General features: G+C 42.8%; 2 protein-coding genes and 1 long non-coding RNA gene across 18 annotated transcripts; 1 reads left to right on the top strand and 2 right to left on the bottom strand.

Annotated features, from left to right (window-relative positions):
• Positions 1-3,003: 3,003 nt before the first annotated feature.
• LOC126995532 (uncharacterized) lies at positions 3,004-35,916 on the bottom strand. The gene is made up of 6 exons (XM_050855167.1): positions 35,645-35,916; positions 14,758-14,853; positions 9,829-9,976; positions 7,187-7,320; positions 4,071-4,223; positions 3,004-3,610 (listed from the first exon to the last, which is right to left on the bottom strand). Exons 1-6 carry the CDS (start codon positions 35,727-35,729, stop codon positions 3,459-3,461), a joined length of 768 nt encoding a protein of 255 aa, XP_050711124.1. The 5' UTR covers positions 35,730-35,916; the 3' UTR covers positions 3,004-3,458.
• On the top strand, positions 7,327-9,821 carry LOC126995536 (uncharacterized). Of its 16 annotated transcripts, none has more exons than XR_007750416.1 (5): positions 7,327-7,905; positions 8,086-8,205; positions 8,266-8,325; positions 8,683-8,742; positions 8,863-9,821. It is a non-coding gene; the product is annotated as an uncharacterized LOC126995536 (long non-coding RNA). The 16 variants fall into 16 exon arrangements; XR_007750421.1 differs by lacking the exon at positions 8,683-8,742 and adding an exon at positions 8,503-8,562 and having other exon boundaries at positions 8,296-8,325; XR_007750410.1 differs by lacking the exons at positions 8,266-8,325; positions 8,683-8,742 and adding an exon at positions 8,473-8,562 and having other exon boundaries at positions 8,086-8,235.
• Positions 35,917-53,545: 17,629 nt separating the features above from the next.
• Positions 53,546-71,335, bottom strand: LOC126995571 (uncharacterized). Its single transcript, XM_050855231.1, has 6 exons — positions 71,164-71,335; positions 69,964-70,077; positions 67,630-67,795; positions 65,227-65,418; positions 62,644-62,832; positions 53,546-57,358 (listed from the first exon to the last, which is right to left on the bottom strand). Exons 2-6 carry the CDS (start codon positions 70,065-70,067, stop codon positions 57,185-57,187), a joined length of 825 nt encoding a protein of 274 aa, XP_050711188.1. The 5' UTR covers positions 70,068-70,077; positions 71,164-71,335; the 3' UTR covers positions 53,546-57,184.
• Positions 71,336-72,089: the final 754 nt, after the last annotated feature.

The following is a 72,089-nucleotide window of genomic DNA, read 5'->3' on the forward strand; positions in this document are numbered from 1 at the left end:
GATACTTAGCAATCGCGTTTCTGACACCTACATACATGATTGAATAAGAAAAAATACTTGTCAAATCCATTACCTTGATGCTGGAGGTGGGCGAGGGTGGGGGAGCCTCCGAGGTGGGCAGCAGCAGCAACAGTGACCGCCTGTTGCTGTTGAGGGGGTTCTGCATGGATAGCGGCGGAATGCTTCGCCTACACGACATAGTAAATCACTGGTAGTGGTAGCAATAATCCTTCACTGAGACACGCGACACGTCTCGGTAACTTAATCACACAACTATAAAACCACGTCTACGCCCTCACTCTAGTCTACTACCATCGGTGCACCTCCACAAACCTCCTCACAATCCAAAAACTATATAGACGAGTACTTCACAAAAATCCTGGGCTTCCCGCGCCTCGGAGCCACAGACCCAGGACCAAGGAAGCTAGAGGAGAGGTAGTGTCAGTTTTGTCACTCCTATAAACCACTTTCTTGACTTAAACACCGAGACCAAGGAAGTTAGAGGAGTAGCGTCAGTTTTGTCACTCCCATAGACCGCTTCCTTGACTGAGACACTGAGACCAAGGAAGTTAGAGAAGTATTGTCACTTTCGTCACTCCTACAGACCGCTTCATTGACGGACAGGTGTGTGATGGCGCGAGATTTGTTTACTTCCTGTGTGCTCGGCCTATGCCCTACAACACAGGGCTTGGGCAATGCCACGCCTCGCAGCAGTGCATGGACAGTCGGCAATGCCACATCACTTGTCTCTGCTCACAGACACCACACTAAGCGAAGGGATTCAGCTGAACAATACGCAGCGGGGAGGACGAAGCGGGCAACTCTATACTTCTCAGGCGGCGGTGGCGACACTGGCCGACTCCGGATGTGGTGATAAAGGCTTCGTCTCTTTTACCTTCTCGATTAAGAAAGTGTGTCGCCTTCCACGCATCCTTTGCGGGAATTCTTCGAGATATGGAGTGTGGTCCCACGGTAAAGGCTCACTGCTGTTGCCAGATGGCGTGTCGTAATGGCGTGGGGGTGGCGGTGCGGGTCCAAATGTGGTCAATGGCTCTAAATTGACCCGCCAATTGTCAACAGCAAGGGAACACAACACTTGATACTGACTTGTTTTATTTATTTGCTCTCCCTGCTGGTTCAAACAGTTCATTCTGCGCGACTCATGTAACAATTGCTTCATAAAAAAATTTGCTCAAGGAACTCGCCGGATGGAGTAAACGAAGTAAAGCAAGTCGAGGGAACGGACACCGCCTCGGGTCCCATGGCGTCTTACGTCACCCCCGTTTATTGTTTTATGAGTTGAGTTTATACGATTAGGGAGAAATTAGTGCTCATATTTGATTGTGTGTTGTTCATAAAGGAGAAATTAGTGCTCATAATATTTTTAAAGTGTAGCTTACAAAATTAAAGAGAAAATAATGATCCTAGTATTTCTTGTGTTTGAAAACTTAAGGATAAATTAGTGATCCTATTGTTTTGTTGACCGTTTGTAAAAATTAAGAATTATATAGTGATCATGCTGTTATTTGGTTCATGGCAATTATTGTTTATGTCATGCAAACAATAGCCACACAAAATCAATTATATAATTAAAACTAACGAGAAGGCGGAAGAGACGGAACCCGGAGCCTTAATATTAACTAAAGGGCCTTGGCCAGTCCCAGGACTCCGGACTCCGGAAATACACCACTTTGGTGTAACTTTGTTATATTCGTCACAGCGTTGGAGACAATAGACATGCTTGGAGCCTGAGTGATATTTTTCACTGTGTGCGATGTCAGCTGCTCCATCTTGTGTTGTGAAAAAAACACCTGTGACCTCACTGCACGGTGCATTCCTCGGGTTACATGCCACATGCAATACATGTCAGTGGCTGCAATTAGATACTGTTGATACCTGCTCATCATTATTATTATTAATCATTATTACTACTACTTATCTGCAAAATCTTCAGTAATGTGTGGGATTTGTATTCCATCACGAAAATTCGTCGTTTACACTTGTCAAGAGATTTTGGACTGCCTAAATGTACTACACTACTAGCAGCCGTCCCCATTTCATACGGGAAAGTTTTCTTTAATCTTTTCATCAGACAGCTGGCTTCCTTAAACACTGTACAGACAGGATTCGCCTGTATACTTTCACCTACAAAAGCAACAGCCTAATTTAGTACTTTTTACCCTAGCTTACACCTATAGTGCTATGAAAAAGCCTCTTTCATAAAAAAAGCTGGCATGAATCCTTAGGAAAGTGGAGGCACTTTTATTTTCTAATCTGCTTACTCCTGAAACAAACTTAAGATGTATTTGTTTATAATACAACACTTGTTACGGTCGGTTTTATTATGTTGGTCGAGACAGTCTTTCTACGTACAGACAGTACACACACTTACAGTGTGGAATAAAGAAAATGTAGGATAAAAATATAACTAAAATAGGTGTAGACCGATGACAAAAAAAAAAAAAATCCTAGACTAGAAAATCCTAGACTGGGTTATTTTTTCTACAAATCATTCTGATTCATCAAGGCAAGGTGTGGATCTTTGTATGTTTAAAACACTAAAAGGACGTTAAATATGAACGCGTACACACACACACACACACACACACACACACACACACACACAAACACAAAAAGAACACCTAGTGGAATGAATGTTCTTGCTTAGCGTGTACATTGTTCGTTACAAAGGCTTGTGCCAGCCTACTGGTAACGAACTCCTATGTAAAACAAAGATGGAGGTTTGTTCTGTTGCCTATTAATTTCTTTTAAGAGAAATGCCCGCTGAAATGTGTCTCCTGAAGATATCCTAAATACATTTTTGACATTTTATACAATAACAAACAGACTAAAGAGTTGTTCCTCGAAGTTTTTGGGAGCCGGGTAGGCCGTGAAGCCTCGGCATCTAGAGCCTAAAAGTTGCAGGCTGCTGGAGACCGTTAATGTGATGATCATGTGGCTCGGCTAAGGAGTTACAGGATTAACAGTGAACAAACAAACAAACGCACTCCATATTTACTATTAGCTTGCTTTGTATAGATAAAACAACAGAACAACCGTAGTGTTTAAAAAGTGACTCGCATTTTGTATGGTATTCAAAAATATCAAAGCATTTTGTTTGGTATCCAAAAATATCAAAAAGACAATAGAAAACAGGCTGAGAACCTCTTTGGTGTAATGGTCACTGTTCACCGCACCACATTGCACGAATGCTGTTTATTAATAAGGGCGAGACAGGCAGCCACGCACCCGCGAGATGACAGACGGTCATCCGGCAGTGACGAGTGACAAGTGCCTCCTCTCGGTGCTGGGAGACGTACACCATTGACATCTATCCTGGAGAGAAAATTCTACAACCATAGTTTGGTGTCATTCATTCGTAGGCGACTGAGGTCCGGTGAGCCATCCTGAGGGAGGCAAGAGCCGACGGGCGGCTCAAGGACGTGGGGCGAAGGTGATTAGGCGACGAGGAAGGCGCTGACAGGCAGCTGCGAGAGAGCGTCGTTCATCACCTTTTGCACCATGTCGTTCAGCCTGACCACCACTTGCGGCTTCACCTCCCGCAGGATTTCCCGCCCGTTGTCGTTGATGAAGCGGTTCACGGCGCGACCTGTGGCGGAGATGTTGATGTTTTCGTGAACATAAGGTTAAATGAAATAAAAAGAGGGGTAGGATACAGGTCAGTAAAAGAAAGTGAGGAAAGAGAAGTGTGAGAGACATGCTATATTTTCCCTTATGATAAAATAGGCAGACCAAACAGAAGGGGGGGTCGGACAATGCACTTAGAACACGAAAGGGTAAGTGCATGATGCATCCTCACTAATAAAATTAGTTATCTGAATACATATGAAATGGTGATGAGGCATTCTGAAGTTTTGATTCAGAAATACGAAAAATGTAGGCTTCACTCATTAGAGGCTTTTCGGTGGATTCTAATCTACACTATTCCTAGCTAAGAATTAAGTAGTGAATGAACGAAAGGTAAGAATGAAAATCATACAAATACACTGTTAGCATACAGGAGAGAAAAGTGATCCGAAAGAAAGAAAAAAAAATCTGGCACCACGCACCGAGGAGTGGGTCGCCGTTGAAGAGGTCGCTGAGGTGCATCCTGAGGTGCTCAATAGTGAAGTCTATGTCGGTGTTGGTGACGCGCAGCCTGTCAGACCCGTCAGCCTGCGTCTCCACACTCAGCTGGCTGGTGCCCGTCGCGTCCACGCCCTCTGTTGGCAGAGTGGTGGAGGTTAGGGGTGAGGGGTGATGTTACGGGGGTGATCATGGTGGTCTAGGAAATGAGGGTAAATGGTGCTTAGGTGTACAAATAAATATTCTGAAAACCAATAAACTAACAAACACCTGAAGACTGCTGTAGAGTTGTTGAATGGTATGACCATCAACTAAAGTCTTTGTTCACTAAATTGATCCAGAAGACCCGCCCCTTCCCTCACCCTCGCTCCCAGGTAACAACATAACTCCTAACCCTGATGTCCCCCTTTGAAAAAACAAAAAAAAACATTAACTAACCTCCTTTCATTCAATTCATCAGCTGCCACAGTTATGGCTTCCGAGTCAGTTTAGTGTAAGGTGACTATAGTAACAAACTTCCCCATACCACTTTTATACAATTGTTTCCTTGAGATTGAAGGGTTCTGGTAAGCGTCTTTAGATTATTTCCTCGTCTCAACTTCTCACAATTAACTGTAGCCTCCATAGTAAAACAGTGCAGGTGGAATACCCTAGTAACTTATTATGTACATTGTACCGAGCTAAAAATCTGAGATCTATATTACAGGAATTAAATAGCGTACAGAGACGCCACTCATTAAGTACGATATAGTATGCTTCGAAACTCGCCGCCACACTACTGAATTTTTCCTCGTAACACCTCCACCAGTACTGCTTCAACTACTACTACTTCTACTACTTCTACCGGCACCAGTACTCCTGTTCCTACCACTACTATCCACCGTCCTCAACTTCAACTACTATGTATTTCAAGGCCCGCGACATATCGTTTTATTGCAATAGCGTCTAAACTAGGTTTCTGACTGACACGGCATTAAAACACATTGTGTTTCAGACACCGACGTAATTATGAAAAATATAACCAAGTATCTACTCTGCTTCATTAAGGTAGTTGTCTTAGACACATGCCAGCAAAATCTGACAGAAAGGAGTGTCATAAAAAAGGCAAATGGCAACTAGGGCACTGGGAGCGGGCTGCTGAGGTGTGTCTACCATGACGTATGGCCGTGACGTGTACTCTTGCCACGCCCACCAGTCCTTGACTACTATTATAAATAATGTAAAACGTGTACTGAAATATATTGCTCTGTGATGGAGTTTAAGGATATTGAACCGTGCTTGTGTAGGAATGAATTGATATTCGACCTCAGTTGAGGCTATTACCCTAATACAATTAATTAACAGGGCACCGTACCCTGCCACCTGAGCATCAACTGGCCTTTGGGGTTGGATGGTAGTCGGAGTTGTGAGCGATCGTTGCCTGGTGCACGTGTTACATTCCTATTTACTGTATGGGTACTGACTTTGCCAGGCATGGTCATATCGCTGTTATTGTAACAATGCTCAGCCACTATGGGCTGCAATTAATGTACAATGCAATAACTGTTCATAATGAATTATGAGCATCCCATCACCTCCATCCACTCCTCAGTCAGGCGACTTCATAGCGCATGTATATGCTCCTCCAAGAATCCGCATAATCCAAGAAAATGTCTATTATAAATGCAGCAGGTTTCATTATCCCAATAGTATCATAACTACCCTAAAACAACAATATTATATATACATATATATATATATATATATATATATATATATATATATATATATATATATATATATATATATATATATATATAACATTATAAGATACTATGCTTAGATAAATCAATGGCCAGGTAGCAGGGTACGGTGCCCTGTTAATTAATTGTATTAGGGTAATTGCCTCAACTGAGGTCGAATATGAATTCATTCTTACACAAGCACGGTTCAATATCCTTAAACTCCATCACAGAGCAATATATTTCAGTACACGTTTTACATTATTTATAATAGTAGTCAAGGACTGGTGGGCGTGGCAAGAGTACACGTGACGGCCATACGTCATGGTAGACACACCTCAGCAGCCCGCTCCCAGTGCCCCAGTTGCCATTTGCCTTTTTGATGACTCGCCTTTCTATCAGATTTTGCTGGCATGTCTCTAAGACAACTACCCTAATGAAGCAGAGTAGATATTTGGTTATATTTTTCCTAATTACGTCGGTCTCTGAAACACAATATGTTTTAATGCCGTGTCAGTCAGAAACCTAGTTTAGACGCTATTGCAATAAAACGATATGTCGCGGGCCTTGAAATACATAGGTTGTGCTGACCATTTAGCAGAAAAAGTGAATAAAACCAATAATTTAGTGGGATTAATCATAAGAACCTTTGTTGCATTGGATGCTGAAATATTTAAATCCTTGTTTAAAGCATTAGTAAGACCACATTATTGAATACGCCAATCAAGTATGGAGTCCTTACTAGGTAAAAGACATTGAAATGGTGGAAAACGTTCAGCGAAGGGCTACTAGGATGGTACCTGAACTTAAAGGACTTACCTACGAAGAGACTGAGGAAGCTGAGACTACCGACACTGGCATATAGAAGAGCACGTGGAGATCTAATTGAGGCCTACAAGATACTCACTGGGGGAATTCACTGAAACCTTTTAAGTCAAGATCACGGTTGGATGTGAGAAAGTATGCTTTCCCAAGTAGAGTGGTAAACAACTGGAATCAACTGCCTGAGTGGGTGGTGGCAGCAACCTCAGTGACTCCGTTTGAGGCCAGACTAGATAAATTCTGGGCTAATCTAGATTTGAAATATAATTACAAGGCACAAATAATCCACCACACACTGCCACAAGTTGTTAATGTAGATCTGGAGTCACAGGCGTAAGGAGGTCTTCTGTAAGTATCTGTAAAAGTATTATTATCCTTTGTACTTCACCTCAACTACCATTACTTCTACCAACATCAGTACTCCCATTACTACCACTACTACCCCTCGTCCTACACCTATCGACCCACCATCCCATTATTATACCTCCACCATTACTACACTAGCACTACCTCCAATACAACAACAGCAGCAGCAGCAGCAGCGCCACGACACTCACTGAAGTTGGCCCAGAAGTCTCCGGAACCACGCACGGGGAAGAGGAAGAGCCGCCCGTCGAGCTTGTACAAGCCAGTTATCATCATCTCGGGGACGTGGAGACCCACTGTAAGCACCTGCTGCACGGGATCGGCGCTGGAGCGGAAGGAAAGAAGTTAAGTGGTGGGATGGGTACAGACAGAGTTAGATAAATTCATGTATTGTGAGATTAGGTGGGGTTGGATTTACAGGGGCTGCCTTGTTATAAACCTACGAACCTCTTGCAGACTTCTTATGATCTTACTATAGGAAGCGAAAAAAAGTCGAGGTGGGTTATGATTAAAAGGGAAGGAGTGGTAAGGAGGGGTGAAAAGGGTGGTAATGAAGAAAGGAGAGAGAAAAAAAAGGTGGCGATAAAGGGAGGAGAGAGAAAAGGAAGCGATGAAAAAAAAAAATGAGACGAGAAAGACGACAGAGATGGAGTAAGGGGTGAGAAATAAGGTGGCGGTGAAGGAAGGGGTGAGAAATAAGGTGGCGATGAAGGAAGGGGTGAGAAATAAGGTGGCGGTGAAGGAAGGGGTGAGAAATAAGGTGGCGATGAAGGAAGGGGTGAGAAATAAGGTGGCGATGAAGGAAGGGGTGAGAAATAAGGTGGCGGTGAAGGAAGGGGTGAGAAATAAGGTGGCGGTGAAGGAAGGGGTGAGAAATAAGGTGGCGATGAAGGAAGGGGTGAGAAATAAGGTGGCGATGAAGGAAGGGTCGAGAAATAAGGTGGCGATGAAGGAAGGGGTGAGAAATAAGGTGGCGGTGAAGGAAGGGGTGAGAGATAAGGTGGTGATGAAGGAAGGGGTGAGAAATAAGGTGGCGTTGAAGGAAGGGGTGAGAAATAAGGTGGCGATGAAGGAAGGGGCGAGAAATAAGGTGGCGATGAAGGAAGGGGTGAGAAATAAGGTGGCGATGAAGGAAGGGGTGAGAAATAAGGTGGCGGTGAAGGAAGGGGCGAGAAATAAGGTGGCGATGAAGGAAGGGGTGAGAAATAAGGTGGCGATGAAGGAAGGGGTGAGAAATAAGGTGGCGATGAAGGAATAGTTGAGAAATAAGGTGGCGATGAAGGAAGGGGCGAGAAATAAGGTGGCGATGAAGGAAGGGGCGAGAAATAAGGTGGCGATGAAGGATGGGGTGAGGAATAAGGTATGATGAAGGAAGGTGAGAAATAAGGTGGCGATGAAGGAAGGGGTGAGAAATAAGGTGGCGGTGAAGGAAGGGGCGAGAAATAAGGTGGCAATGAAGGAAGGGGCGAGAAATAAGGTGGCGATGAAGGAAGGGGTGAGAAATAAGGTGGCGATGAAGGAAGGGGCGAGAAATAAGGTGGCGATGAAGGAAGGGGTGAGAAATAAGGTGGCGATGAAGGAAGGGGTGAGGAATAAGGTGGCAATGAAGGAAGGGGCGAGAAATAAGGTGGCAATGAAGGAAGGGGCGAGAAATAAGGTGGCAATGAAGGAAGGGGCGAGAAATAAGGTGGCGATGAAGGAAGGGGCGAGAAATAAGGTGGCGGTGAAGGAAGGGGTGAGAGATAAGGTGGTGATGAAGGAAGGGGTGAGAAATAAGGTGGCGGTGAAGGAAGGGGTGAGAAATAAGGTGGTGATGAAGGAAGGGGTGAGAAATAAGGTGGTGATGAAGGAAGGGGTGAGAAATAAGGTGGCGATGAAGGAAGGGGTGAGAAATAAGGTGGCGATGAAGGAAGGGGTGAGAAATAAGGTGGCGATGAAGGAAGGGGTGAGAAATAAGGTGGCGATGAAGGAAGGGGTGAGAAATAAGGTGGCGATGAAGGAAGGGAATTAAAGGTGATAAGTAAGGAAAGACAGTGAGGAGGCGATGAAGGTAGGAAAGAGAGAAAGGGGACGATGAAAAGAGGGGCGAGAAAAATTATGAAAAATGGCCGAGAAAGAAGGTGGCGATGAGGTAGTTAGACACACACACATGTTTATGGTCATATGAGACGGACTATTTTATTTATCTATTATTTGTTCATTTGATATTTTCTAGCTGGGACATTTGATGATATTAGAGATTGTTGTAGGACTGGCCAATAATAGCTTTGCGTGCCATGGAGGTTGGTTGGTCAATGATACTGACCAATATTTTTTCTTCCGTTAGTGGGTACACAGGTTCCAAGCATATCCATTGCTTAGTTAAATAGTTCATAGATTTCTGGGACAGTTTGGAAAGTTTCGTTTAGTCGGCGCAACATCTGTGGTCATATGCCGGAGAGAGACAGAAGGGGAAGGAATTATAGGAGAAGGGAACAGATCCCAGGAGACGGGACACAACCCCCGATAAATGCCTGGCACCCATTCACTGCTGGGTGCACAGGGGCGTAAGGTATCGGAAAAGCCGCCCAAATTTTTCCACTCCGCCCGGGAATCGAACCCGGGCTCTCTCGGTTGTGAGCCGAGTGTGTTAACCACTGCACCACGAATGCCCCATAGATTTCTGGTGTGATTGACTGGCTCATGTTTCTTGGATAAGCAGTTTATTTTCCGGATGGTTGGTTTAGTGGTTGAATAAGCTGCAATGAATGATGGACTAAGTAGCTAACGCTTTGACAGACAGACTTACTGTACTCTCACACTTTCGTTCCTTTACTCTCTCATTCTGACTCACTTGATGGAGGTGGTGCTGTAGTTGGAGAGGCCGGTGACCTTGACTTGGGTGAAGGTGGACTTGATGGTGACAGCGCCCTGGCCTTGGCGGAACTCAATGGAGGGGATTTGCATGGGCTCGAGCGGCGGCAGGGACAGCTCGGGGATGCCTGGGGGCAGGGACGGGGTATTAGGCACTATTTGATAGCCATTTTCGGCACCAACAACCTTTTTATTTCATGATTAAGGGAGGCAGGCTTGGACAAAAGTTAAAAAAATGCAGAGGGATCATTATTCGTAAAGAAAAGGTGGGGAAGATGCCAAATAAGTTATCAATTTTAGTTATAATGAGAAGACTTGATACTTCCCTCCTGAAAAAGATGAAGTCAGGGGAAGGAGGAAATACAGAGGATGGAAGGCGGCTAATAGGACGCCACGTCAACCCATATCAACTAAATGACCCATTAAACGCTTATCTGATTTTAGTGAAAAGTTTGCGAACATAACCTATTAACCAGAGTCAAAGACGAGCCGGGACTAAAAATATACAGGTTATTTTAGTAGAAATATTGGACAAAATAATAATACCCAAAAAATCATTCATTGGTGGAGGCTTATTTGAGCAGAAGCAATGGAAAGGTCCTTTGTGTACATTGCATGCAGACCAAGGGGTACATGACACTGATGCAAGAGGAGCAGCTTGTGTTTGTTGATTTAATCTGAACGATGACCAAGCACTTCTAACAGGCTGGCATGTTTTTGTCGACGACTGACAATAAGCAATGACCAACTAAAACCAGCGTTGTGTAGACTAATGGTGAGGAGAGGCGACAAATATTGTTGTTTTGGAGGAAAAGAGACGAGAGGATGTGAAACTTGCTGCATGATAACAGTGACAATGTAACTTTTCGGAAAAGGTTTAAAATGTCACAGAATGTCGGTACTTGCATGACGTTGGCAAGTTTCTCGAAAAAAAAATGTAAAACCAACCATGTGAACCTTATTTTTACTATTTATGACTTTTCTTAATACTGAACTGAAGGTTGGATTGACTTTTAAGAAACTGATCCTAAATAGAAATATAAAATAACCGATTGACTCAATGAACAAATACAGCTAGAATTGAAATAAAACAGTAACGACTCGAACCAGACGTGAACCAGGTATTTAATTCAGTACCCGGCTCACTCGAAGTTTAAGCTCAAAGTTTCTTATAAAGAGACAACAAAAAAGAAGGGTAGGAAGAAAATAACAAGTCATGACAAAACTGAAGGCGGGCAAGGATGAAGACTGTCATCATCAAGCGCGGGAAAGAACGGCAGAGACCTGGATCTGGATTAATGATGCGCAGGGCACCTGTATAGGTGCATAACATGCATATTTGTGTTGGCTGTTGGGGGCACGGAGGAGCCGGGTGTGCAGGGGAGGGAAGTGAAGTAAGTGTAATTGTTAGTGTTGGTGTGTTGGTGACAAGTGAGTATGTATTTGTTTTTTGAATGAGTATTGTACCGCAGTCTAAAATCTGTTGAGGGAGGTTGTTCCAGTCACGTATGGTGCGTGGAAAGTATGAGTGCTTGTATGCGTCAGTGTTAGTATGATATGTTTGGTATTTATGGATGTGTGTGTTACGAGTACGTTGACTGTTTGCGTTATGTATGTATGTTTGTGGGTCAATGTCAATGCGAGTGTTTGTGATCTAGTACATAAGTGTAAGTCTGTGTGCTTGTCTGCGTATGTGAAGAGGTTCCATGTTTATCTGTTGTTTGATCCGTGTTGTGATTCCAGGCGTTCGAGTGTAATTGTTTGTAATGAACCTAGCCGCCTTGGTGTTGATTTGTTCTAACCTATCAATGTTTCTATGTGTGTGTGTGAGGATCCCACACCGTGGAGCAGTATTCCAGTGTTGGTCTCACAAGTGTGTCATAAGCAATACGTGTTTAATGTCAGGTGTGCAGTTATGTAAATTCCTCCTGAGGAGCCCCAGTGTTCTGTTGGCTGTGGCACTGATGTGGTCTATGTGAGTGTTGAATTTCAAGTTAGTTGAGAGATGGATACCAAGATACTTGTGTGTGTGAACTGATTCTAAATCTGAATAGTGGAGAGTATGTGTGATGGATGTGGTTGTGCGCTCTGGTGAATCTTAATAGTTTGCATTTGTCTGGTCGGAGACGAGGATGGAGACAAGACTACAGACGTCAGCAACATCGTAAGGGGAAACCAGAACCAGTAAGGAACAACGGAGATATGAATGAATATTTTCCAGCAATATAGTATGTGCGCGTGTGTGTGTGTGTGTGTGTGTGTGTGTGTGTGAACGGGAAAAAACATTGGTCATGGCAGAAACGAGGGCGAGAATGGATCATGGGTAATTGTATGACCCTGATGGTAGTTTGACAAAGCTTATGTACCATGAAAGTAAAAAAAAGAAAAAAAAATACTCTTGAGAACTTGGTTAATCTCATTCTCGGACTTAACCCGGTGGCAGTCGGGATCTTGTTTCTTAATGGTCCCTCTAAGCGAGAAAAATGAGAAAAAATTACCCCTCACACAAACCATTTCATAATATATATCAAAGCATTTGTGGCCCGTCGCTGCTACAGGGTTAGGAAGTTGCTGAAGTGAGGGCGGAAGTGTCTGAGAATACTGTCCTTGATACTGTACACCGCTAGACAGGAAAGAGACACGAACCATGACAGGAGGAAAGGGATGATAATCAAGACAAGAAACAGTAATATCCCGAGAGAGAAAAGGAACCAAAGTGATGGTCAGGACGAGAGAAAGGATGAGAATAAAAGTATAGCTCAAACATCACAAGAGGAAAAGAAAGTCATAAGAAAGAGGCTGGGGACGAGAACCAAGACAATGAACAGCAACATCACGAAAGGAAAAGAAAGTCATGACAAGAAAGAGGCTGGGGACGAGAACCAAGACAATGAACAGCAACATCACGAAAGGAAAAGAAAGTCATGACAAGAAAGAGGCTGGGGACGAGAACCAAGACAATGAACAGCAACATCAGAAGAGGAAAAGAAAGTCATGACAAGAAAGAGGCTGGGGACGAGAACCAAGACAATGAACAGCAACATCACGAGAGGAAAAGAAAGTCATGACAAGAAAGAGGCTGGGGACGAGAACCAAGACAATGAACAGCAACATCACAAGAGGAAAAGAAAGTCATGACAAGAAAGAGGCTGGGGACGAGAACCAAGACAATGAACAGCAACATCACGAAAGGAAAAGAAAGTCATGACAAGAAAGAGGCTGGGGACGAGAACCAAGACAATGAACAGCAACATCACGAAAGGAAAAGAAAGTCATGACAAGAAAGAGGCTGGGGACGAGAACCAAGACAATGAACAGCAACATCAGAAGAGGAAAAGAAAGTCATGACAAGAAAGAGGCTGGGGACGAGAACCAAGACAATGAACAACAACATCACGCGAGGAAAAGAAAGTCATGACAAGAAAGAGGCTGGGGACGAGAACCAAGACAATGAACAGCAACATCACGCGAGGAAAAGAAAGTCATGACAAGAAAGAGGCTGGGGACGAGAACCAAGACAATGAACAGCAACATCACGAAAGGAAAAGAAAGTCATGACAAGAAAGAGGCTGGGGACGAGAACCAAGACAATGAACAGCAACATCAGAAGAGGAAAAGAAAGTCATGACAAGAAAGAGGCTGGGGACGAGAACCAAGACAATGAACAGCAACATCACAAGAGGAAAAGAAAGTCATGACAAGAAAGAGGCTGGGGACGAGAACCAAGACAATGAACAGCAACATCACGCGAGGAAAAGAAAGTCATGACAAGAAAGAGGCTGGGGACGAGAACCAAGACAATGAACAGCAACATCACGCGAGGAAAAGAAAGTCATGACAAGAATGAGGCTGGGGACGAGAACCAAGACAATGAACAGCAACATCACAAAGGAAAAGAAAGTTATGACGGAGGAGGGCGGAGATGAGAGCCAAGATATCAGCAACATTGTGAGAGAAATGAAGTAATAAAAAGGAGCCATGAAACGAAAATGTCTAAAAAGATTACTGAAGGATTATAATAAACAGCATCGTGAGGGCGGAAAAAAACACAAGAACAATGACGTCGAAAAGGAGGAAGAGACTTTTTAGCAGCATCATGAAGGGGGAAAGCAGCGAAAAGACGAAGATGGGGACGAAAAAGAAGATAATTACCAATAACTAAAGCGGAAAAGGACAAGGGCAATGAAAAATGAGGACGAGGGCGAAAATGAAGATAACTACCAGCATCTAATGAGGAAAAGGAGCATTAATAAAGACGATGACGGGGACGAAAAAGAAGATAATTACCAATAACTAAAGAGGAAAAGGACAAGGGCAATGAAAAATGAGGACGAGGGCGAAAATGAAGATAACCACTAGCATCTAATGAGGAAAAGAAGCAGTACTAAAGACGATGACGGGGACGAAAATGAAGATAATTACCAATATCTAAAAAGGAAAAGGACAAGGGCAATGAAAAATAAGGACGGGGGCGAAAATGAAGATAACCACTAGCATCTAATGAGGAAAAGGAGCATTAATAAAGACGATGACGGGGACGAAAAAGATGATAATTACCAGTATCTAAAAAGGAAAAGGACAAGGGCAATGAAAAATGAGGACGGGGGCGAAAATAAAGATAACCACTAGGATCTAATGAGGAAAAGGAGCATTAATAAAGACGATGACGGGGACGAAAATGAAGACCGTTACGAGCACCATCAACGGAAAGGGACAAGAGCAGTGAGACAGACGAGGAAGGGGACAACAATAAAGAGGTTACTAATATTGTTAGAGGAAGACAGCAGCGAGAAAGACGAGAACGAGCAGGAAGATGATTACCGTATCGTCGTTAGAGGAAATAGGTAAGAGCAATAAGAAAGATGAGGACGTGGCCAAGAAGGAAGACGCTTGTCGCAACACAACTCACCGGTGGGCAGGAAAGGTCGCAGGTCATGAAGGGTCTGGTTGAGGCAAGAGTTGAGCTTCTCCTTGTTGTCCACGCGGCATTTCCGGAGTTGCTGGGCTGTTGGGAAGACACACCTGTTAGTCCTGCATCCAGGTGGTAGGGCGTGGCGAGGCAGATACATGAACACTTATATAACTACATGATTAAAGATAACAATAATACGTGGGTATGATTTACATTTATGATCTGAAGGTTTTGTTTGGTAAAAAAGACACTGGCCGAGTCGGTAACAGGCATAGGACAAAAGGACAAACAACTCTAACACCTGCAGGATTGCAGCATAAAACGTGCCCATCTGTGTGTTACGCTTATTAGCTTATTATTATAACATTATTAGCAATGCTAATAAGGTTCTGAAGGTAAGAAAGCCCGGTAAGACACGTAGTAATGGGCGAGTTGGATACAGCGAGATTCAACACACACAGGCAAGAATTAGTTTACCAACAGAGTGATAGATGAGTGGAAAAAGTTTGGCAGCCATATTTTAAGTGACAATTCGGTGATGCCTTCAAGAAAAGTTTAGACAAATTCATGGACAGGGAAATAAAGTGGGGTAAGGTTTACAGGAGCTGACTTGTATAGGCCTATACCGGCCTCTTGTAGACTCCTTATGTTGATACATTTATAATTATTTTCTTCTTGAGTTGTGTTAAGTGGTTTACGTTTTTAATAAAAGTGTATGACCAGTGTTATGTAATGTGGTGTCATAAGGGTGTCGGAAATGTGAATGGATGTGTATGGTAGGTGTGGTGTGTACATGTTGGCACTACGTTGTACATCTTATTAGTATAGTGCAGTGGGAATGAGCACGTTAGTGTTGTAGTACATGTGGTGTGAATACGTTTTATAGTGCGTCGTGGTGACCTTCAAGATAAGCAAAGGTTTATGCAAATGAAATATAGATTTAGGAAGCAAGAATGAGAAAAACATGACGGACAATATATATTTTTCTTTGTTTTTGCTTAATTAAAGATAAGACGTTCAAGGTAGTCATGCTCATTGTTCATGTTTTATTTTTCTTACATCTTCTCATCCTTGAACCTATCCTCTTTTTCCTCTCAGGCGGATGCTGGGAAGTTTTAAATACTGAGAAAGGTTACGCCGTGCACCCCGGAAAAAGGGATAAGGAGAAGTAAGAAAACAGAACTGAAAAATTTCCAGACTTATTTGATGAGAGAGAGAGAGAGAGAGAGAGAGAGAGAGAGAGAGAGAGAGAGAGAGAGAGAGAGAGAGAGAGAGAGAGAGAGATACACAGACAGAGACACAGAAACAGACACAGAGACACAGAGACAGACACAGACACAGACACAGCGATAGTAGTCAGTAGTTTGGTTGTCATTGATTCCATAACCATTTTTTTTCACGCAGTAGAGATAAGCAAAAGGAGAAAAATCCTACCAACTCTCATATCAACTTCGAAATTGAGACGAAATTCTTAAACAAGGGGATGAAGCTTACAAATGATCGACTAACAAAATAATCCTAAATCACAGTGGCATGGGAGAATCCTTGGAAACAGAAAATAATGCCTGGAGACGTGGCCTTTAGAATAATACTTCCTGCCTGGAAGTGACTATCAAAGTGAAGTGTAGCTCCAGATAATGTGATCAAGATTGCCGTTTTGGGGTCTCATGGTCGCCGGGTGTTGGGTAATAAGAGGATAGGTATGACTGGCAGGACTAACTTTTTTTATTTTACTTCCTTTTGAAAGCGTGCTGTAAGGAGGTCCGCATTATAACTATATACGGAAAAGAACTGGCTAATATGTCTATCATTTTTCCATTTCTTATATCCGTATGACAACTAAGAGGAGAGGGACAGTGGTTACCTTTCATAAAAAATAAAAAAAATGTATAGATGTTCTTGCAAATGTGATGTGTTTATTTATGTACTACTAAAACTATAAAAAAAATTAATGTATAGATGTTCTTGCAAATGTGATGTGTTTAATTTTTACTACTAAAACTAAAAAAAAAAAAAAAAAAGAATATATAGATGTTCTTGCAAATGTGATGTGTTTATTTTCTACTACTAAAACTAAAAAAAAAAAAAAGAATATATAGATGTTCTTGCAAATGTGATGTATTTATTTATGTACTAAAGATTCACTACCATTGCATCTCTTCCTCTTGGCAACACTGATAAGACTTGCGCCTTCCTGTGCAAAAAAAAAAAAAAAAAAAAAAAAAAAAAAAAATTTTCATAAGGTTTTGTTGGTAAGAGAACCGGGTAGGACACGAAGTAATGGGTTTGAACTGGATAAATTCAGATTCAACAGGGACATAGGCAAAAATTGGTTTACTAACAGGGTTGTGGATGAGTGGAATAGGCTTAGCAGTCATGTGGTGAGTGCCAATACAATTGTCACATTCAAAATTAGATTAGATAAATTCATGGACAGCGATATTAGGTGGGGTTAGATACACGGGAGCTTAGGTTCAAAGGAGCTGCCTTGTACAGGCCTACTGCAGACTCCTACGTTCTTATGTTCTTAATTAAAGTTTTTTGGTTAGTCTCCTCCTTCATCCCGTTCCTGATTCCCCCCCCTCTATCGAGACTTCCTGCCTCAGAGAGAGAGACAGAGAGACAGAGAGAGAGACAGAGAGAGAGACAGAGAGAGACAGACAGAGACAGACAGAGAGAGACAGAGAGAGAGAGAGAGAGAGAGAGAGAGAGAGAGAGAGAGAGAGAGAGAGAGAGAGAGAGAGAGAGAGAGAGAGAGAGAGAGAGAGAGAGAGAGAGAGAGAGAAGGGGCGGGAGGGGGTACTAGTATTCGCACAAACATCTCAAAACAAAAAGAGACAAGCTGAATAAAAAAAATATGCAACCACGAGACCAAAGCATTCGAACTCGCAAGGCTTTTATTTTTATCTCCCCCTCTTCCTCTTCAACCTCCTCTTAATCCCTCCTCCTCCTCCTCTTCACTGATCTTCCGCTTCCTCGAGTTCCCAGCGGCGGCGGTCTGACCTTGAATATCGTGTTGGAGCCGGTGATTGGCTGACCCTGGGGCTGACCTACACATTTTCTGCTCCTACGCTTGGTACTGCTACACCGGAGAGTACAAAGTGGCTCCTCTGCGATTTGTTGTTTGTTTGTTTATGTGTGTGTGGGGAGGGAGGTTGGAGAGTTCATATTTGGGGTGGGTGCAGCGTTACCAAATTATCGTACACAGACACTCAGCACATCGTATTTTCCGGTTTCTGACGTACAGCTTTCGCAAAAAGACACCAGTGAGTAATGATTTAAACGATAACTTTAACTGGAATTTCGTTATCTGTGTGGGTAGGCAAGTTTCGGGGCCTGGAACTGATAATCGCGATGTTTTAAGTACGATAATTTGGCAACGCTGGGTGAGTGTTTGAGCGTGATAGGGGCTGTGTGTGTGTGTGTGTGTGTGTGTGTGTGTGTGTGTGTAACACTCCTAAATCACCCGTTTGTTGCACGTCATGACATACAGCCTCGGGGAAGGGCACGTATAGGAGAGGAGTCCCCTGAAGGAATGTTTTTTGCCCCTTTCATAAACACACACACGATTTCCCTCAGTCATGACCGATTCCTTTTTTATTAATCTTCCTTTGGTTATAACTGGATAATGTGCTACCTATCTTCCTTCGGTAATAGTAGTGGGTGAACGTTTTTTTTTTTTTTTACAACAAAGGAGACAGCTCAAGGGCACAAAAAAAAGGAAACTATAATAAAATAAAAGCCCGCTACTCGCTGCTCCTATAAAAAGAATCAAAACATACTATTTTTTTTTTTGTATCAACAGACGACCGCAAGGTAAAAGGACAGGTTAAGGGTATTCCCCGTGTCAGTATGTGAGGGAAATACAAACCAGTTTTAGCTTGTAATTTTGTGTTGGGGCAAGCTTTGTCAACGATGGGTTATCAAAGAAAATGGATTTGATCTTGGAATAATTGACGAGGGATATTTTTTTATGAGAGATAGAGATATAGAGAGATAGATAGAGAGATAGATAGAGATAGAGAGATAGAGAGAGAGAGAGAGAGAGAGAGAGAGAGAGAGAGAGAGAGAGAGAGACATCCGGGAAACGTTCAAGGTAAAAAGCAACCCCAAGAAGAAGAAGAATGCGTTTCCTGAGGGGCAGAATTTATGGGGAAGTTCTCTCTGTTTTTCCCGCCGCCAATTAACAACTGATGACATGATCTGAGTCTCATTAGCTCACGACCAAAAGGTATAATTGAGCATTAACAGACAGATTTATTTGCTTTTAGTTGCACTTGCCCACGACAAGCAAACAAATATCCTGAACGTGGGAATGTCGCCTATAACGTCGTATTAGCCTATAACTACATATAGTCTCCATCAACAATAGTGTCTGATGTGTCTTTTTGAACCGTTTTTCAAGGCATGGCCAGTTGCTTATGCTGTTTTTATTTAGTATCAATTTGTACGACTTCGACTGTAATATGTCGACCTAACTCAGAAATCCGCCAATTCTAGTTAACTCCGTCCCCAAAATAGAATAGAATAGCAGTGGCGGGCACGGTTCCGCTAATCTGCTAACCGCTAATTAGCGAAGCCGACTTTTTCGTTAGCTGATTACCGTTTTCGCTAACTTTGTAAAAAGTTAGCGAACCAATTAACTTCTGCTAAATGTAGTTCCTCCTACGCTAACTTTAAGTTCACAAAAAAAATAACGCAGGTTTGTTCTTGTCCGTTAAGGCCAGACACAGCACCAGTTGAGCCACACGGCGCATTAATTACAGGGCTTCCATTTTTGGGTAAATTACTCCATAAAGTAGGGGAATTGGACAATTATTAGGTAAACTAGCTTTTTGTCTAAGCTAAAACATATTAAAATTTCAGTTTACTAGGTCTGCTTTTAAGGGTATTAGAGCCAAACTACTAACCCTAAGCTAAATCCATATAAAAAATTAGCGGTTAGCGGTTAGCGTTAGCTTCCACCAATTTCTTTAACAGTTTATCAGTTTAGTATAAGCGAAGGTAAGTTTTTAGTTAGTGGATTACAAGTTGGCGAAGCTAACGTTTCGGTTAGCGGTGCCCATCACTGTAGAAAAGTCCGAATAACCACATAACTCAAGAAATACTAATGCGCCAGTTAAAAAATCTGTCATGTGTGAAGGCAACGAATCACATGTCATAACCGCGTCGCGAATCTCCTGCTACATGAAATAGTAAAGTTGGTGTGTCAGTGTGTGTGTTGGGGAGGAGAGCATGCGCGTGGGGGTACACAAATACTAGGTGCCTAATAAACAACTACTACTACGCATTTCAGCAGCTGTGTTACCTCGATTTTCTGGATTTTCTCGGTAACGAAGTGTTGGATCACCATTATACTTTGCCACAGTTTATTTCACACTTTGCGCTAATTTCTGACTGCATAGTGCATTACCAGACTATGTGTATGAGTAAGCTACATACTCATGACAGTTAAAAGAAAATCCCGATATCCAGAGACAGTACTCGGACACAATCATCACTAAGTCAATCCCTAGGGCCGTATTTTGAGTCACCATCGCTTCTCACAACTATTTCTAAAGGTCAAAGAGGGGATCAATCTGTTTTTCATGTGTTTTTTAAGGTTCATAGCACAGAAGAAGGGTCAGACTACCACCAGGGTCATAAAACTACCCCTGGAAAGGCCTACTGCTCCTACGAAAGCCATGTCAAATATGTGAACTTGGGCGACGAAATGTTTTAAAATACGACCCCTAGACCCAACCCACCTCTCTCCCCCCACCTGCATCATCCCTCCTTTTCTCTAGCACTATTTACTTCTCCCTCCCTCAACCTAAACCCCCGCCCCAACCCCTCTCCCTCTACCTCTATATGTAGTCAGAAATTAGCGCAAGGTGTGAAATAAACTGTGTCAAAGTATAATAGTGATCCAACACTTCGTTACAGAGAAAATCCTGAAAATCGAGGTAACACAGCTGCTGAAATGCGTCAGAACAATTAACGAACCTACACCATACAACTGTACACTCCGACGGTCTCTCCTTCCCCACCTGTACCTTCTCCACTAACCCCTTCCTCTTCTTACTATTTGCTTGATTAAAAATAATAAATAAATAATTAAAAATAAGCTGTGCGTGGCCTCGGTGCTCTCAGGGTAGTAATTATGTTCAAAGTTCCCCTACCAAATTTTCCTGGTTTGACTCTGCACCAGAAAATTTTGTAAGTGTTCTTTTGTATATGTTTGTGCTAATAAGACTCCTGCCCCGACATTTCACGACCATGAAATTTACGGGCACGTGGAGGGAAGACACCAAAATTACGGGGCAGAGGAGCCCCATCCCCCCTCGCACAGCAGTAAACGAGTGCACGAACTGCCGACAGAAGAAAGGTAACTAAACCTAAATGAAAAAAGAAAGTATATCAACTAATAACGTAGACATTTTCTTCAGTAGCCTTTGAATCTTGACGAATCAGACCTCATTTATTGCTCCCTGCGAGGAGTAAACGAAAGTAAAAGTAAAAGAGGATATTCAGTCACTGCCGAGTGGCCTAAGTCTACCCACATGCTGTCCAGAAGAGCACCCATCATTCTCTCTTTAAAAGAAAGGGTCATTGATGAGCTCCGGGGGGCAGCATGAGACAACAAGATGGCGTCACTATAAACACTTGCTTGCGTCACAACGGGCTCGGGCTGACCATCAGGCCCCTCCGAGAAAGTCTACCGGTGCCATAAGCGGACACGTAAATAAAGTAGTAATATAAATAGTAATAGTATTAGGAGTAGTAACAAATAGTATCAACAGAAGGTCATCACGTTAAAATTAGGCTTAGGACAGTGTTGAAGGACGTGCATTATGAAAAATAATAATGAGAAGAGGAAATGGTTGGAGAGAAAAGATGCAGGACATTCAGGGAAAGAGGGAAGGAGGGAAATTACCAACATAAAACGCCGATGAAAGAGAAAGTTGACCATAGCAAACTTTCATTCTTAGAATATCTCTCTCTCTCTCTCTCTCTCTCTCTCTCTCTCTCTCTCTCTCTCTCTCTCTCTCTCTCTCTCTAGTTTCGGTCTATGGCGCCGGTAGGCTTTCTTGATGGGAGTCTGACGGTCGGCCTCAGCCAGTGTGTGTGTGTGTGTGTGTGTGTGTGTGTATAAAGCCATCATCATCCCTCCTCCCTTCACACGCGCCTAAATATTTGCGTCCAGTGAAAGTTCTTTGCACTCTTCCTTTGAGTAAGTAGAAGCCTTGTATTACTTTCTAATAACTCTCTTCTAATATTCTCTTCTTGGATTTTTTTCCTTCACACCCGCCTGTTCTTTCGTCACAATAACACGAACCGGACGCAGGTATCCGCCTCAACAAGGCTGGCTCTCGGGAAATTAACACACACGCACACACACACTCCACCGTCCCCCCATAAACACAGTGACATGTATTCTAAGCTTTCATAATCATCTTCATATGTATGTTTATCATTGTGTCATAGTTCACATCTGTGTTTATTTATGTACTTTTAATATCAACATGTCTCTTCACATTAGATGTAGACCGTGAGCTCGCGAGTCTGAACGCTGTCTTCCGGTGTTTGTGTTCCTGTCATTAATGTCTGTGGTTTGAGCTTCTCCGATATGAAAAGAGTTTCGTCGCTCCTAAAACCCTTACAATGAGAAGAATCTGCAAACCTCTACACTGACACAGTTTAAATGCTACATCGGTCACACTGTCACACGCTACATCGTGCTACATCACTGCGTCGCGGAGTCACTGTCTATTATCTCCCCATGGTCACGCTTGATGCTTCAGTGATACACACTCGTATACGCTGACGGTGCTATACGCTGACCTCACATTCCTGCACGGCTCTATTACCTCAACTGCGTACCTGCGTGTGGGAGGGCGTGTTTGGCCTTGGGCGTCGGGTACAGTCACTCATTAGCAAAGCAAACATCATGGGTCGGGGGATCCATCAAAAAGTAAATGTGGTGTGGTTGAGGAAAACACTAATACAACCAAAATAAAATACAATGTTGGTGAAGTGGTGTAATAGTGAGTGTGAGTGAAAATTGCGTCGTGGTTATATTTTTGGAGGCGGTGGCTGAGTCGGCAGAGTGACGGCGCCGCGTTCAGGAGGACGCGAGTTCAATCCCCGCCCAGTGCCACCAAGCTGGGATTTTTCAGCCGCCGCCGAGTGGCTTAAGACCACCCACCCACATGCTGTCCAGAAGACCACCTATCAACCCGAACTCTAGATTCTAGGATTAAAGATGAGCTCCGGGAGGGCAGCATGAGCCAATGCAAGATGGCGCCACCACAAACACTCGCCTGCGCCAGAACGGGCTGGGCCGACCATCAGGCCCCACCGGGAAGAAGCCTACCGGCGCAATAGGCCGTGAGGTAAAAGAAAAATACTTTGATAGCTCTAGTTTATGTTACGAATTAGACTAAAGACTAAGGTCGATATTCTCAGACGCTTTCGCTTCTCACATGAACTGTTTCTGAAGGCTAAAACGGGGCTCATTCGGGTTATAATCAGTATTTTTTAAGATTCAATGGACGGAAGGGTCAAACTACCAGAAAGGCAGTGGTGGGCACGGTTCCGCTAATCCGCTAACCGCTAATTCGCGAAGCTAACTTTTACGTTAGCTGTTTAGCGTTTTCGCTATCTTTGGAAACGGTTAGCGGACCAATTAGCTTCCGGTAAATGAAGTTCCTCCTCCGCTAACTCAAGTCTACAAAAAATTCATACAGGTTTGTTCTTGTCCGTTGTGGGCAGACACAGCACCAGTTGAGCCACATGGCGCAATAATTCCATGGCTTCCACTTTCGGGTAAATTACGCCTTAAAGTAGGGTAATTGGACAATTATTAGGGAAACTTTTGGGTGTTTTAGGGTAATGCATCTTCCATTTCCAAACTCTTTGAACTCGGGATTTAATAACAAGAATTCGATATTTTCCACCTGACAAGAAGTAAACTTAAAATAATAAAAAAAAGGGTCAGTCATGGAAAAGAGTAAAAAATGCGTAAATCTGCGGGAAATCTTCGGAAAAATATACGGAGTTAGGATAAACTGGAGGCTTCCTGCTCTTCTCTTGTTGTTGCTTGTTGGGCTCTTTGTTCAGTTAAGCTGCGACGTTGTCATCGTGCAGTCGCCGCATCCATTACTGTCGACAGCCTTGTTTATCGTTATCGACGTCATGGAAGATGACCCGAATGAAGACTTTTTTGTTCCGCCTGAGGATGTTGACCTGTTAAGGAGCCAGCAGCAGCTGTGGGTGAGGCGGACGACACTCAGGCTGACAGTCAGGAGTCCCAGAAGTTCCAGAAACCGTGGCCCCACCAGAAGTACTTTGTCCTAAGATCAAGAGATATGACGAACGCCAATGTCTAGTACTTTCGGTGCGTCATGTGCCACCCCAAGAAGACCATCATTAACGGACAGACGGCGAGCCTTTACAACTTGAAGTCACAGGTCAAGGACACAGCCAGCGCATGCCACCCAGTTTGATCATCATCTGATTTCAACATGCTATACCGTTCTGGGCAGCTCTATGTCTAAGCTATAACATATTGAAAATTCAGGTCACTAGGTCTCTTTTTAAGGGTTTTAGAGCCAAAATACTAAACCGAAGGTAAATCCGTACACAAAAATGTTAACGGTTAGCGTTAGCTTCCACTAATTTCTTTATCATTTTAGCGGTTTAGCGTAGGCGAAGCGAAGTGGATTATCAGTTAGCAAAGCTAGCTTTTCGGTTAGCGGTGGCCAGCACTGCATAAGGGTCATAAAACTACCCATAGAAATGCTAAAAACTCCTACGAAAGCCTCGTTAAATATGCGAGCTTGTGCACCGAAATGTTTAGGTTGAGAATATAACCTTAAACATTTTACATGAACATCCAGGCCTTTTCATAAAACCTGTACTTCTTATTTAGTCCTAATTACGAGGAGAACCAGACGTGTTAGGAACTAGGTAGACACCCAAACACAATTTATGGTTTTGTACTCAGAACGAAAGGCCCAAAACCACAAACATTCAGGGATTTTTCAGTTTACGTTCGTGGAGTTACGCAATCCTGCCCACGTTAACCAGGCGCGTGGGGCACCCGAGACCGGCCAAGCAACCTCTCAAGGCCTCTATTCTCAAACCTGTCGGGACCGACACATCCACGTTTGATAAGCCTTTTGTAGAGTTTTGGCATTTCCACGGGTAGTGTTATGAGACTAGCAATAACTTGGCAGGGCCTCTGCACGGTGAACATGAGAAAGCACCCATGAGAGCCTGAATAATTTCCTTTGTGGCCTTTCAAAAGACTTGTTGTGAGCGCCGAATGCATCTGAGAACACGGGCCCAGGCATCCAGGCATCTTGTAACACCTAATTACCGCAACACATGCCGAGGGTCCCGCTGGGCTCAGTGTTGCCGGTCCAACAGGTTTCACTTTTAATGGTCCAACGGTTCGGAAAACATGTCGTACTGTTACTTGGTTCTTGTCTTGTGGCTAACTCATCACGTTCCTTTGACGTGCGCAGCCTATTGTTTACTCTTGTCAGCTGTTGTGTGTTGAACTCTTTATACTTTTTTTTTCTTTATACTTTTTATTATCATCTTTATAAAGCGTGGAGTGGTACGCACGAGCCTATCGTTTTCCTCCGTTTTACTTCTTGACGTTCTCACCTTTACGTTGTGCAAAATTAGTGGACCCCAACAACACTGACTACTGTTACAAGACCTACAAGTCCTCGAGGATACCAGCCACTAATTCAGAAACATTTTACTACATGCCATAGAAAGGGAAAAATCTATCAAACAAGACACTTGGAATTTTGCAACCATAAAACGCTCCGGTCATTAAGCATTACACAAGTACCGCCGACTACAGCAGTGACACAGCAAGGCCGCGAGAAGCGCTGAATGGGATCGGGCGGCCTGCGACGGGGACGAGCCTGCTGACCAAACTGGCTAAACGTAAGATTCCCTGCATTCCGCGGAGGGCTGCTGTTGGGAAGAACTACAATCTCGTCCTGACGCGGAGTGAATGAGGAATCGTCGTCAAATGTCGGTCAAATCGCTCGCCTCAAGTTCACTTTCATTTTCGCATTCGGCACGTATGTGCATATTCAGGGTTACCACTCACTACCTACATGTACACTTATATACTATCCACAAAGGGCATGCGGAGGGCTTTGCCGTTTGCTTGATTTAAAGTCAAACAAACTACGTATATAATATTAAAAAAAAGAGGGTATACTTAATTTTATAGGTGTGTTGAGAGCTTCGATAACTCACAACTTATCAGTTTAAAGGAATAATTTTGTACAAGAAAAAATGAATCGTCATTGTGGCACCAAAGATGCCAACAAGTTGTCTCAATCAACAAGTTTTGTTCCCATGGTCCGGGCAGGTGTACTGCTGCAATCGTTGTTACCAGCATAGGAATGAGGGAAGCTGAAGACCGTTTAACGAAGCTAAAATGGCATTAAAGATGAACAGATATTTATCCATATTATCCGGGAAGCAAATCCATTAATCACATTTTTGAGTTATCAGACTGATTTCCGTGTCTGCACGTTACAATCAGTAAACGAACCGGTTTCGCCTAAGGAATTGTGTCGTGTTTTTAAAATCTTTAGTAAGCTCCTGACCCCCCACCCTCCCCACCCCCGAGTAAATTCTTCGCCGCTTTGAGAAGAAATTCGCTCCCCTGTGAAGTTTTCTGTGTGAGAAGTTGGGTATCTATGGTTGAACTACTGGCCGAGAAATTTATCGTATTTGATAATTTTGCACTTTGAAATAAACCAGAAGCTGCATTTGGGAAAATTCATGAATGCTAAGTGACGGTGTGAAAACCTCTCGTCTGTGACTGTTGTCTGCATGATAGAAGCAGCCGTTTGTGCCAGAAGTGTATTTCGTCATCACATCTGACACCACCAGCACAACGATCCTTCCCACCACCGGAGTGCGACAGTTGCGACAACGCGACGGTGTAAACTTCCACGTCATGCTGCGAGGAAGAGGAGAAGGAGGGAGACAGTCATAGGCCTCGCAAACTTTTGTATTGCGCCGTTATGCTGTGACTCGCTGTTCATAAACGTGATCAATCCTAATCTTGGATAAATAGCGAATGTTTTTTTTCCTTCCCAAGGTCGCTTTCTGTCGTTCTAGGCCTAGAGATTCTGGTTGTTTGTCTTCATGACTTTTTCTGTCTTTGTACTTGTTTTCTTTTTCATGCGTCTCTGTGTGCTCGAGTCGCTGAATGTCTGCTGGACCTAATTTGCATAACCTTCTCATAAACTCTTCATAAACTCCTCATAAACCTGCTGCCACCGGCGCCTAGGGTTTCCAGCATTACATGGTAGGTTGGGGCATGCGCGGCGAGGCGGCTGTGAAAGTAACTATTCCGATGTAGGACGTCCCATTGACCGGGTCACTTGACCCACGCAACCGGTTCAAGCTGTGTGTGTGTGTGTGTGTGTGTGTGTGTGTGTGTGTGTGTGTGTGTGTGTGTGTGTGTGTGTGTGTGTGTGTGTGTGTGCGCGCGCGCGCGAACTCGGGTAAAAAGGGCATGGCCACGCATAATATCTAAGGACAGATGATTCCCCTATAAAAGTCCATAACCCAAATGGTTACTTAATCACTGACAGCAACGAAAAATTAATGTATCAAGCATCAAGCACAAGGTTTGCCGTAATGGTGCTGGAAATTTTTTTTTTCTTTTTTGCCATCAGCCGATTGTGGGACAGGGGTAGTAATGGCAAAGTAAGGGGGAAGAGGGGGAAGGAGAGGGAGTGGCCTATATTAATTTCTTTATCTACACATCTACCAAGCCGGGCAGGTAGCAGCGGGCAGGTGTTCAGGTCTCCGCGGCTGATGGTGTCCGCGATACAAGGCTTCAAAAAACACCAACAGCCCGTCAAAGAGACCAAACCTCACAAAGCCCCCCAGCCAGGCCACCCTTCCCCCCCTCTAGCCATAGTCCCTTGATCATTCTGTTTGCCTGCCTGCCTGTCTGTATGAGAGACAGAGACAGAGACAGAGAGACAGAGACAGAGACAGAGAGAGAGAGACAGAGAGACAGAGAGAGAGACAGAGACAGAGAGACAGAGAGACAGAGAGACAGAGAAACTTATCATTTTCACGAATCGGCAAACAAACACTTTTAATGCCGTCCCCTCACCCTTCCCGCAGAGGTTTAGCCGAAGTAATCCCTCTGCGGGCCTTCCCAAGATGACATTGGATCCTGCACCGACTGTAAAGATTTCAATCATCAGTCAACTGTATTTGTTTGTGGTATGGCCTTCACTTAGAAAACCTCATCCATCTTCAAATATCTGAGCTAAATAAAGAAAAGATGCTAAATTAAGACTGAGGGATTCCACAAGATGTACCCGTGGATGTATCTATGTATTTTTATCATAGGGATATAATCACGCGCCTTAGTTCAACGCATTATACAAGTCTGGGAATAATACCCAATAAAGTTTAAGTTAAAGAATAAAGTCTTTTGTAAAACTACAGTGCAGGGACTAATTTATCACTGTACAAAGCCTTTAGGTAATTTGAAACTGGTGTTGGCAGGTGTGAGGGAAAGTGGGGCGGTAAGGGAGGGGAGCGATGGGCCTTGATAACTAACAGCGTCCCCGAGGAAAGATGACAAGATTGGACGTCACGTAGCGCTCTCTCTCTCTCTCTCTCTCTCTCTCTCTCTCTCTCTCTCTCTCTCTCTCTCTCGTGTCTCTCTCTGAAGGATAACTTGCGAAATTTCTGAACACAACAAATGCTCGGCAAGTTTACGTTGATTTCAAACAATATTCTCGGGCCAAGGCATGCAGGAAAGAGAACGTGGAGTGGTGCAATTCTGCTGGTCTCTGTTTTCACTTTAAAACAAGAGTGAACAAATCTCTAAACCAACAACTAATACCATCAACTAAATAATATATCTTAGGCCTAATTCGCTTGTGAAGAAGTGTTGAGCATTCTGGTTTGAAATACAGCTAGCGAAAAGAAAACCTATCAACGGTGAGAAAAATATATATAAACTAAAGCACCTACTCATCAGAAATCTGCTACGACCATTCATCACAAATGTTCAAGCTTATAATACTCTCCGGTTACCATGAGGAGCCAAAAGGAGGAATTAACACTAACAGGGAGGAGTGGTGTCGAACTATCGCAGTAGACCCTCTCCATAAACAAGGCCGCGTTTCACAAACAAGGCCGCGTTTCAGGCCTATTGGAGTTCAGAGTGCTCGTTATTTCCGGATCGGCCGCCGTCATGGGAGGGACAAGATTGGACACCTGTACCACCTGCTCTCACCGCACCTGAAACATGCTGGACGTATACACCTGGGCCAAGAACTGACACTGACCTGTATACTATGTGTCATGATTCATGCTGATAAGTAAAAAAAAAATATGAAAATACTCACTCCCTGGATCATAATAATGAACAGCATATCAAGTCCTTTTAAATATTATTTCCTAAACACGAAATTATGTTGACCTAACACAGTTATCCGCTCCCAGCGTATGTGAAGATGTTCTTAACTACTGATTTCTCGATCACCACCTCTCCTATCACTACTACAGTCATTCCTAACAGTGATAATCAGCTTCCAGAACAAAAACAAACTAATGGAAACAAAGAAACAACCTATCAGGGTCCTTTAAAATTGATTCCTTAATTCCAGTTTCTAAGAACTTCGCATACATTTTCCATTAATCAACAACCTACCCCTAACTTTTTTCCAACACTTAACAAGATGACCTTGGCCGGCAGAAAATAATCCGCCATGCAAGGTCAGAGGCAAATCTGCTGGGGCCAGTGGTCACCAGGTGGTCACACAGGTTTGGCCGGTGTCCCACGAGCGTGTTCATGGTCACGGCGAAGAGTTACCAGGCCGGGCGACGAGGGAAACCACACGAGAAAAAAAAAGAAGTTTAAGGAAAAGACATTGTGCATGTGCGCGCGAGCACGTGCGTGCGTGCTTGCGCATGTGCGTGCACTTGTCTGTCGGTCTGTGTGTCTGTCTGTATTTGAGCGAGAAAAAATATAGTTCCACGTAGATCGTGAACTCTTCCCACTTTTATTTATTCTGGATAAATAAAAAAATAAAAAAATAGGACCATGCCGGGTTGCTGATATTTTGAAAGTGTTATAATCGGTTTCAGCATGCGATGATAAAATGTCATAAGTATGAATAATGTTTGGTGAAAGGAGGATCGACACGTAAACAAAGCGAGTGAAAATGAAGGAAACACGGCAGCAATAACATATGTGCGCATTTCCTACGTAATCCGTGTCTTCTTGCATTTCTCTGCCCCTCTCTCTCCCTCTTCTGTGTCTGTCTGTCTGTGTCTGTCTGTGTCTGTCTGTGTCTGTCTGTGTCTGTCTGTCTGTGTCTGTCTGTCTGTCTGTCTGTCTGTGTCTGTCTGTGTCTGTCTGTGTCTGTCTGTGTCTGTCTGTGTCTGTCTGTGTCTGTCTGTGTCTGTCTGTGTCTGTCTGTGTCTGTCTGTGTCTGTCTGTGTCTGTCTGTGTCTGTCTGTATATATAAAGTATCCTGTTGAGGCAGGCCATCAGCTATACAGGGAGCTGTGTATCTATTTTGAGAGATGTGGCTAAGAGACAAAGTGTGCAGGGGGGAAGCGTCTAGTGCTATTGAGGGAGGGGGGGGGGGGGGAGATGAATACTGGGTATGGAGATGCCTGGAGGAGGGGAGGGAGAGTGTAGTGCTGTGGGGAGGGGGCGGAAATAGGTTGCTGAGGAAGAGTAAGAAGCTGAGGAGAGATGCATAAGATCAGTTTGTTGAGAGGTAAGGGGTTGCAAGAAGCGGATGAAAGATAAAAAAAATTAGGAGATTTTTCTTAGAGTTGCCAGTAACACACAAAAGATCCTTCCTTGGTATCGTTGTTTTTCGTTGGTCTAAGATTGTAGTAAGTTTCCTTTACTTCCCTCACGCCCGTATCATACTCTGCTCCCAAAACCAGCAACCCCCCCCCCCCCCCACACACACACAATTTTATCCTCTTCTCTTCAGTACCGCACCCCCCTCATAAACAACACACACAAGAAAAAACGAACAAAAACTATTCACCCTTTTAACACCACCACACCATCCCAACACAGACCAAGCCAGGGTCAGCAAACAGATTTTACACGGCAAGGGACAACAAGACGACGCAACAACACATCGAGCGACCTTCAGCGGAACTAGACACGAAGCGAATAACAATGCTCAGCGACACACACACACACACACACACCATCCCTCATCCTACAAACGGCCTCTGTCAAGATAGGCTTTCTACTTCCTTTCCACGGGGACCCAACGATTGGCATGCTGCGAGGGTGTTAGGGTTGCAGGGGCTACCTCGACTTTGATCAGGGCGGGAAGGTTTAAGGTCACCACCATCTTCGACATGGGTACAGCAGGACAAAGGAAGCAAGTGGTAACAGTAGTGACGGCAACAGTAGTAGTACATACAGGTCGTAGTAATAACAGTAAATTGTATAAAAGTAGCAGCAGTAGCGTTAGTAGTAGTAGTAGTAGTAGTAGTAGTAGTAGTAGTAGTAGGCTTTGTAGTATCACGAATAACGAAAGCATTCCTTTTGAAGGCCACACAACCAGGAACGTCATGCATTGTTTAGCATATATCTTTTTCTCTCAAGAGTAGTGGAATAGAAAGTGATAGTATACAAGGGCGGAAGTAAGACCATTAGCATTATTAATCTCCGTAACGAGTAGCTAATGGCAACAGTAGTACCTGTGTAGTAGAAGTAACGGTACTACTATTACTAATACAGAAGCCCTCACACGGGAGTAAATTTATTAGGTGCATCGACTGTGTAGAAAAAAGGTGAAGTTCCATGGTCAAACACAAGGCATTATTAGTCTCCAAACCAAACTACATTCTCCTTAATGTTCTTTTTTCTCTACTCCGCATCCGATATTAAAACAATTTCCTGTGTGGTTTCATCAAATGTCTTGCCTTCTCTATCATCACCAAACTCTATACAAGGAATTTTCGAAGTAATTTGTATTGGGCTTGGGGAGTTTACACACCTGGTGTGTTGGACTGTGGAACTGACACAAAGAATCAGACATACACATCAGTTTGTTACTGTGAAGCAATGAAAACGTAGACATCAGGAACATACAACGTCTGGGCCTCTAACGAGAATACAGGTAAAGTTGGGGGCATAAGCGCGTGGCCCAGGTGCTCACCTCCGTCGCACTGGCCCTGGAGCCAGTGATGGGAAGAGCATTACCCCTGGACAAGGGGGCAGTGTGACATCCCGGGTTACCACGGTTTACCTTCCCCAGGTATCCATTTATCGACCAGCCTTCAAGGGTGGATGAACAGCTGGGTAAAGCTACGGTTACACTAGTCAACGAAACGCTTGGAGTCCAACCTTAAACAGCTGTCCATCCAATTCTATCTTTGGACGAGTGGTTAGATGAGTCTAACCTTGCCGTTGGAGATTTTTAGGTTTCTGCCTTTCCAACGGCGTCAAGAGGAAAAGAAGCAGAACAACAACACATGCGCCACGCTGTGAGCTGCTTTCCCGGAAGAAAGAAAACAATTGCCATCACGGCGAGAACAGCTGAAGTTATGGCGCGTAGGGAGAGGAAATGTTTACACCGCAATGGTAGTCAAACGAATGTCTGCTTATTGCCACTATATACATTCTATAAAATTTTATTCCTATTTCAAGAAATTTTTATACTAATAAATACTTCATCTCTAATGACTGAATAAGCTGTATACTTTCTTTTCAAATATGTCATAAATATGAATACTGTATAACTTAGATCTTCAGTTTTCTTCCCTTGGATGAGATCCAAGGGAAGGATACAACGCTACTGGCGAGGTAACTTTCCTCCAACCCTACGCTTGGATTCCAAACTAAATCCTCCAACCTTGGACGAAATTCAAGCGAATCGTTGGAATCCAACCATTTCGTTGACTAGTGTAACCGTAGCTTGAACTGCACGCCAACTATCCGGGCAAGGATTCGAACCCGGGCCCGCGAGCTAGGCGTAGCTAGGCACGCTAACCACTAGACCACGGAAGTGTGAACATAACAAAACAGCATAACAAAAAATAAGTGAAAGTTGTAAACATCAAATTAACAGCATACAAGCAATAAGAGGCAAATTATTATGCCGGAAGAGAGGAGAAACGCTACCAGCAAGACCTATGAAACAAAGACGAACTGCTGTGGTTGGGGATTGCAACAAACCCTACGAGGAACTACTGTGACTACGATGACGAAGCTCCTCGCAGCGACAACAGCCCACACGAATCTCAGCTCATTCGGACCTAGGCTCGTTCGGCTCCAGCTGATTCGGATCAGATTCGGCTTTTTTGCCGTGGCTGGTTTGGACAATCATGTCGGCTCATTCGGACTTTCGAATCATTCATTCTGAAAACCTTCTGGCAGTCGCGAAACGAACCCAAGAAGGCAGGAGGGTCCCCAAATTACTACTATTAGAAAGTAGTCACTGGAGCACAATGTTGGGTATTTACTGTGATGTGCTTTACTTTTGACTGTTGGAAGTCTATAACAAGGCACACTATTGGATTAGTTTATGAGCGGTTGTTAAATGCAAGAGTTTTGTCTTTTTGCATCTACGTCAATTTTATTACTACGCGACGAAGGGCGTGCCTCGGCCTGCAGGTCACCTTGGGCAGTGGCCTCACCCTTGTATCTAGGAAAGCTTTGGTCACGTAATCGAGTGACATTTGGTAGACTTTTTATTTTCGCCCCATAGCCCTTGACCTGACAAGGCCGAACTAAGTAAAAAGTGAAATAATAAATGACTTCACAGAAAATATATATGGATGTGTATCTATTCATTCATTCTGTATCTGTCCCTCCATTTATTTATCTACTTACCTATCTATCTACTTATCTGTATCTATCTATATATCTTTCTTCAATTACCATCATTGCCAACGAACCATGCAAGAAAATGCCGAAACCTATAAACCAATAAAATAATTTATAAACCATAAAAATATAAAAATTATCCGAAATATTTTTTTCTCTCTTCGGCCAGTGCATCAAGTGTAAAGACTAATGATGAATGAAAGCAAAACTTGAAAAAAATCGCGTTAAGAACGTCGAAACACAAAATGCAGACATTTATAAAAAAAAAGTAGTCTAGCCTCGTTTTATCACTTGATCGGCGTAGCAGCAGTGACCGGTGCTGATGGACGAGTTAACTTAGCGCCTCCACAACCATACTACACTCAAGTGACCGCCTCGCACGACAGCGTACAGAAAGTCTCCCCCTGCACGATGCCACACCCTTGCGTGTCCTTCTCTGCCTCCTGTGACTGAACGACGAACGAGGTTTGTTTACAAGGTAATAAGTATTCAATCACTGCCATAGCTATAAATATCGTGCCCTTAGCGACAGCTCTTGCAGCCTTTAACATCAGTAAAAACATTCTTTATCTCGAGTGCTTGGATATATACACAAAATAGTGTTTGTTATGAGCAAGAGCGCTACTTTTTATATATTCGTGAGTTATTTCACATTAACACTATGACAAGAAAATAATAAAGTCGGAAACTGTAAAACTTAGATGGATCGAGGGGGGCGGAGTGTCACCCTTTCGATGATCACAAATACATTTATATTTACTTGTCCGTAGGTGAATTTATGGAATATCAAACAATAGAACTTTTCATTACGGGAATTGCATCCATCTGGGTCACTGAAATGACCTACGAAGGGTCTAAAAGATAGTTTTACATCATCTAAAGTGGTAAAGGATTTATCGTATTTCTTACCAGTAGTTTCATTGTTACTTTTCTATCGTCCTAACAAACTGATCGCGTGGCACTGCAGCGAAGAGCGCAGCTCACCTTCACGATGCTACGCACCCTTCCTCGGCCTTCCCTGCCTCATGGGACTGAATGGCAAACCGAACGTCTTTGTGCACTTTGCTCATACTAGTTTCGCTGAACATCGTGAACATGGCTGTTTTATCGTATAACATTCACACTCTTGCATCACTAAGAAACTATCGTTTATTTAGCCATCGCTATATCGTATGGGTTTCACAGTCATTTACATTGCTGTTAAAATATTGTACAAACTACTATCTCTACCATCGTATCCTATGGGTTGAACAGTTACACCGCTATTTTGAACTATTGCCCTGACACCAGCACCGGCTTGCAGATATCACCAGATGGTTAAAGTTTCGTATGATGTAAACAGCCACTTCCAGTGCTGTTCAACCACCTGCACCAGCTCGCACAACAATCCTGAAAGGAAAAATGCCAGGCGGTGCCGCGCGGGGAGTCCAGTGAGGTGGGTTGTGCCGCCACGGGCCACCTTTCGCTCTTATTCAGTTTCACTTTCAACGCCGCTCATTCTGGAGGCTCGGCCGGACACGCCAGGCATAGTCACTTTCTCCCGGAATGTGTCAAAGGAAGTTAATGAACAGGAAACGAGTCAGCAGTGTTGGTAATTAGTCTCTCTCTCTCTCTCTCTCTCTCTCTCTCTCTCTCGTCATTTGAAGGCAGCGCTGGAGGTTGCTTGAAGCGAACTGGTGTTTCATTTTGATGGTCACGAGTCGGAGGAAACATTTCGGACAAGCGGATAAATGGGCGAAGCATTGATGTTCTCGACTCTTTATGTTACCGATAAAGGTTTAAAAAAGTCGAATCAATTAAGTACATGAAAACAATTTTGAGTACTTCGACTGCTGCGGTGTGTGTGTGTGTGTGTGTGTGTGTGTGTGTGTGTGTGTGTGTACGGATGAACAGACGGAAGCAATTCGTATCATTGCCCTACAACACAGTTACAACAATGCAGCGTCATTAAGTGTGTGTTGCGGCGTGTCCGGGGAACAAAGCAACGCGAAAACAACAACATGCACTTACCGAACTCTGTGGCGGACGAGAGCGTCACCATCGCCGCCAGGAGGACCACCGCGCCCACAGTCATCGTCATCGCTCCTGCTGCCATTTCTGGAGGGCGCTGCAGACTGTTTCGTCGCGTCCGTGGTCTTCACTTTCACTCTGCGGTCACGGCTCACGGAGGGAGGAGACTGTGAGTGAGCGAGGAGTGAGAGGGCTGGCGGCCACACGTCTTCACCCAGCGAGTGCGTGCGAGATACTGTAGGAAGGTAGGCTGGAATCGGCTGAAGTGGTGGTCTTACTAAGTCCTTTTTTCTACCCCGCCCACTGGTAGGGTCTGAGCCGCGCCGAGGCACCAACAGGAACTCTTCGGAACGTCGTTTGAAGGTTACCTGTCTTGCTGTCTCATTAACATTCGAGCTCCGGGGAGGTTTTCAGTGTGGTAAATAATGCAGCAAGGATAAGCCCTGTCTACCTGGCGTGGTCGATTGCATCAGCACGTGCGCCAAGCATATTTATTTGCGTATTGGCAGTCTTAGGCAAAAACCGCATTTACTCCCAGCACGTAAAGATCCAATGTCTCGGAACCCTTTATTTTGTAACTGGATGAAACGAAAAATATAAAATAAAAAAATGCGATGACAAACATTATTATACATTTTTTTCCGATGCATTTTTTCTGCAACATGTCTAGGTAACCCCTCGAATTTCATGAGCAATTTCGTGTGAATTTGTGTGTGTGTGTGTGTGTGTGTGTGTGTGTGTGTGTGTGTGTGTGTGTGTGTGTGTGTGTGTGTGTGTGTGTGTGTGTGTGTGTGTGTGTGTGTGTGTTAAACAAAACTCTCCTTTCGATATGTATGATATGCATATGATATGATATGATGCATATCGAAGGACTGAAGGAAGGGGCAGCAGCTAGACAGAAAAAGAGCGAGGGTCGAGGTAGAGGATAACAGATGAAGCAAGACAAAAAGGAAAGAAAGTGATGGAGAGGCGACAGTGGTATTTATTTGCTTAACATAATGACGCGCCACACAAACAAAGCTGGTGCAGGCCATTAAATGTAAATGTCAGAGTGGTACTTTAAAAAACAGTAACAATACCTTAGTGTCCGAGAGAGAGAGAGAGAGAGAGAGAGAGAGAGAGAGAGAGAGAGAGAGAGCGTGTTAAGTGGTACTTGACAGGGGAAGGAAAACCGAGACTTGCTCAGCGCCAACATTACGTAACTCAACACGCGTAACAGCCAGTTAACCACCGGTGCCTGAATATGCAGATTTCCGCTTCAGCGTTATCCTTCACTCACGCACGCCCACACACAAAAAACTCTGGTCCCTGTCTCCTTTTTCACCCTCCAATCCCTCTTCTCAAGGACCATCAGCACGCTGTTTCGTTCCAGTCCACCACGGCGCTTTGTTTGCTTCTGTTTCATGATCTAGCAGATTTTTTTTTGTTTCAGCACTTCCAAACATCTTCAGTTTGGAGTGAGTGAAAACTTATTCGTCGGGTTAATAAGAATGTGTTGCCTTGAAAATAAAGTGGGAGACGTTCACTATATGGCTGTGAAGCGGTTATCAACATCATCAGCCTGGAATGAAGCAAAAACTGGTCGTGTTAGCGTGGGTGTATCTTTCCACATCCATTCGAGGCTGTACTGGAAGGGTGAAATGCATGATCCTCTATAAAAAAATAAAAAAAACGTACGACCTCCAGGGGGGGAAGTGCAGTCATGAAAAAAAAAATGAAAAAAAATAACGCGATATAAGAGAAAAGCGAGTCCTTGAAAAACACACAGGCTTCTCTCATAAACTGGGCATTATGGGTTTTTGCTCGAGTCTTGAGGGCCACGCACGAACTGATCTTAACAAGAAAAAAATACCAAGAAAAAATGCATGAAAAACGAAAAACAAAAAAATCCAAAGCTAAAAAAATAGCAACTGGAGGAACATAATGTCACAGTGCAGAGACTTGAGGAAACTGAAAATAAAACATAAGAACATCAGAACACAGGGAGACTGAAAGAGGCCGAGTGGCCAACACAGGGCAGCTCCAGAATCCCCTCCACTACTCACGATGGATGAGGAGTAGTTTCAAGGGTTACAGGCAGAGGCTTTGATCCTCGTTTACCTTTGGTACGGGCGTACACTCCAGTACCCTGTTACCTTACTGCACCCACACCTCACTCATCAGAGTCATCTTCACTAATGAATCCTTTGATAGCCTTGAATCCTTTGATAGCCTTGAATCCTTTGATAGCCTTTGAATCCTTTGATAGCCTTTGAATCCTTTGATAGCCTTTGAATCCTTTGATAGCCTTAAGAATCCTTTAATAGCCTTAAGAATCCTTTGATAACCTTGGATCCTTTGATAGCCTTAAAAATCCTTTGATAACCTTGAATCCTTTGATAGCCTTCGAATCCTTTGATAGCCTTTGAATCCTTTGATAGCCTTAAGAATCCTTTGATAGCCTTTGAATCCTTTGATAGCCTTAAGAATCCTTTGATAGCCTTAAGAATCCTTTGATAGCCTTTGAATCCTTTGATAGCCTTTGAATCCTTTGATAGCCTTAATAATCCTTTGATAGCCTTTGAATCCTTTGATAGCGTTTGAATCCTTTGATAGCCTTAAGAATCCTTTGATAGCCTTGAATCCTTTGATAGCCTTTGAATCCTTTGATAGCCTTTGAATCCTTTGATAGTCTTTGAATCCTTTGATAGCCTTAAGAATCCTTTGATAGCCATGAATCCTTTGATAGCCTTAAGAATCCTTTGATAGCCTTTGAATCCTTTGATAACCTTTGAATCCTTTGATAGCCTTAAGAATCCTTTGATAGCCATGAATCCTTTGATAGCCTTAAGAATCCTTTGATAGCCTTTGAATCCTTTGATAGCGTTTGAATCCTTTGATAGCCTTGAATCCTTTGATAGCCTTAATAATCCTTTGATAGCCTTTGAATCCTTTGATAACCTTTGAATCCTTTGATAGCCTTAAGAATCCTTTGATAGCCATGAATCCTTTGATAGCCTTAAGAATCCTTTGATAGCGTTTGAATCCTTTGATAGCGTTTGAATCCTTTGATAGCCTTGAATCCTTTGATAGCCATGAATCCTTTGATAGCCTTAAGAATCCTTTGATAGCCTTTGAATCCTTTGATAGCGTTTGAATCCTTTGATAGCCTTAAGAATCCTTTGATAGCCTTAAGAATCCTTTGATAGCCTTAAGAATCCTTTGATAGCCTTTGAATCCTTTGATAGCGTTTGAATCCTTTGATAGCCTTAAGAATCCTTTGATAGCCATGAATCCTTTGATAGCCTTAAGAATCCTTTGATAGCCTTGAATCCTTTGATAGCCTTAAGAATCCTTTGATAGCCTTAAGAATCCTTTGATAGCCTTAAGAATCCTTTGATAGCCTTGAATCCTTTGATAGCCTTGAATCCTTTGATAGCCTTAACACTGAGACTCTTACAAGGATGAAATTGAGGGATAGAGTACAAACATTTTTAAAAGTACAATATTTCAGATTTCCGATTAGAGAGAAAGAGGAAGCAAGATAATAATGCATAACTTAATTCCACAACACAACAACACGTTTGATGTGCAACTAGAAAGAGGAATGAGGAAAACAAACAAACCAATAACAAGACAAACACCAAATATTACAAGGACTCGAAAGAAAGGAAAGAGATTCATGATGCGGAAAAATAAATCACGGGAAAAGATAAATAAGAAATGAAAGAAAAAATACTTTGAAAAAGGAAATTAACAGCAGAGAGAGAGAGAGAGAGAGAGAGAGAGAGAGAGAGAGAGAGAGAGAGAGAGAGAGAGAGAGAGATGAAATAATACTGGAAACGTGAAAAGCAGAGAAAATGTCTCGAAAAGGAAATTCCCAGCAGAGAGAGAGAGAGAGAGAGAGAGAGAGAGAGAGAGAGAGAGAGAGAGAGAGAGAGATGAAAAAATACTGGAAACGTGAAAAGAAAAGAAAATGGCTCGAAAAGGAAATTCCCAGCAGAGAGAGAGAGAGAGAGAGAGAGAGAGAGAGAGATGAAAAGATAACTAGTTGAAAACGGGAAGAGGACCGCCAACGAGCACGCCGAGGATAGGTAGGCAGGCTGGGGAGGGAGCCGAAGTGTCCTTGGATGGGAGACAAAGAAGCATTATGGATTGCCGAGGCGTGCGTAGGGAGAGGCTATATAAAGAAGATACTCGTGGGGGGGAGGGGGAGGGGTTGGTGGTGGGAAGAGGAAGTAACATAGCCCAGCCAGGAGGAGGATAACTACATAGTGGGATGATGATAGCGGAGTGGTTGTGTGGAAGCGATGGTCGGTAGGGGGTCGTGGGTGTGTAAGCGATGGTCGGTAGGGGGTCGTGGGTGTGTAAGCGATGGTCGGTAGGGGGTCGTGGGTGTGTAAGCGATGGTCGGTAGGGGGTCGTGGGTGTGTAAGCGATGGTCGGTAGGGGGTCGTGGGTGTGTAAGCGATGGTCGGTAAGGGGTCATGGGTGTGTAAGCGAAAGTCGGTAGGGGGTCGTGGGTCCAGTCACACATTCACGACAATGACTCCCGGCGCCCTCCCGACATCAGACCACGCGCTGCCAGTTTTGGAATGTCGCGCTGCCAGACGTACGTAACGACCGTCGTAAGTCCATCCCCTTGAGTGCCGACCATAGCCGATGTCGAAACGACGTTGTTACGACGTCGTTGAGATGGACATCCGACGGCCGTAGCTTATTCGCGACGGGTGACAGATATCGGGGAGGGCCCCGATTGTTTTGAAAATGTCCAAAACTGTCGGCGTGCGGCCCGACGGTGGGAGGCGTGGTCTGAGTCGGGAGAGCGCCGGGAGTCATTGTCGTGAATGTGTGACTCGGGCTGTACGGGGTGGGTCATTGCCGTTTCGATATAGAGTCAATTTTACAGCCCAATGCAGCAAGTTTGTAAGCTCCCCAGCCAAACACAACACACGACGAAAATTCCTCGTATAGTGTTTGGCGTTGATATCAAAAGTAGGAATTTTTAGGTATCCACACAGGAAATCACTTTAATATCTGGTACCGAGTAGAAATAACGGATCATTATGGAGAACATAGTTTGGTTTAGGCGCTTACAATGACTGTGCTGGACTGTCGAACTGGCCCATAGAGACGGCAATGGGTGGGTACCCTACTTATGTGGTGGTGGGTAGGGAAAGGAAGGGGGTGATTGCTGGTGATAGGGGGAGAGAGGGAGGAGGTGGTGGTGGTAGTGGGTGAAGGGGGTGGTTTGTGATGGGTATGTGCTTCGTGAAGATGGAAGAGGAATACAGTACTGTATGTATGTGTGTTGGTGGTGAAGGGAGTGGTGGTAAACGTGGAAACATGGACGAGAAGGCAGCAGAAAGCATATTGGCTGCCTGCTTTTAGTGCTTTATTCAGTCCGTCAGCCACTAGAATAACTTGCGGAAAGATCAAAGCACTTCTGTACGCACTCTTGGATACGTTTAATTCACTCCCGACGCAGCAAAGTGACGGTCAATGCGATCCGATTCTTAAAGAAGCTGATCGTTTCCGTACTAACCATTCCTGCAGGAAGGCTGTTCCAGGGGCGGACGACTCTGTTCGAGGTGAAGTAAGAGGGTATGCGTGATGGGCATGTGCTGGGTGAAGGTGGAAAACAAATGTTCTGTGTGTGTGTGTGTGTGTGGTGATGGTGTTGGGTGAGGAGGTAAAAGGGAGTGTACGTAGTACGTAGTACTGATGCCGTAGTGGTGGTGGTTGTGGTGGTGGTCATACATATATGCAAATGAAGGGAAGGGGAGGTAGTCCTACAGGAGAGGCGTGCATATAGGTAAAGGTATAAACTGTGGTGATGGTTATTGTGGCAAAAAAAAGGAGGTTGGAAGGTTATGGGGCACTTTTTTTCGCTACGCTAACCTTTACCTTTACCTACTCTAACCTACCTACCTGCCTCTCTTTATCCTACTTCCAGCTTTCTATAAATCACACCTCACTCTCGCCCTCCTCCCCGAGTGTAGTGGATGTAAAGTGTCGCTGGGGGGGCTCTCAAAGAAGTGCGTAAATAGGCGAATCATGTTTAGCGGGGGAGAAACACAAAAGAAAGAAAGAAAAAAAAAATCGGCAGTTAGGAGCGACCTTCAAGTTCTTACAAGAAACTCCACCGGCGCCACGGACCTCAGTGTGGAATAAGAGGGAGAGAAAAAGAGGGAGAAAATATCGAAATAAATGATAATGGTTATGCGAGGATGAAGGCCGTGGAAGAGCACTTTTTAAGTAGTTGAGCAGCTGTGGCGATGATGATGACCGTGCCGTGATGCAGTCGTGGTTCCTGCTAGACCAACGTTACCAGATTATCGTACTCAGAGCATGCATTTACCGGTTTTTGACGCCTAACTACTGCCAAGAAACATCAGGATTTAACTATTTTAACGATATATATATAAATGAATCTAGTTATTGGGGTCCAGGAGACAGTTTTTGGGTCGGAAATTGGTAAATACAAGAGGCTGAGTACGACAATCTGGCAACGATGTGCTAGACTAACATTGGATCGGGGGAGAGAGAGGGGTGAGGGAGAGCGATGCTTAGCTATACTACAATGGCTTTCCGCGCCGTTACGCCAAGACGGAAGGCCTTGCCAATACGCCTCACCATAAGACGCAGAGATGGAGTACGGAAAACACAATAAACCAACATAAAAAAAAGTCGTTTAGGTTTTGTCCGTCGGCAGAATAGAGAAAAAAACATAACAGTGATTCTGGAGGCGTCAGGGAAATGTAGCGTGTGGAAAAGGTTGAGTCCAGTTCTCTCAATGTCATTTTTTTCCCCCCAGCGTGCGTGGGAAGACGAGATAACACATACAAACACTTTTCCTTCCTCACTCTGGGTCTGTAACCTCTGTTGTCAAGGGTTTCTATAAATGTTCCACCTCCAAACAGACAGTGCAGGGAAAATTTAAGGGGCTATTACACTGGGCAAATTTTCCATGGATCTTCAGTCAAACCATGAGTTCCGCTAGCGTGGGTCTCATTTGTTTCTTGATATTGCTGCTGATGATGATGGTGCGTAATACCCTCGTCCTTCGGTGGAATCTACTGTAGCTTTGGAAGATCGTGAACACGTCAGAAAACCACGGAAATATGAGAACCACTCCAGCGGAAATCGTGGGTTGACTGAAGATCCACGAAAATTTTGCCCAGTGTAATAGCTCCTTAAGGTGACACGTCTCGGGGGCTGTGCAAGGTCTGTGGAAAGTCTGAGGTTTGCAACTCCCTGCGCCAGTACCCTCAGACGCTTTCGGTCCTCACAACAAACATTTCCATAGGAGATTATTCGGGTTCTAATGGCTGGGTTTTTTGGGGTTCATGGTACAGAAAAAGGGTCATACTACCAGAAAGGAACATAAAACTACCTCTGGAAATGCTAAAAACTCCAACAAAAGTCTCGTCAAGTAATAAGAGTGATTGGGCGTGGAAATGTCTAAGAATATGACGCCTCCGTATTCTCAGACGCTTTCGGTCCTTGCAACGAACATTTCCATATGCCACAAAGGAGATTAGTCGGGTTCTAATGGCTGTTTTTTCGGTTCATGGCACAGAAGAAGGGTCACACTACCAGAAAGGAACATAAAACTACCCCTGGAAATGTTAAAAACTCCAAGTCTTGTCAAATAATAAGTGTGATTGGGCGTGGAAATGTCTAAGAATATGACGCCTCCGTATTTTCAGACGCTTTCGGCGCTCACAACAAACATTCCCAAGGCCGCAAAGGAGATTAGTCGGGTTCTAATGGCCAGAAAGGAACATAAAACTACCCTTGGAAATGCTAAAAACTCCAAGTCTTGTCAAATAATAAGTGTGATTGGGCGTGGAGATGTTTAAGAATATTACCCCTGGCCCGTGTTCTTCTTATGTTCTTATGTTCTTATGTATTCTCAGACGCTTTCGGTCCTCACAACAACTATTCCCAAGGCCACAAGATTAGTCGGGTTCTCATGAGTTTTTTTTCACATTCATGGTACAGAAGCTTTGTTCATCTACCACTAGGCTCATAAGGCTACCCATGGAAATGCCCCCAACTACTTTTTTTTTTTACAACAAAGGAGACAGCTCAAGGGCACACAAAAAAAGGAAACGATAATAAAAAAAAGCAAGCCCGCTACTCGCTACTCCTAAAAAGAATCCAAAGAGGTGGCCGAAAGACAGGTCAATAAACGAAAGACTTGTCAAATCTGTGTGCCTGGACGCCGAAATGTTGAGGAATATGACCCCATTGTCCATGTTATCCAACCCTTTCGGCGCTCGCAACAAAGGTTTCCATAGACAACAAAGGAGATGAGGCAGGTTATCATGAACTTGTTTCACATTCACGGCGCAGAAGCCTTCTCCAACTCACCTGCTCATAAAACTACCCACGGAAATACCCACAGCTTCTACGAAAGCCTTATCAAATGTGTGTTTAAGCCCGAAAGGTTTAAAAATGTGGGCCGCTTTCAGTCACTTTGTTTGTTTTGATCGTTACCAATGGCGGCGATCGACGCTATAGTTTTCTACGTGAAACTGGTCTATGGGGTAGTGGTGGCTGCAGAGGAAGCAAAAGGTAATGAGTGTGTGGTAAGGTGCGGGGCTAGGCTAACCCCGCAGCCGCCACTACCCCATCGGCCAGTTTTACGTGGAAATACCGTAGCGGCGATAACAGCCATTGGTAACGATCAAAACAAAAAAAACAAAAAAAATGACTGTGAAGGCGGCCCATGGCACCACTCGTAGGGTAGGGAGGACTGGTTGTGGTCTGTTGAGTCTGGTTTAGCGGTGACAGGCTGGTTGGATCTGTTCCTGGAATCTGCAAGGGGTAGAACTTGTACAAGAGAGACGGGATGAGAATATCTTAGTGGTCTGATCGGGACACAAGTGATGTTGCGCGATGTTTCTAGTGTCTAGCGGATGACGAGGTGATGGAATGGCCCGAATGGGTTGCTTTCAGTGAGGTATACAGGTGTGTGAGGGCTGATAGACCGTACAGGAGGAAGAGCCGTGCGTCTGCTTCTGGAATAGGGCTTTTCTTTTTGAGATGATACTACAAGCCTGAAGGAACGGTTCGGTCTGAGAGGACGGCTTTTTTAGTCTAATAAATTAAGTCTACGTGTAAGGTCAAGTAGGTCGAAATAGGGCTTTTACCTTTTTTCTTCTATTTTACTCTGGGGTACAAAGGGGGCGAGGAAGGGTCAGAGATGGCGGAAAAGACGTCGAAGGACGGCGGGGCGAGGAAAGGGTTTGGTCTGGCGATGGCCATGTTACCAGATTATCGTAATTAGCACATTGAATTTTCCGGTTTCTGACTATAACTATTACAAAAGACATCAATAATCAACAGTTTTAATAATAACTTTAATTGGATATCGTTATTTGTGTATATGCAACAGTTATTTGGGTCTGAAGCTTATAAGTGAGATGTTCTGAGTACGAGTTTGGTAAAAATAAATAAATAAATAAATAAATAAATAAATAAAATAAAAAACGTGGGGCTCCGGCGGTGAACAGAAGACGCGAAGACAGATCACAGACATGCAGATGGAACTGTCCGGTAGCGGATCAAGTGGGGGAGGCACCTGGTCACGTTCCCCCCACAAAAAAAAAAAAATATATATATATATATATATATATATATATATATATATATATATATATATATATATATATATATATATATATATATATATAATTTTTAATAACGGAAATAATAATAATAATAATAATAATAATAATAATTATTATTATTATTATTATTATTATTATTATTATTATTATTATTAAAATGCATCAATGAATGTTTATCTACTAGTTCGCGTTAACATATGTTTTAAAGCTAAAAAGAAAAAAAAAACGTGAAATCCTCCCCCAGAACAAGTACCTACACTACCGTTTATTCACGTTCTGCGAGACTGCGAGTTTCGCCTCCCTTATTTGTCTAGTACGCTTATCGGGCGGGTACTGGACATGGTGGGGAGAGAGGCTCAGAGAGCTGCGGCTGGTCGGTAGTCATGTACGCAAAGACTACCTATTAAATGATCCAGTTCTGGGCCTGGATGATTTATATGATTATGTCACTAAATTCAGAATGTGGAGATCACGTTGGTCTTCTGTACCTATATAAAAGCTCCTTGCCGAATACTATACTTGATAAATATGAGCAGTGAGGAGAGATTGGACGGGCTTGCAAAATTATTCATTCACCGTGAACTGACCAACGGTGATCTGACTGACAATTTTGTTACGGCTGAATGGGCTAATCACACTGACGTGATATTCTTAATGTATAAATAAAAACCCACACGCAGACGAAAGAGTTATATTTTTAACCAAACAGTTTCGGTGGACACTGCCACCATCTTCAGTAGTGTAAGGAAGAGTAAAAGTAGTTACAATGGTTCACAATTCTCCTTATATACATAACGGAACGAGTAAATATGGGAGAGGCAGGACAGAGAGGGATGGGTAAGTCCAAAGAGACTATAGTCTCCTTGGGTAAGTCCATTAGGTCCAGGGGAGGGGAGTGAGGTCACCATCCCTCCCCAACGCTGCGACTGACAGACGGGGGGAATAAGGAGGGGGAAGAGTAGAAGTAGGTATAGGGATTAGCAAGATAATCTTATTGACAAAAGGAACGGGTAAAAACGGGAGGGGCAGGACAGGGATGCTGGGCAACCCTGAGCCATCAGGTCAAATATAGGCAAGTAAGGTCGGCACCCCGCCCCAAAGATACGACTGACAGATGTTGGGATTAAGGGGGGCGGGAAGAGACTTCTCAACCAGTGACCTCATTACCGGATCGAGCTTGAAATTACCGTCACATAAATTAAAATTGCTGTTTCTTAATACATATTGCCTCAAGGTCAGCAACATATGGTATGGACAGAAAATGTTTTATTTTTTCTAGGGGAGGGAGCTCTAGGTACAAAATATGATTTTCTTGCTTTTAAATATGCTTATTTTATGAGTCAGTCATATTTTAGGTTGCGGAAGATCCTCCATATATTATTGTTTTCTTCTGACAGGTGCTGGGGGCTACAAATTCTTATGGCTCTGGGAAACATGGAGGAGATGACAGACAATTTTATGGAGCGGTGATGATAGGAGAAAATAATGTATGAATTGTTGCAGTTTGTAGGTTTTCGATATACCCGGGTGTCCAGTACCCGCCCGATAAGCGTACTAGACAACTTAAGACAAGTAAGCGAGGCGAAATTCGCAGTCTCGCAGAACGTGGTTATAGCATGCATGCCAATATCCTTTTAATAATCTCCAGCATCTCACCTGAGGCAAAACCAATCCTTGACCTTGGGTGTTCTCTAATGCACTCCTTTGGAGTTTGAAGAGCTTGAAGGTAGGAGGTATCCCACAGTTTTGCAGGGTTCTCAAGGGTTCTGGATGACACTGAACTGATTTAATGTCACTGCATACTCATGGGCTCATGCCAAGTCCTTATAAGTCTCTCGAGATGAAACACAGTATAGCTACATCTTGAGATGCAACTTGACTTGCCATGAAGCGTAAGTGTTGCAACAAATTTATCATCAGCTACAAAGATCTCCACACTCCAGAAAACCCTGCAGTTCAGAGGGATCCTCCAAAGAGTGTTACAAGAATATGGTTTATCTCCTTCACTGCCCCTCCAGCACCGCTGTGTCAAATCCAGCAGAGCAGCTCTGGTTTCTGATACCAAGTAACCATGCAAGAACCTGCAGTTTTCAACCTCCTGGATGTTGCCAAATTTGTGAGCTCTGTTGGTGTTTCTAGTACCAGAGCAATGGGAACCAGAACATGACTCACAGTAGTAGCATTAAAGTCACCCAAGACAATGAGTGTGTCCCAGGGGGGCCACTGGTCTAATATGGAGTCCTTTGGCATAGAACACCTTCTCTTCAGTTTCACACATCTCAGTAGGAGTGTACACTGCAATAACAGACATGAAGCCAAAAGTGTACTTTAGCTTTACTCACATTTATATATTTATCAACTAAAGTAACCTCTACAACAAATGGTTACAATTGGCTGGAGATGTCTATAGCTATTGCTGCCTGACCAGTGGTAGGTGTATCCCCCACTTCTCATCTCACTACTGCCAGACCTCCTCATCTCAGAGTCCCACTATATTCACCTTCAGCCTTCTGAGCTCATTTGCTTGGCAAGGCAATTGCTGATCTTCCAAGAGGTTCAGGATTTTCCAGGAGCCCACACACAGAGCCCTCTGAAGGTTTATCTTGGGTGAGGTTCTGTGGGCATGCAACACATCTGCACCACCCTAACCACCACAAAAACAAAAAGGAGTTGGGGGAAGTACTCGTATTCTGCTCACTGGCAGGTTTTACATATGGCCACCCTAAGGCATTTCTGCATTCAGTTTTTATTGGACATCAGTGTTCTTTCCTGGCCTATGCCACAAGTTGCATAAAAATAAGGTAAAGTTGGGGACATACGCTATAGTTTCGGTGCTCATCTCTAAAGCATTGGCTCTCTGAGCCTGTGGTAGGTAACAACCAACTACACCAGGACAAGGGTTATTGTGAAATCCGGGATTACCATTTACTGTTTACTGTTGATGAAGTTTCAGGCCCTGCTCCGCCACTGATGCAGCGCTCTACGAGGGCCGTCAACAATTTCAACGTTAGCCTTAATAATAGTCTTCGATGCACTTATTCTCAAACATCGTAGTGAGTGAGTGAGTGTCTTAATTTCTTTTACGAATAATATCACATATAACAATTAGTTCAGTGTTCATGTCTGCTATTTTCATTATAGTATCACAATTAAATATTCAACAATTATTTCCAGCACACTGAACATTCATCACACACAATTTATCGTTGAGTACAGACACTAATTAACCTGGTAGCAGCGAGGGGACATATTTGTGGCTTTATCATGTAGCAGCGACGGGCCAAATTTGTGCCATGATATAGACCCCAAAAAATAGATGATGCATAAACTGATCACAAATGCATTGATATATATTATGAAATGGTTTGTGTGAGTGATGATTTTTTCTCATTTTTCTTGCTTAGAGGGAAGAGCCTTTAAGAAACATGATCCCCGCAGCTACCGGGTTAATAGCCATGATCGGTCATATTACGAATTCTCTCAATTTCATTCTGGAGAACTACACAACACTGGTCATTCGCTGAGTGGTTGATTTCAGGCTTCTTGTATCTCACACAATTTATGCATTTCTTCTCAGCCATGGTGCACTCCTGTGATTTATGATTGCCAGCGCATTTGAAACAATTTGGGGCATCTCCATTGGTCTTGGCAGTACAGTTGGCCTCAAGATGGCCATATCTCTGACAATGATAGCATATAATTGCATGGTATCTGTCTCTCACTGTGTATATTCCCCATTCTAATTTTAGCTTGTCGTGATTCTTGTGAATCAGCTCTCTTACAGTTGGGTCACACCTCAAAATGTAGTGCATCGTGCCGCCAGCCGCAGGCTTGCTAAAAACCAGCTCAATCTTATCCTCAACACCCCCAATGGCATGTAAGAACTCATTGCGGTCTAAGATGGTCTCCTTTATTTTTTCCTTGGTCTCCTCTTTATGCACATTGCATATCATGATCTTTGGTTTCATCTTTCGAAGACTCTTGGTATTAATTTGCTCAACAAACTATAGTTTTTGAGCAGCCTCATCCCTTGTGTTCTCATTATCAAAGTTCATGACAATGTTATAACTCTATTTGTAAATCTTGAATCAGTTATTTGAATACCATTCAATGCCTGGGAGACTTCATCCTTCATGTCTGTTGCCTTCTTTTCCTGTGTAGAAGCTTTTACAACTAAGAGATTTTTCTTGACCTTCTTGCCTCTCTTTGCCACCTCAGCCCAGCTAGATTCAGCATGCTCAGCACGTTTAAGGGTGTCAACAACTGATCCCAGCTCCTCCTGCACCTTCACAGCCCTTGATTCAACTTCATCCTTAACCACAGATATTTCCTTAGATAATTCTTACTTGAATTCATCCATTTTTTCCACAATTTTGGTAGCCAGAGATGCTTTATGGAGGCATGGGTTGCACATCCAATTAATTTTAGGTATATTCTCCTGCACACTTTACATGACACCATTTAGGGCACAGACAGCATCCAATCCATTTCTCGCCTGTGAAATCCTTACAAATGTAACACAAATCCAATGGGGCTTTGGCTTTGCCAGCCATATCGACACAGCACTTTCCACACGGAGCAAGACGCAACACATCTGATCGCTGCCACGACTACTCACTCACCACAATCTACCTTCCCCAGGTACCCATTTATCTACCAGCCTGAATAGGAGTATGACCAGCTGGGTGAGCTGCATGCTGACTGCCTGGGATGGGATTCAAACCTGGGCCTGTGGAGTTGTAGCCAGGTACGCTGACCACTGCTCCACGGAGGCAAGGTAGTTTTTGTATAATTCTGCCAACAAATATTACCTCCTTAGTTGATTTAATAGAGCAATAACTCAATGACCCATTTGTAAGCCTATTGTCAGTTCTACTATAAGGTGTATCCCATCACCTGATATCTAATTATCTATGTTAAAAATGGTGACCCAATCAGTAGTCTGTAGTGATTCAGTACAAGGCTGTGACCAGTACTTTGGAGAACACTGATCTAGTGTATTGAAGTTATACCTGACCATCAACCCTTGTTGAATAATGTAAAAAATATACTAGTTATATAATAAAACTTTTCACTGGTTAAAGTAGTAATTTAGTGACCAAAGGAAAAGTTTTCTAGTCTCAGGAGATTACCATTGAGTAATAGAAAATTAAATGGTTTGAAGATTTTTTTTTTTTTTTTTTTTTTACAGCAAGGGAGACAGCTCAAGGGCACTAAAACAAAGTAGCAACAAAAAAGCCTGCCAAGCGCTGCTCCAACAAAAGAAAAACAGAACAAGAGGCCAATTTTGGGAGAAGAGGTGTCTTGACACTCCTTTCTTGAAAGAGGTTGTCATAGGTAGGAGGAAATACAGAGGAAAAAAGGCTGTTCCAGAGTTTACCAGCAGAAGGGATAAAAAAACGAAGATGCTGGTTAACTCTTGCATAAGGGATTTGGACAGTATAGGGGTGAGCTAGAGTAGAAAGTTGAGTGCAGCGGGGCCATGGGAGGGGGGGAGGCATGCAGTTAGCAACTTCATAAGAGCAGTCAGCATGAAAATATCGATAGAAGACTGTCAGTAAGAGGAAGGAAGTTGATGAGATAAAAAGCCTTAGACTCTACCCTGTCCAAGAGAGCTGTGTGAGTGGAGCCCCCCCACACATGATGCATACTCCATACGAGGGCAGACAAGGCCCCTGTATATGGACAGCATCTGGGAGGGGGAAAAAGAACTGGCAGAGATGATACAGAATGCCCAACCTCATGGAAACTGGTTTAGTGAAAGCGGAGATGAGAAGTTTTCAGTTAAGATTTTGAGTTGAGGCTAAACCAAGAATATTTAGTGTAGAAGAAGGTGACGGCAAAGTGTTGTCGAGGAATAGGGGATAGGTATTTGGGAGATTGTGTCGAGTTGATAGGAGGAGAAATTGAGTTTTTGAGGCATTGAAGCCTGAAGGACACCAGGTTCCTCTTGCCCCAATCAGAAATGATAGCAAGGTATGAGGTTAAGAGTTCTGCAGCCTCCAGTCTGGAGTCTTGTAATTCCTGTTGGGAGGGTCTTCTTTTGAAAGAAGTTGAATAATGCAGAGTAGTCATCAGCATATGAGTGGATAGGACAGTTTGTTGTGGAAAGATCATTGATGAATAACAGAAAGAGAGTGGGAGATAGGACAGAGCCCAGCAGGGACACCACTGTTGACAGGTTTAGGGGAAGAACAGTGACTGTCTACCACAGCAGAGATGGACTGGCCAGAAAGGAAACTGGAGATAAAGGTACAGAGGGAGGGATGGAATTTGTAGGAGGGTAGTTTAGAAAGCAAAGGGTTGTGCCAGACTCTATCGAAAGCATTCAACATGTCTATGGCAACTGAGAAAGTTTCACTGATATGGCAAAGATAGGATGACAAGAGTCAGTTAAGAAAGCAAGAAGATCACTTGTAGAATGCCCCTCGAGGAACCCATACTAGTGATAAGATAGAAGATCAGAAGTGGATAGATTCTTATGAATTTTCTGGTTAAGGATTGATTCAAAAGCTTTAGAAAGACAGGAAAGTAAAGCTACAGGACTGTAAATTGAGGGATTAGAATGGTCATCTTTCTTAGGCACAGGCTGTATGTAGGCATACTTCCAGCAGGAAGGAAAGGTAGATGTTGAAAGGCATAGATGAAAGAGTTTGACCAGGCAGGGTGTCAGCAAGAAAGCACAGTTTTCAAGGACAATAGGAGGCACTCCATCAGGCCCATAAGCCTTCTGAGGATTGAGGCCAGAAGGGCATAGAAAACATGTATTATTATTACAAAAGAATAATCCTTAGATGGTTTGGGTAGGGATGTGAGAAATGAAATATGGTGATGCTACTTCTGTAAAATGATTGAGCATGTTCATTTGAATACATCTCGGAACATTTTTAAGGGCATATTATTAACCCGGTACCAGGGACGGGCCAAATTTTTGTCATGATATAACCCCCAAAAATAGATGAAGCATAAACTGATCACAAATGTGTTGATATTTATTATGAAATGGTTTGCATGAGTGATGATTTTTTCTCATGAATTTGCTTAGAGGGGCCTTTAAGAAACATGATCCCCGCAGCTACTGGGTTAAATAATCTTCATGTGTCTGCTTAACCCGCGCAATGCAGGCGCTGTGTCGGCAGATTTTTAATTTTTTTTCTTGGCTAAATCATTTCAAAATAATGGAAAACAATGGGGAACGATAGAAAAAGTGCTTTTGGGAGTCTAGAAATGGTTTAAAATCACCTATTATAATCTGATGGCTGGAGTGACGAGCGCCACTTCCTTTGTTTTTGTTCCATGCGGTCTGCCTTGGATGTTTTTGCTTGACCTTTTTTTCACATAATTCATGTTGTGGAATCTCAAATAATACTTTTTCTTATACTTCCATCACCATTTATATGAATAATAACAATGAAAATAAGTGCAAAATTAAATTAAAATTATTGCGAGCTGCTTCTCCTTCACTCACACTTCCTCCCCTCTTTCTTTTCCCTCCTTTTCCTTTCTTCATGCCTCTCCCCAAACGCTGAGGAAGTGCGAGAGGACTGTGAGTAGTCTCCGTAGAGGTAGAGGACCGTAGGGATGCACTACGGTGGTATGATGGTGGTGGTGAGCAAGCGTGGGTGATGGGAGGGAGTGCGTGAGGCAACAACAAAGGTTCACACTCTTCCTCTGCTCTCTCCAAATCTTGCCCCACATTCAACAACCTCTTCCTCACAGAAAGGAGTGTTCCTAACTATCCTGATGAAGATTAGCCTGCTTGTCTTCCCCAAAAGACAGTCTACGTCATTGAGGCGTAGCAGCGGTGTTATGATACACAGCCTTGAAATTCTTGCCTGGGGAAGGATAAACACTTTTTTCCCCACTGCTAGAGGCTGGTGAGGGGTGGACATAGTCCTTATCCACTTCAGTCATCATCAGAGATGTCTGAGAGGAATTCATCATCCTCATATGCCCACAGAAACTTGTAAATAGCCTTCTGACTAAGACCACGGTGTGACTTCATGCCCAGGCAAATGATGGGTAGGAAATGACGCGACTCGGCACGAGTGAGTCTGACTCACTCACTCACTGAGTCAGCCACTTGAGCACTTGACAAGGAAGGCGTGCTCTAAGTATGGCGTGCTTTTCATATAAATACAATCATAATTTTCCGAATTATGAATTTTCTTTTTCGGAAATGTATATATATACGGCGGTAGCACTGTCCGTGTGTAAACTTCAGACTGTATATATGCAGCGGTGGCAGCGGACGGGTTAATATTTTATTGAAAAAATTAAAATGTATATACTGTTTTATTTAGTCATCCTAAGTATGTCAATGCCATGAGTGTTTGCATCAAACATGAGCTGGATCAGTTGTATCATTGCTTTATTTGTCAAAACCTCAAGGCATTTGCTAAAGCATATTAGACAGTTCAATAAAATTTTAGTATACATTTCTTGCCAAATAAAAAAGATACAGTGTACACGGATATAATTAGATGTCTACTACTACACTTACCAATGCTTGACAAGCTTGAAGAAGGTGCCAAGGGAAATAATATGAAATAGGATACATTAAATAACCAGGGCCCACAATAACCTAAGGCCTCATGTGAAATACGCATAAAAATGGTTTGGGAAACAGTGATTTCTGTATTGGCATTTTGATGACACATTTTTTAAAAGTAATCTTTTCAGTCCAGGACCCTCCTAGGCCCACCTTTGCCCCTTTTCATTAAGCCACTTATCTGCCCATATATAAATCCATCTCTTAACTGCATGCTGCCGCATTACTGATTCCTGGTGTATCATCAATGATACACTGAGTGCACACTTTATGTGCAAGCCAATGCTAATGATACCTCCTGTTTTGACAATCTAATACAGTGATTGGCAATGAACCTTATTCCATATCAGTTTATTTGATCACCAATAAAGGATTCTATTGGTTTGGCACTAGCACCAGGGGTACTTTGCTGATTGGAACTACGAGACACAAACTCGCAGAAGTTAGCATTTGGGAAAGGGACAAAAAACAGTCTTCCAGGTATCCTGTATCCTCCGTATTATTGGACCAGCCAATTTTCAGATATTATTTCAGAAACTGCTGCACCTTGTTGTAAAGCAGCCACAGGGGTCCAGGACTCAAAACAGCTCAGAGTATGTGAAGTCAATGGATTAGACCCTCAAAATTATACATGGGACCCCTAAATTTCAGCCTGGAATCCCATGCAAAGTTCCCAGAGGTGTTTAGGACCCCCATGGAAAAAATCCTAGTCTATATTTTTATCTAGGCAAAAAGGCACTTGCTTACAGAGGTGCCTTTTTCCATGGAAAGTTTCCTGCTAACTGATTGGTTGAATATATGATGTCAGTATGTCATATTATTTGAAATAATTGCCAAGTATTGTGAACCATCACTTATCTACTAACTCAAGTCTATTCCATCTTCATAAAAGATTACGAAGTACTGCGCTGGTAAGTGGTAAGTCTCGATTTGTTGACAGTCCCCCAAGTGAGCAACACAAGCATGTGTTCTGATGCATGATTCTTTGTGTGTATTTTTTAACATGACTCATTATATTCATTAGTTTCAGAATTAGAGATGGGGAAAAATAATATATAGTTCTATTAGATGTATTGTGATTACAGAATGGGTTTATTAACCCGGTAGCAGTGATGGGCCAAATTTGTGGCTTCACCGTGTAGCAGCGACGGGCCAAATTTGTGCCATGATATAAACCCCCCAAAATAGATGATACATAATCTGATCACAAATGCTTGGGTATATATTATGAAATGGTTTGTGTGAGGGGTGATTTTTCTCGCTTGGGGGGACCATTAAGAAACATGATCCCCGCTGCTACCAGGTTAAATAGCCTACAGTTAAGAGGCATACACTCATGCTCTCATCTGAGTCATTTGACCAGATTCTGGAAAAAAAACATGTTTGTTATTAGTGGAACTTGTCTCAATATATGTAAAAATACATATGAAGTAGTGTGAATCCAAAAACATGCTTGTGCTGCTCACTTGGGTGACTGTCAACAAATCGAGACTTACTGCTTACCAGCACATTACTTCATAATCTCTTTACTAGTTATCATTTTTAATTGGCATAACATATATTGAATGGAGAGTTTTCAGTTAATAGATAAGTGTTGGTTCACATTACCAGGTAAATATTTCAAATAAAATTATGTATTCAGACATTGTATATTCAACCAATCAGCTAGCAGGAAACTTTCCATAGATAAGGGGCGCCTGTGCATTGAGTGCATTTTCTCCTCGATAAAAACATAAACTATAGTAGATGCCCTGATAAATACTAACAGAGTTTAGTTTGATGAAGAAGCATTTCTGCACAATTCACATTATACATAAGAACAACAATAATTATGACAGCTGAAACAAGATGGGCATGTTCCACACCTGGAGGGGCTGGCATGAGAAAGATGTGTACATGCAGAATGTATTTAAGATTGAATGGGAGATACTAGACTTAGAACAGTGCAGACATCTTGGATGAGTAAGATATGAAGGATGAAAACTACAGTGCAGGCAGACGAAATGAGTTATTTGAGGAGTGCATGTGGTGTGAGTAGAATGGATGGAATGAGTAATGAAAGTGTGTATGAGTGTTTTGGAATGTGTCACGTGGGTGAAGGGAAGTGTGGAGTGGTGGAAGAAGTGAAGCGACAGACTTTAAAGTGGTTTGGCCACACGGAGCAAATGGAGGAAAGCAAGATGACCAGGAGGGTGCATGTGAGTGAGATAGAGTTAGGGAATGTTAGAGGACGACCTACAGTGAAAGGGAGAGATAGGGTGCAGGAGTATGTCAGGGAGAGGGGTGAAAGATCCTTGAGAAACTTTGAGCAGGCAAGGAGGGAGTGTCTGGATAGAGAGAGATGGAAACTCTTCTGCCGGGACCATCCCCTGGTGGGAGCTCCTACGAGCAGGTGGGGAAAAAAAAAAAAAAAAAAAAAAAAAAAAAAAAACAGTAGCAGACAACAAGGAAAACCACTGTATGTAAGATATGCTGTTGAGCTTGATGAATAGAGGGATGTTATAACACAAGAGTGAAATAACAATAAAATGAAAATATACATTCTTGAAGTATGTGAAGTTAATAAAAACATAATAGTTTTAAAATGAAATCAAAATCAAAACAAAACTGAGCCAGAAGTAATTTGGATAAGACAAAACATGTGATTACTCTAAATCAGCAGAAGATAACAAATTTGATTACCTTAGTAAGGGAGGAGTGGGATTATTCACGAGTTTAATAAGCTAGCAAACATCTCAGGTTGTGAGGTGCACCTTGTAACAATGCTTTCACATAAAAAATAGTCCTTTGATTACAAAATACCTACCTATGTACAAACATAAATAACAAGAAACAAAATAAAAACAATAAAATCTTGCTCTTTGTACTATACACACTGCACAGCTCATGACTGCTACATATGTTTCCAGATTGAAATGAAAATGTCTTTTAACAAAAGTGAATTGACTGGTGGGGATTAAAGCTCAGCCTTTTGCCTAATTCACAACAAGTAAAAACATAGTAATACATTAAATGTATCAATATCAAGAATTATATTTCACAAACAACAGTATCTGTATCTAAAAAGAAATAAAACAACGGTTAACCACTTGACGAAGGAAAAGAGTAATGGTATTTCATTACAGTAAAATAATTTTTGACATGGCAGTCATTGTGTGAGGTTAAGTTTGAATGAGCAGTATCTAGTGTTTATAGTCTTGCAGCTAACAAAGGCTACACTGGACTAAGAAACTAAGTTATTGAATCCATTAATAACACTTCGTTATAAGAGAATATTCCATCTCAGATCATACACAAGCAAGAATAATTCTATCTATCTAGGGATTAAACTATGTTATTTTGTAATTTTCTTTAAAATGTATCAGCCTTTCATACATATTTAGCCTCTGTACTTGTCTTGCCACTCACTCTTATCTTTTCAAGCCAAAGAGGAACATCATTTATCATCTTCAGTTCAGCAAGTTCCCTATACAGGTGGAAGACTGAAGGAGCATTTATCTCAGCATCTACGTGAGACCATCGGAAGGAGGGCAGACCTGAGTCCTGGAAGAAAAGTCTTAGGTTACAAGTATGTGCATTTTCTTGCATGTAAAGTTATTGTAGTTTGTATTTATACATGCATAGTTGTGTAGGAAGGCTAGAATGAAATGTAGATTATGCTTGCACAAAGCTACTACTGTAAGTACCTGCTAAGACCAATGGGGATGGGGAGAGATGAATCCTGAAAAAGTTTTTGGTGTTTACATCTGCCAATTTTTGTATGTGTTATTAATTAGTCCTAATGCCATCCTGCTCCCCCCCAGATGGGCAGTACTGCCCACTTTGGGAACCACTGGTCTAGTTTGCTATCTAGATGTAACTTCTTTCTAGGCCTTCTTTTGTCTGCTGCTGGTGCCACCATGTGAGGTTAAAGGTTGTGGGGTTACTCATGATGCTTTCTCTTATAGCCAGAGGCAAACTAGCCACACATTTGCTCCAATGAACCAACCTTCCTTCTCCCATCAGATATCAAGTGTATTGCAAGCAATTCAAACTGAAGCATTTTGGAGGAGATGCTCAGTCAGGCTTTATAATACTGTATGTACACTTATGGTAAAGCCTTAACAGCTTCACAGTATTTAACTCTTAGACTACGGGTGTTGTTATATAAATCAGCAGCAGCCTTGGTCATGGTTACAGGTGTATTTTTATAACACAAACCATTTCCTGCTGGAATGTACCAGTGAATGTAGCAAATATGGGGCATTAGTGCTTCTGTTATTCTTAGCATAAATTTCAGCAGCTGGTAACCTCCTCCTATCAGTCAGCTGTCGAGATGTACAAAAAGTTATGTGAAGTCATTAAGTCTATGAAAAAAAAAAAAAAAAAAAAAAAAAAAAAAAAATTAAAATCTTTTTATAATGGACTAATTGGGGGGGGAACTTAGTCTGTTAATGCCAAAAGTCCATTATAAGTGGTGGAAATTAAAAAAATATGTATAATAATACCGATGAACATAATAAACGTACGTACTGTCATACCTCGGTTTATGAGTGCCTTACTTTACAAGCTTTGATTAATGAGCAAAAGAAAATCACTAAAAATGCCTTGGTTTACAAGTAATGACTTGGTGTACGAGCATCCTATTTGTAAGGGTCGAAGATGTGAACGTGGGTTCCCGTTGTTCACCGCAAGACGAGAGCGCTCAGAGCGGAAAACAATGGGAATAGGGTCTCAAGCTGGTATCATACTCGGCCTTTTTTCCTCCAACTGCATTGGTGGTAGGAGAAACCAGCAACTGCAACTTTAAGCCGTCATCTGGTGATCAAGAATTACCCTAGCGCAAGCAAAATTTACCCGAATCTTGCGAAATTTTTGCTTTTCTTATTCTGGCATGTCAATGTCAGATGATCAAGAACTCCCCACAATTCTTGGCAAGAATTTGGGGTATGGTGCGAGCCGCAGCAGGGCTGGCGACACAGGTAAACACATTGCGCCGCATCTCCTTAGGCCTATGGCGATGACCATTTCCAGAGCTTCCTATGGGTAACCCTGCCAGGTGGGGGTGGATATAGAGTTCACGAAGTTACTGTTGTGTTAATGCTGCACCATGGACCATTTGAAAACATTATTGTAGGATAAGTAAGAACTTTCCAGTATGAAAACATCATTGTCATCATTATAAACAAGAAAGTGAAACGATCCCATTGGTCAATATATTGGAGAGAAAAAGGATGTTTTAAGAAATTCCGTCGCATGCAGTGACGCTAAGTAGCTAGGAAAATGTTCCTAATTATCTGTAGATCTCGTAATTGTGACTAAATCAATGCATGTTGTCCATGATGAGTGACAAAATGAGAAATTGTGTTGGTTCATCTAGTCAAATGGACAAGAAAGAGCGCTCTGGTGGATCACAGGAGGGAGGTGAAAAAGTCTCAAGAAAGGGGGTCATTCTTGGTTGCTAGATATCGCCAGATGATGCGCATCACACACGACCAAGGTCGATTGCCCATATCCACAATGTTAGGCCCCAGTCACACTGACTTTACGACCTAATGATGACTACCCACTACCTGCAGGTCGCGGGATGTCGCACATGGTTGTCTCTGTCTCTGTCCGCCGCATGACTGAAAAGGTTGGCTGGAGGTTTTAGGTGCTGCACCAAAACCTCCAGCCGACCACTCAGGTCTCTGTTGGTCGTAAAAAAGTTGCCGTCCAGTGACCGAATGGACTGCGTCTGGATGGCAAGTGGACTGCCACCAGTGGTCGACGCATGACCATTAACTGGTGAACAGTGACCAGATGGCGAGTGGGTGACGTAGGTGCTTATTTAGGTGTGTTTTGACTTACGTCGAAAATCGGGTTACGCCATGTTGTTAAGAACGGAACTCCGTCGTAAATCGAGGACCTCCTGTATATGTCATGGAGCTGCCTTGTACAGGCCTACTGGCCTCTTGCAGACTCCTACATTCTAATGTTCTTATTACTACTTTCAATTTTACTAGTGACAAGAATTTGTGAGTGTTTATTACAATAGAATTTCACTTAATCAAGTGAATCAGACACCATAGAAATACAGTCATCCCCGGAAAATATGCATTTGGGGAAGTCACCTCTGACACGTCATATAAAACATGTTTTTTCGTTCCCAAAAGTAGCCCAATTATAAGTAGCCCAATCTGGCAACACTGCAGTGTGAATTTTTTTTTTAGGATAATGTTGCTATGAGAAAATCTGACCAATAGCAGTCGTCCCTGAGTGAGCTGCTGGCCAATAGGAAAGCATGCCATTGCCCGCCTCCCTCCTCTCTCCCTTCCCCTCCTCTCTGCCTCCCTCCTCCCTCTGCCTTCCTCCCTCCTCTCCCTTCCCCTCCTCTGCCTCCCTCCTCCTCTCTGCCTTCCTATTTAAAACTGGGGCCACGATAAGCGGGGGTCACAATTAGTTGAGGTGAGACTGACTGTATTACCAGTGTGTGTATGAATGAATATGAAGAAAAGCACATACTTTGATTTAACTCCAGGATGTCTCGTGGATCATCTATAAATAAAAGCAAAAAATCAGGAGAGGCTACTCTTTAGCCCACTACCATTGCTTGAGGCACAAAAACTGTCCCTCTACCAAGTTTGTACCCCATATTTGGTGGTGTTAGGTGTACCTATTGCAAGATGGGTGGTGACATTGATTTGGCAAAAAAGTCTACGGGGATTACATTGAGTTTCGCCACCCCGTCAAAAAATTTGGAGCGCTATTCTCACCCAAAAATGTCCTAAGTAGGACCTTTCATACATACTAAACATGTTTTCTCAACCTTCCCAATACATTAAGCTCAGAACCCCCCACCCCACCCCACCCCTGCACTGGTGATAAGTTTTGTTATAAAGCCTCCAGCACTTATGCGGGTTAATATCTGCACATTTTGTAGTGAACAGACTTTTTTGCTAAAATCTCATGGAAAATAAATAAATAAATAAATAAATAGTTGATGAGATCTAACACTTGCTGAGACAAAAGATCTATCTATCTATCTATATCTCTGATGCCTTGCCCCCTCATGGGAACTTCCCTCCAGGGGGTGGCTACAGCAAAAGTGTCTCCATCTCTCCCTGTTCTGTCCCTCCCTCTCAGCACACTCAATCCTGCTACTTCCAACTCTCTCACTCCAATAATCGCTCACCCTATTGATCCACTTCACAAGTGGTCTTCCCCTGACACCCCCTCCCTCATACACTCTCTACACAAATTCATTCTCCCTCATTCTCATCACATGTCCAAACCACCTCAATGCACCCTGCTTTATCCACTCCACACTTCACTCCTTTCGCTGTTACACCCATACCAAACCGCTCATACACGGTTTCATTACTTTCTCCATCCCATCCTCACACACCACATGCACCTCTTATATAACTCATTTCCACTGCACGTATTCTCGATTGCCGTGCTGCATTCCATGTCCATGTCTTTGATGCATGTGACAGAGTTAGCAGGGTAATATTAATCCTTATTCCCTCTTTACCTCCATGTTCACACTTCCTCTCATAACTCTCTCCAATGCACCCACCACCTGTCTGCCCTTCACTGCTCTTTCCCTCACATCACCTTCCATACTGCCATGCTTACATAAAACTGTCCCTAAATATTTAAATTCTGTCACCTCCTCCATTCTCTCCTCCCCAAACCTTATCCTACACTTCGTTGTACCCTCTGCTCTAACTCTGTATGGCAAGCAAAATCAATGACCTGTTCTCTTGCCCTATAACCTTACTCTTTCCAGCATTCACTCTCAGCTTTCTCCTCTTACACACCCTTTCAAACTCATCCACTATCCTCTGCAGCGTCCCCTCATTCTCTGCCAACTCTGTATTATCTGCAAACAGGCCCGCAGCCAGTGACTCCTTCGTACCTCTCACTTTCAGCCTTGGGCCTAACTCCCCCACTCTGGCTTTCATTTCTCTCATACAGCCATCCATGTACACATTAAAAAGCCATGGTGACATCACACACCCCTGTCTCACACCCACACCAGCACCAAAACTCACTCAACTCACCCTTCACACGTACAGAGGCACTTGCATCCTTATAGAAGGATTGGATTCCCTCCAGCAAGCGCCCTCCCACACCATATATCCTTAGAACATCCCACAACCCCTTCCTGTCAACCCTGTCATATGCCTTCTCCAGGTCCATGAATGCAGCAAACAGCTTCCTATCCTTCTCTATGAATTTTTCAACTAATATTTTGAGAGCAAATGTTTGGTCTACACAACCCCTCCCTTTCCTAAAACCCCTTGTTCATCACCTACACTTTTCTCAATTATTTTCTTCATCCTCTCATTTATAACCCTTCCAAAAGATCAATGGAACAAACCCCAAACTAAGCTAATTTTCCAATACAACGGAAACCACATCAAGAAGTGTGTCTGCCAATAAACATGGCTGTAGTGGAGTGAGCAATATAAGAATAATACAGTTGTGGATATGAATAAGGTTCAGGTCCCTGTGTTCTGTGAGGGAGGCTGGTTGGAGGTAGAATTCATACACAGATGCTCAACATGTTCATCCTCCATCATAACTGTCAGGTGACTGACTTAAGAGACGGGGTTGACAGTTGATGCCTTGGCTTACAATCTGACTTACTTTGGGAAGAAGGTTGGGGTTATAAGTGTATCCCACTAGTTCAGGAATGTCCAGATATGGGGGTATCACAGCTTACAAGTTAAAATGACAACAGAGAGGTACCCAGAGATGGATAAAGAATAGCATGCTGCATTGTTGACCCTAAAGGTGTATGATGAGGATGACAAGGAGACATGAAATGTTCATGTGATTTGTGGTGCATTGGAACCCACCTTATCCATAGGCACATTGTGTACAGAGAGGGCCACTTGTCGCATGCAGGGGATGGTCTCACTGCAGCTGCCAAATGTCTGGAATGCTTTACTTTCTGCTGCTGCTGCTGCATCCTCAGCCAAGTTCCGGCTGACTGACATGCCACAGTGATGCACTTGATCCACCAAGCTGGCCAGGTACTCTTCATGCTGCACACAAAAATGAAAATGGTAAAGTTATAGGCATACACTAAAGCTGTGCATGGCCTCAGTGCTCATCCCTATCAAACTAGCCCTTGAGCCAGTGGTGGGAAATAACCCATTACCCCATGACACAGCCAGAGTGACATCCAGGTTACCATGGATAGCTTCCCCAAGTTTCCCCAGGTACCCATTTAATGACCGGCCTGAAAGAGAGGATGAACAGCAGGGTACACTGATACCAACCGGCTGGGCTGTCCAAGCCCATGGATTCGTAGCTAGGCATGCTAATCACTTCACTACAGAGGCATTTAGAAGGATGATGATTAGTGATCAGTGTTTTGTTTGCTTTTGTCTCCATACTCTTGTGAATTTTGAGTTGTGAATTCGTGAATGTGCTCTTTGCCAATTTATATGTACATTCTAAATTACCGTATTTCCCACCATATAAAATGCACTTTTTTTCAAAACAGAAGATTCGAAAATTCACCCTGCGTCTTATACGATGGTTAGGTTTTGGTAGGCCTAGGGGTTGGTTATTGTTACTGGTACGAAACCAACACTCAAAAGACCTTCGTTTGACACAATACCGTAGTTCCCAGATGTCCCCAGAATGAAATATAACGCATTTTGCTGCATATAATGCGCACTTCTTTTCACTCAGAAAATACCAAAAAGTTACCCCTGTATGGTATATGCCAAAGGTACAAATATTGATTGATTTATATAATTAATAGTGATGCAATGAAAAAAGGGAAGTGTGAATAAGCTGAAGAGGAGAAGGACAAGAGAAGCGATAAAACCATACAGGTCACAAGAAGAAGAAGATGCACCACACGTGAGAGCTGAGGCGCGGTGTGAAACTGAAACACAAACCACAACACCGCCACGGCGCGCCAGTCACCAGTGTGTCGGGTTCCTTGGTGATAATGGTTAAAGTGGCTATTACTTGGGAACAATTTGGCAGAGTAGGGGGCTGTCTGATGTGGCTGGCTCTGTTCGGTGCCCGTGGGGCAGACTTGGGCGGATTAGCCTGGAGCTGCTTTGCAGCGGCCTGGTCAGCTGATGTTTTATGTGATACACGTTTGAAAGAACAGATATCTGTGGATGACTAAAGTGTTTAATGTAAAGGCCTATTTGTTTCTCATTGTAAAAATAACTAAATTAAATCATAATATGATTGACAAAAATTAATCAACATCTATTTCTACTTGAAAGTAGGTATATGGTCCCTGACAGTCAAGATCAGACCAAGATTGCCCATCAAACGAAGCATCCCCATGTAATTAGTTCCCCCAGTAGCTTGGTGAAAGTTGCACAGTGAGTGAATCAACCAACCAACCCTTTTGTTTGCCATTTTAAATTCACAGCTGCTCGGGGTAAGAGCACTGTAATTCTTCAACCAACAGTGGAACACTTTGAACACAGAGAAGGGCACAAAGCAACATACAGTATCATAGTTATAATTGTAAGTAAAGTGGCCAAATGTAATACTGCATATACATTAAGTTCAGGGAAAATGTGGAGCTTTTAATTTTTTTCTAAATATGTCTTACCAAATTATGGGTGTGTCTTACACTCCAGTGCATCTTGTATGGCGGGAAATATGGTGTATCTCATAAAAAAAAATGAGCTGAGGCATAAACAAAATTGATTGGAGGTATAGAAAAATGAACTGAGGTGTAAATAATAAAACTTGAAGAAGAGAGTATGGTATCCAGGCTTGTGCTGAGAGGGGGCTTGGAGCCGATAAGTATAATAACTACTCCTTTAGCCTCTGATGTCGACTAGCGGCTGACTCTAGAATATACTGTCTGGGTGGATATTTTCTAGTGCTACCACTTCTTACTGGTTTTGTGTGTGCCACCCCTCACTGAGAGAAGGAAATAATAAAATATAAATGAAGGAGCCATTTTGAACATCCCCAAAAAGAAATCAAGAGATAATTGTGATACATATAGGAATTGATACATTTAAATATCCTTGTTAATCAGGAAATATGGGGAAAGGATTCAAAGGAGGGTAGGCATGGCTCAAGACGGTTAATGCCCAAAATAAAGATGGCATAATGGTAGAGATGAAAATGAAATGGGAACAGATTCTCCCAATATGCAACCTAACCAAGAAAGAGGGATTACATAAACAATAACTGATGGTAGAAATGTTAAAATTAAAATAGGGAGGTGCATGCTCCTTCTATGCAATGTAATACAATACAATAGGTAGTATAAATGAATGCACTAGCAGAAAAATACATCGTGCTGAGAAAAGTGTGGGAGAATTCTTACAGATAGAGCTAATATATATATATATATATATATATATATATATATATATATATATATATATATATATATATATATATATATATATATATATATATATAAAATTTGTAAGTCTTACCTGTAATTTTAAGAAACCAGGTGACCTGTTATTTGATTGCTGGTACATAATTAAAAGGTTGGCTGGATCACTGCCTTTTAATTTTAAAAGCTTGAAGTTGTCACATGAGAATGATCTTGATAGCTGCTTTACCATCTTCTGGGTGAGCATTCTGTTGCTAAACAATAATCTCTCATCATTGCTGACTGCAAACTGAAAAAATAAAGGTCATTCCACAAATGTCATTCATGCTGGCTGTTATAATCAGTTCACCCAAGTCTGAGCTGTGCATTATCGTGCATGGCAACCTGATGTCACACAGGATGTCTGATTGTGTGGATAATGTATGATAGCCTACGCATGGGATGGGAAACAGTGATCAGTTACAATAAAATGGAGGCAACAATAACAAATACCATCAATTAAATTGATTTTAAGTTAAAAAAATATTAATACTGCTTCAAACAGCTGATAATTTTGTCAGTGGCAGACAGTGCCAAGGCCGTTTAAATTTTAATCAGAAATATTGTAAATTAACAAAACAGCTGTTTGAGACAGTACTAATGATTTTTAACTCAAAATCGACTGTAATTGATGGCATCTGTTATCGTTGCATGTATTATATTGATAATGATGACTTTTTCCTGTGCGTAGGTTATAATATATTATCCAAGAAATCGGACTCGCCATGTGACAGCAAGTTGCCAGCACACGGTAATGCACACCTCAGACTTGGGTGAACTGACAATTGTCATTCAACATTCACTAGTGATAATCCTTTCCATTACCTAAGTAAAACAGATTAGTACTATATATAAATTATTTAGTCAACAGTTGTCTATTTACATCTTTGATGCGCTGCTCCCTCACAGGAACTTTCCTCCAGAGGGTAGCTGTGGCAGAAGTGTCTCCATCTCTCCCTGTTCTGTCCCTCCATCTCAGCACACTCAATCCTGCTACTTCCAACTCTCTCGCTCCAATAGTTTCTCACCCTATTGATCCACTTCACAGGTGGTCTTCCCCTGTCACTTCACTCCTTTCGCTGTTGCACCCATACCAAACCACTCATACACGGTTTCATTACTTTCTCCATCCCATCCTGACACACCACATGCACCTCTTATATAACTAATTTCCATTGCACGTATTCTTGATTGCTCTACTGCAGTCCATGTCCACATTTCTGATGCATATGGTATAGTTGGCAGGATAATACTATTCTTTATTCCCCTCTTCACCTCCATGCTCATATTTCTTCCTCTTATAACTCTCTCAAATGCACCCACCACCTGTCTGACCTTCATTGCTCTTTCCCTCACCTCACCTTCCACACTTCTGTGCTTACATAAAACTGTCCCTTAATATTTAAACTCAGTCACCTCCTCCATTCTCTCTTCCCCCAGCCTTATCATAAATTTTGTTGTGCTCTCTGCTCTAACTTTGTATGGCTTTGCAAAATCAATGACCTGCTCTCTTGCCTTTGCTGTTTACCTACGTGTGTTTTGTTACGGGTTGTAACTACAGTTCAATTGTCTGAGCTAAAACCTCAGTCCTGGTATTTGCTTGTTTTACTTCATACCATAACCTTACCCTTTCCAGCATTCACTTTCAGCCTTCTCTTACACATCCTGTCAAACTCATCCACTATCTTCTGCAGCATCCCCTCATTCTCTGCCAACAATTGTGTATCATTTCCAAACAGGCCTGCCACCAGTGACTCCTATATACCTCTCACTTACAGCCTTGGACCTAGCTCCCCAACTCTGGCTTTCACTTCTCTTATACAACCATCTGTGTACACATTAAAAAGCCATGGTGACATCACACACCCATGTCTCACACCCACACCAAAACTCTCACTCAACTCACCACTCACACGTACAGAGGCACTCGCATCCTTAAAGAAGGATCCAATTTCCATGAGCAAATGCCCTACCATACCATATATCCTTAGAACACCCCCCAAACCCTTCCTGCCAACCCTGTCATATGCCTTCTCTAGGTTCATGAACACAACAAAATCTCCTCTCCTTCTCTTGGTAATTTTCAACTAGCAATTCAGTGCAAATATTTTATCTACACAACCTCTCCCTTTCCTAAAACCCCCTTGTTCATTGCCTACACTTTTCTCAGTTATTTTCTTCCTCTCATTTAAAACTTTTCCTGCCACAATGAGTAGGCTTATTCCCCTGTAACTATTACAATTACATCTGCTTCCTTTCCCTTTGTACAGTGGCACAGTAACCCTTCTCGAGTCCTCTAACACATCACCCTGTTCTCATACTAGGTTACATATTCATACCATCCATTCTACAACTACACCTCCTCCATACTTCAGCATTTTTGCTTTTATGCCATCAGCACAAGGGGTCAATAGCTCCTGGTATTTTTTTTCTTAATATCCTAAATCATATCAATACTTACTTTATAAACATGTGTTATGGGCTTTATGGGTTGTTTCTGTTTAGAGGCTGAGCGCGTGACAGGGGGCTCTTGCAGGTTCTTAAGGGTGAGGGTCCAGAAAAGCAGTTGTGGCCCCGGCGTCATCTCCAGCTCCACTTTGTACTGCTTGTAAAACACCCTCATGGCCCTGCAATACAGCAGGAACACTCAGTAATTCACCCATGGCCTGATCACGAACTGAGCTCGTCATCTCCAGCAAGCACTCTCCTAACCCGAGCAAGTTCATTATAGTCAATCTCTGGGTACTGCCAGGACCTTCACACACCACATACCCCATCCCCCTTGCTCAAGGGGGGACAGGAACTGCTCTTCCGTCAGTGGAAAAATCCCAGGCTAGAGAAGGGCTCGAACCTCCACTTGCCAGACTGTCAGTGCAGAGCTCTACCACTGAGCTACCGGAGCAGTGTGCACCAAATGGTATCTAGAGTATAATTGTCATTGCAGAGAAAATGAATGGTTAAATGGTATGATCATATCAAAAGTATGGAGAGAAAAGACTGTAGCTATTGCAAAAAAAAGTCGTTAAGAATTATGGCATATAAAACTGATAGGGATGAGTTTGAAAATGGCTGAATGTGGGTATGTAGCATTCATAAAATAAGGTTTAAAAATGGCAGATGGTAACAAACTAAGAAAAGGCTGTTTGGAGTGGAAAGTTTGTAAGACAGAATGCATGAATAAGTTACATCTTTTTGAGCTTGAAAGTACTATCTAGGATTCCTCAGTGTCAGTGATATGGTAATAGGCAGTTTCAGATTCTGTGGCAACACTACTTGTATCTTATTTTTACAGCAATGGAGACAGCTCTATGGGAAGACAAAAATACCGAAAAAGCCTGCTATGCATTACTCCTGCAAAGAGGATTAGAAGATAAAACGGAGAGTCAAATTTGAGAAGGGAGGTCTTGATACTACCTTGAAAGCATTCAAGTCATGGGAAGGAAATACAGATGAAGGAATTATATTCTAGAGTTTACCAGAAAAAATGATGAAAGAATTGAGGTATTGGTTAACTCTTTCATTAGGAATGAGCTTGAATAGAAAATCTTGTGTGGCAAGGCTGCAGGAGTGACAGAGGCATGAAGTTAGAAAATTAAGAAGAGCATGGGGAGGTGGTGGCTGAGTAGTCAGCATGTGGGCGTGGTGTTCAAGAAGGCACAAGTTCATGTTCCACCTGACGCGACAAACAAACTGGCAATTTCAGTCATTGCCAAATGGCCTAAGACTACAAACATGCTGTCCTGAAGACCACCTATCAACCTGACTCTAGATTCTCTTGAGAAGAGCATCAAAGATGAGCTCCAGGGGGCAGCATAAGCCAAGCAAGATGGTGCCACTATAAACATTTGCCTGTACCACAACAGGCTGGGGGGAACAAGTGAAAATGGCGCCACTATAAACACTTGCCTGCACCATGACGGGCTGGGGCCGAATACCATCCAGGCCCCTCAAGCAAGCCTGCCGGCACTATAGGTTCAGACGTAAAAAAAAAAATAAAAAAAAAAAAAAAAAAAAACAGACCTCACCAAAACAGCCAACCAGCACCATAAAAAAAGAGAAGATAGAAAAGAAAACCACACCTGGGATATGCCCATTTGTTTCAGGGCATTTTTGAGGCAAATTATGACAAATTGCATTGGGAGGCCTTGATTATTCACAAATTCGCACGAGTCTATGTCCTCAACCCTGTTGAATGTTAGAATATAAACAACTGAATAGGTAGTGTACAAAAATTTTAGGTAATTGTGGAGATTGACTGTGCTCCCAAAATACGATATTACGCCTCCATATTATAGTTAAGGGACGAAATACATGTCCCTCAACCTTAATATGTAGGCACAAGTACTTAAAAGTAAAGAAAAAGCCCTAATCCCTTTCCCCTAACAATCTTGGGGGACCTGGGGGGGGGAGCATATTTAAACTACTCCAACCAAACTTTACATAACCTAGCCTCTACGAGGGGGTTTCACCCCCCTGGACCCCCCAACATGTATGATACGCTGGTAAAACTAGAGAAGTACAACAGTATGTGAAACCTTGGAAAGGTTATTAGCCTATTCTCGTAGGGGCAATATTGGGGGCGCAGAATCTCCATATTTACGTATTTTTAAAGTACTGTTACAAGGAAAAATGAGTAACTACTGTTACAATATACATATTTACATATACGGTACTACAGTAATGAGTGAACAATCCTTTTTGTTCAGCAATAAAAAGAGCAAAATAGAAAACCATGGATTAAGCTTAAGCTGCATCATGGCAGGGGGCAGCAGACCCTAGCCCATCCTGTCCTTACTGTGTGATGATGCCGGCAGTGATGGTGGGCGGGCCGGAGTACTCCTCCAGACCATAGGTGTGCCAGGAGCCTGTAGTGAATGCAGAGTGAAGGTCTCGTCTCATTGTCTTGCTTCTGAAATATACATAATTATCAGTATCACTGCAATTTTTTTTACTTACTTTACTGCTTCACTGAATCTCCATTGCCAGTTATTTGTCTTGGGTTATTACAGCATTTTTTTTGTCATATTATATGATGCTACTCAGCTGGCTTTGCAGAGATTATTTAGGTCAGGCTGGGTAGGAATATCTGGTCAGGTCTGTATAGATGAGTTAAAAAAAAAAGTTTAAAGAAAAGTTATTTCTAAGGCATGGTTATCAAATTAATTTAATGCATCAAATCTAACAGAAAACAAATGGAACCTAACCTAATCAATGTAGGGAAGGGGCTTCACACCCATGCTCCCAACTCTTGGACCTCCACCTCAATGACATAATTTTGTTGTCTACCTCATCCTGCTCCCGAAAGTCTCATCTGGCCCTCCCTTTGAAAAGGTTGTCTGCCCTTGATCTAACCATCTAATGAGGAAGGGTATTCACTCTCTCAACCCCTTAGTTGAGCATTTTGATGAGAAAGGGTTATACAAAAAGATAAATAGTACAAGAGATATACGTATATAAGAAATAATGTCAAACTGGTCAGTGACGGGTACAAAACTAGATTAATACTGCAATTTCTGATGTAAAAGGTTAAGCAAATGAATAGTACAATAAGGTCTGTTTGAAAAAATAGCGTCAAACACCAGAGTGGGACATGTCCTTTGATAGCTACACACTTTTAAATCTAACTGAAAATCAATACAATTTCCCAGTATTAGAACTACTTTTTTTAATGGTCTTCCTCCTACTGTATTTCCCTCAGTTTTGAGTTTCTGTCTGTCGTGTGGAGTGTAGGTATGTGACCTCACTAACTCATTACTTAACTAATGGCGCGGATTTGGCCGAAGTTTATTGTTTATATGTATATATATATATTTTTTTTAGGCACTTAAACCCATCATAGCAACACCAAATTTTGACCTAATTAGCGTATATATTGTCTTAGTGTACTGTAAAGTGCTTATGTACCGGAGTTACAGACTTTATAACCTACAGTATTTGAACTCCGCCCCAAGCCGCTCCTGCCGTCCCTCCACCCTCCTTCAACCACCAGCCTTACGTGTCCTGCCTCCCTCCTGGTGTGCTGCAGTGTTTCCTCCGGCCTCCGCCCTCGAGTCGTCACGCCGCTCTCAGTTTTGGTGAATAAAAAACAATAAAAATACAATAAAACCTTCAAAGCTGGCGCCACACACGCACACACCAACGAGTCAAAACATCCCCGCTGGGGCGGCGCTGCCAGATGTGCGATAAGATACTCAAGACTACGATTTTTTATATATTTTTTATAGCAAAGGAAGCCGTTCAAAGGAAAAAAATGAAGACAAAAAAGCCGATAATCACTACAGAGGAGTACAGAGACGTTGCCAAAAGAGGGATCATGCAATAGCGGGAGGATATATCGATCAGGGTCAATATATTCCCGGCGCCCATGCATATATTTGACAAGGCTGTCGTAGGTGCATTCTGGGTATTTCCAGGAGTTTAATAACCCTGGTGATAGTCTGACCCTTCTTCTGTACCATGAATGTGAAAAAAATCTCATGAAAACCCGATTAATCTCCCTCTCGACCTTTGGAAATAGTTGATGTGGGCAGTGATATATCGATCACATTCAGGAACGTCTACAGTTATGCTTCCCACTGTCAAAAAACACCAGTATTGAATGGTTTTGATAGTAAGTGTGAGTATCGTTTTGTGAATGGGTGTGATAGCTTAGGATCAGAAATCGACAAATAGCTACACCACGACAGCCTGATCGCCATTGTGAACGTAATTTTGCTTCCCAATCGCAAAAAAAAACCCCCCATTAATAATCAAGTTTTAATAAAATCAACTAAATATCAATTTATTGTATGGTTGTGACAGCTTATTTCGGCACATTCAGTGCGATGAATATGACAATTCAATAATTTGAGTACAACAATGTATACTCTCCCTCCCGAGGGCGCCGTTGCCACACCTATTCCTAACTGAACGCTATCATTA

The sequence above is a fragment of the Eriocheir sinensis genome, chromosome 1 (genome assembly GCF_024679095.1).
Source record: "Eriocheir sinensis breed Jianghai 21 chromosome 1, ASM2467909v1, whole genome shotgun sequence".
NCBI lineage: Eukaryota > Metazoa > Arthropoda > Malacostraca > Decapoda > Varunidae > Eriocheir > Eriocheir sinensis.

Excerpts from the sequence above, each read along its gene's own strand:
- LOC126995571 (XM_050855231.1), bottom strand. The coding sequence starts at position 70,067 with ATGAGACGAGACCTTCACTCTGCATTCACTACAGGCTCCTGGCACACC. Across the intron at positions 67,796-69,963 it reads ACTGCCGGCATCATCACACA|GGCCATGAGGGTGTTTTACA; the intron begins GTAAGGACAGGA and ends GCTGTATTGCAG. Across the intron at positions 65,419-67,629 it reads CCATAACACATGTTTATAAA|TTTGCAGTCAGCAATGATGA; the intron begins GTAAGTATTGAT and ends TTATTTTTTCAG.
- LOC126995532 (XM_050855167.1), bottom strand. The coding sequence starts at position 35,729 with ATGGCAGCAGGAGCGATGACGATGACTGTGGGCGCGGTGGTCCTCCTG. Across the intron at positions 7,321-9,828 it reads TACAGCACCACCTCCATCAA|CGCCGATCCCGTGCAGCAGG; the intron begins GTGAGTCAGAAT and ends CTTCCGCTCCAG. Across the intron at positions 3,611-4,070 it reads CAACGGCGACCCACTCCTCG|GTCGCGCCGTGAACCGCTTC; the intron begins GTGCGTGGTGCC and ends TCTCCGCCACAG.